Source organism: Cibotium barometz, chromosome 43 (assembly GCF_041138505.1).
Source record: "Cibotium barometz isolate CiBa-2024 chromosome 43, ASM4113850v1, whole genome shotgun sequence".
Lineage (NCBI taxonomy): Eukaryota > Viridiplantae > Streptophyta > Polypodiopsida > Cyatheales > Cibotiaceae > Cibotium > Cibotium barometz.
The window spans coordinates 7,012,739-7,084,827 of NC_141088.1; the positions used below are offsets into that span (position 1 = coordinate 7,012,739).

Genomic DNA, 72,089 nt, shown 5'->3' on the forward strand with positions numbered 1-72,089 from the left:
GCCCACTACACTTAATCAAAAAAGGAAAGAAACAACCGAACATAATCAAATGGTGCAAAAAGGTTGCTTTCTATCTAGGGCCAACTTTAGGAAGCCCACTCACACAAAGTGTATATGAAACCAAAAGGAAGTACATGTGAATTGAATAATTAATGCATCCAATCCCATCATGTAGTATCCAATGAAACTATGCACATGTCATTTGGGACTCATTTTGAAGTGTTTTCATTAGAGATTTGCAAGTGGTTTCGACATCAACATGGGTTGCCATAATAGTCCACTATGCTTCAAGAGCACTTCTTTCACGATTGGAGGGTCTAGTTCTACATTGCTCATGGATGATGCTACTTGGAAATCTTTGGAGTATGTGCAACAACATGGTCTACTTGAGGAAGGTGTTTGCTTGAGCAAGTGGCATGATTTATATGAAGAAAATGGGCAACACTTGGGATTATAAGCATGCTGTAATTTTTGGATAGTTTTGGTGAGGTCCATTGTTGGGGTTATTGCTCTATTCCAACAAGCTTCATTGGTTATCACACAATGGAAGAATATGATGTGGGACATGATTGGCCAAGTGTATACATCGTTTGCGACCTATCTCATGGAGTTTCCATGAAGAATCTTTCAAAGGATTTCATCTACAACAATGGCTGCCATAACAATCCCACACATATACATTGGAGATGAAGACTCATGGACTTCCTTACAATTGGAGAGCATATTTGGGGCCTTCACCACTTCCCATTTATTTCATTTGAGGCTATGTTGAATTGTAGATATCTCATATGATTTTGAGGACAAAATCTTTGGGAAGGGATGGTTTGTAATAATGAAGCATAAGCTAAGGTCCAAAATATGCGAATAATGGGCCATGGGAAAGGCTACTATAAATAGGGCCTTGGGTTCATTATAGGGATATTTTAGTGATTCATATCTTGAACATCTACATGTACTCTTGGCTCCTTTCTTGGAGATGGCACCACGCATGGTCTAGGGATCATGGAAAGTTTGATAGCCATCCTCATGTGAGAGGTTAAATCACTTAAGCCTTATGCACGTACCTTCTTAGCTGCATGTGCATATGGATTTTCTCTATTTTCTTCATAATCTCATGTATTTCTCATGTGTGTTTGTTACCCAATCAAATGGATGCTAGAATTGGTCTTTTGTGTGTTTGATTTCTTGATTCTTGGTCTAGATCCATTTCAAGACCTCATATTGTAGGCTCACATCTTGTTGCATATGCTTCATGGACATTGTGTGGTTTTGAATATTCATGGTTTAGTTTCATCTAGGAGCTTTGTGGGGGGATCTTCATAGGACAAGAGAGGGTGGAAAGGGGACTAGGGAAAGCTTAAAGTTTGTTTAAAAAAATTCACTAAACAAGAATGCTTATGGCCACTTAAAGTGCATATATTTGTGTTTCATAGTTTGTATGATTATGCATGTGTTGTCACTCTCCATATCTACTAAGGGGTGGGTGAAAACTTTGGCACCATTAGAGTGGGTGAAGACAAACATATTCAAAATGCATATCTACAACTCTTGAACTATTAATCTCTCTATAGGCCTCATACAACTCTTCCTAAGAGCTTAAATCGCAATTGTCTAGCTTCTGCTCTACCAAGTGATACTATCTAATGGATATTTTTTGTGGGATCCTCAATGGATCAACCACTATCATGGTAAAAAAAAGTGGTTGGAGGATTCCTTTTCTTCCCTTTCAACTTGACATGGTCCACATATAAGATGTCCCTTTTACAAGCTCACATTATATTGCATATGTTGCAGGATCTTTAATGGGAGAGAGATATAAGGCAAGGGAGGGGGTGAGGGGGGAGAAGTGTGTGTGTAAGTAGGTAGGTAGGTAGGTAGATGAAAGCTTGGAATTTTTTTAATGCAATCACTTAACAAGGATGCTAATGGTCGCTTGAAGAACATATACATGGGATGTGATAATGCACTTGTTGTCCCTCTCTATATCTACTCAAGCATTACATGTACACAAGACACAAGACACATGCACTATGATGTGGATAGTTTTTTGGCACGAGAATGCAAAAAACAACCATATAGCAAAATGCATCTTGCTACACTTTCAAACACTCTCCCCCTTAAAAAAAAAAGAGCATAAGAAATTTAAAACCACTTGGTGTGTACAAACCTTGGGTTCAAGGTCTTGGAATATTAGCGAAATTTCTGAAGGTCTTGGAGCACAACATTTTTAGTAGAAAATCTGTGGAATCTTTCCTTTGCCAGCCGCCGTCATGAGTTTAGTGTGCATGGGGAATGGGGTGGACCGTGGATGTCTCCTCTCTATTGAGTCCCACGCTCTCTCTCTCTCTCTCCCCCTTGTTCGAAGATATCTGCGAGCTGCTCTCTCTCTCTCTCTCTCTCTCTCTTCGGCTACCGTTAAACCTGTTGATGGGATTGAGCGTCTCATCCCCTCTCTCTCTTTGCGCACAAGAGGCTTGGGAGTCTTCAATCAAGAAACACAATCTCTCTCTCTCTCTCTCTCTCTCTCTCTCCTATTTCTGAAAGGTGGTGGTAAAGGCTTGGAGGAGGACATCGTGGCTCGACTTCTTTCTAAGGAGGACACGAAGGGAGGAGGGGGGGAGAAGGGTTAGATGTAGAAGGGGTTGCACCTTCATTGTGTGACATTGTATTAATTAATTAATGGCCGCCGTCGCGAGAGAGCACTTTTTCCTCCCGTCAGAAGGCGATGGATAGAGGCCGCGGGCTGCTGGCGGATGGAACAACCGGTGACCCGTCTTGTCTTGGAAGTCAAATTTTTTTCTCCCTTGTTGTTGTTGTTGTTGGTGGTGGTATTGGGATGACCCCAGTCGCTTCTTTCTTGGTTCGGAGGAGAAATCTTCGTCTTAGAATTCATCCCCTGTTTATTATAATAATCTGCACTGCCTCTCCTCTCCTCTCCCACTCGCTGTAGCACAGCTATCAGTTCTCTCGCTACCGAATTGGAACACCCCCCCATGTCACGTCCTCCACGCTCTTGCTGCCCCTGACGGGTGTCTCTGATTTTTACATTCTCTACTCCTCTCCATGAGTTGCGCGTGTGTGGATTAAATTAACAGCGGGAGCTCCTTTGCGTGTGAAAGATCTGCGTCATTATCCCCCTTCACCCTTCTGACCCTATAATTTTTACATAGAGCTGATATTGAGTTGCAAGGAGTAGGCATGGCAATGGCAGTCGTAGCTCCCCTTTACACCTGGCTGGTGGCAGCAGCTTGTTCGTACGGAGCGGTGGTGGGAGAGGAGAGAGGGGGGCGGGGCGCTCCCCTGGGGAGGAGGGCTAGGCGAAGACTGCAGCGTATGGGGGGGCCAGGCTCTGCACTGGTGTGCAGCGGCGGCAGCAGTCGCCTGCCGGGCGGAAGCCTGGTTACCTCGTTGTGCGGATCCAGTCTGCAAGGTCTGGGTTCTTGTTTCTCGTTCGAAGCCTGCCCGGAGTACTACAGCTCCAAGCAATCCGCCTTGTTCGGTGATAGTGTGCTTGGGCTGGGATTCGGATCGAGGCCCATCAGAGCTGCCCGTCGGCATCCAAAATCAGCAGGCACCGGTAAGTTTCCACGTGCGTTAGGTCACTGTATGCCCCTTGAACATTTGCATGCAAAGTTTTTATGAGCATTAGGTCCTGCATGCCCCTTGAACATGAACTTTCGAACTCTCGCTGCTCAAGCTCTTAGATTGGAATCGATCAGTGTAGTAGAAAACCCCTGATCGATGTAGTAGAATCCTCTGCATGCGAGCATGCATCTACTTCCCATGATCGCGTGAGTATCTACCATGTGGTGGCTGTGCACAGAAAACAATCCGTATGATGAATGTGAGATGGTTCTGAATTTGTGATGCTGACCATGTTTTCAGGCAAAGCTTGGGCCATTGCAATCCAACCGGTGAGGGAGAAAGCCGAGAAGAAGAATGTCACCACCAAGCCAAGGAGGGTTGTAGTGACAGGCATGGGTGTAGTGTCATGTCTCGGTCACGATCCAGATAGTTTCTATTACAACCTTTTGGCTGGAAAAAGTGGCATCACTGAAATAGAGAACTTTGATTGCAAAGATTTCCCAACCGTGAGTGTTTGGCATTCTTGCTGAAACGATTTCATCGGAAGTACACACACTTACAATATAAGGATTCTGTATTGATTGCAGTTTACTGTTATTGAATTGTCTTTCTTTCTCTTTCCAGTTCTACTTCACATATCAAGCATTGTTTTCTTTCCTAACCTCTGGCATTGACTTTACCGTCATGTTACTGCAGAGAATAGCTGGTGAAATTAAATCATTTTCAACAGATGGATGGGTTGCCCCAAAGTTTTCTAAGCGTATGGACAAATTTATGCTCTACCTCCTTACAGCTGGTAAAAAAGCTTTAGAAGATGGAGGGATTTCACCCGAAGTCATGAATGAATTGGATAAATCCAAGTGTGGCATACTCATAGGTTCTGCACTGGGTGGAATGAAGGTTTGTCTTATTCTATGCTTACGTGTGACCAAGCTAATGGGTGCAGGTTTTCTCTTTAAATGGTGAATGAGTCCTTTTTTTTTTGGGCACAAGCAGGTTTTTAATGATGCTATCGAGGCTCTAAGAGTTTCATATCGTAAGATGAACCCATTTTGTGTTCCATTTGCAACAACAAACATGGGGTCAGCAATGTTGGCAATGGATCTGGTAGGTTTTCTAAGCAAAATCTGTCATTTAAGTAGATATGCAGTCCTATTTACGTACCATCATGTCTTTCAGGGTTGGATGGGACCAAACTATTCTATATCAACTGCTTGTGCTACAAGCAATTTCTGTATCTTAAGTGCGGCAAACCACATTCTCCGGGGTGAAGCTGTGAGTTTCCATGCATATGATAGGCTGACTTGCAAAAGAAATCATAAAATGTATTTGGTTGACATGCCACATTCAGGCAGTTAATTTAATATGAGCTTTGGCTTTGTTTGTGTTACTACTTGTCAGGATGTCATGTTGTCCGGTGGTTCAGATTCAGCTATCATCCCAATTGGTAAGGGATCTTTCTGATGAACCCCACTTTGTTGTCTAGCATGGAAAGATAAGTGGTTGCATGGTAACTATAGCTGACGATATCTCTTGTATTGGGTTTACTCAGCATTTTTGAATGGATGTATGATTTGCAATTTCTCTAGATCAGTGCTGTTATTTGTTAGGCTAGTTTGTAGGGGAGAATAGTTAATGGAATTGATGAAGGCCACTTTGTTTGTCCTGCCCGTAGTTTTCTAAGAGCACTGGAGTGCTTATTGAAATGCTAGTGGCCGCTGGTGCAAGCTATCTGACCAAAGTTACCAAACTTTTGCAAAGCTGTGATCACATGGACTCATGAAGCTTATTTGGGTTGCATTGATGAGATACATTTTTATGGTGTGAATATCTTCTCACATGCGGCATACCAGTAGTGTATGAAAGCAAGGCACAATTCAAATTTGTGATTGCACATTCCTTTGCATTTGTGCACAGCAGGTTCTGTTCAAGCAACAGTGGTTGGTGATTGTTATTGGTCTGTTGATTGTAGGGCTGGGAGGTTTTGTGGCTTGCAGGGCATTATCACAGAGAAATGATTCTCCTCAAAAAGCATCGAGGCCTTGGGATGTTGTACGTGGCATTTCCAGAATCGTGGTTACTCAAATGCTTTAACATTTTTGATGTTGACTTTGGAGCAAGATAATGTAAGCTGGGCTCTTTTGGTTATGTAGGACCGAGATGGTTTTGTCATGGGCGAAGGTGCTGGAGTTTTGCTTTTGGAAGAGTTGGAGCATGCCAAGGTATGCTCTAGGGTAGGCTCTTTTTCTGGTGCCACAGAGTTCCTATTGATCCTGTCCGCACCACACATCTTTGTTTAGCTTTTTGAGAGGGGTATTTGATGCAATGGCAGAAAAGAGGAGCAACTATGTATGCAGAGTTTCTCGGTGGAAGTTTTACATGTGATGCCTATCACATGACAGAACCTCATCCTGAAGGTAAGCAATCTTGATGAAGCAAGTAGTGATTCTGGCAGTGTTTGATTGCGTTTCTCATGGTGTTTTTTTCTGTGTTCACTGGGGTTTGGCTTTTACAGGTACTGGGGTGTTACTTTGTATAGAGAAAGCACTGGCCCAGGCTGGAGTTCGAAAAGAAAATGTGAATTATGTAAATGCTCATGCAACTTCAACTCGTGCTGGAGACCTTCAAGAATATAAGGCATTGATGAGGGTTTTTGGTCAAAACCCAGAGGTATTGGTTTCAGATTTCTGGTTTGAACCTGGTAAATGACCAAGAGACTTTTTTTTTCAGTGTGTAAGCTTATCCCATTGGCATGATTGATTTCAGCTCAAAGTAAACTCCACGAAGTCAATGATCGGTCATCTACTGGGAGCTGCTGGCGCAGTTGAGGCTGTTTCAACTGTACAGGTATTTAAGTCTTAGTTGCTCTAGTTCCTCACTCATCTAGTCATTTTAAATATGAGGAAAAATGAGGTGGAACTGAGAGGGCACCTAAAATTAAGTGTCTCAGCTTTTTAGAAAGTTCTCTTTTATACATGCAGGCTCTGAAACATGTGTCTTCTGGATAGTTTTTGTGTCTGTGTTTCTTGGAATTTGTTTGTGTACCTCTGTTATGGGGGATCTGATACATTTGCAATGTGGATAAAACAGTTGGATTTCTAGGAATTTTGTTTTTTTGAACTTGCTACCTAGAGACCTGTTGCAGTTTCAGCTGAATTATGAAACTCTTGCTACCTGGAGACCTGTTGCAATTTCAGCTGAATTATGAAACTCTTTTTTAAGGCTGTTCTTAGTTTTTTTTGTTGGGGGTTCTTAATATATACAGTTTGAAAGACTTTTTAGGCAGGAAGCTCCGAATTCAGTTCATCGTTGTGCTAAGAAGAAGAGAAGAGTGGCTGGTGGCATGGGGCCCTGGGCTTTCTACTGCATGCAGGTGTGCCTCGCTGGCTTGCATAGACCATCAAGGGAGAGAGAGCCAAAGAAGCCAGAGCTTTTGGAGAAACTCGTCTTCAGCACCATGCTTTTGGTAATGAGCTTGAGAGAAAGGGTTCTTGGGTAGCCAAGCCCGCCGAAGTCCTGTGCATTGACTGCCTTTGCTACAAGGGCTTGAGGCAATTTTTAGCTTAAAGGTGGTGGCTTCTCTTTAGTGGAAAAACCATATTATAGGTTTAGGAAGTTGGTGCCTTTGAACAGCCAAGAGATGTTACTGGGGTTATCCCGCAAGTATGATGAACACCTCTACTCATCCACCCTTGCGCAAACATGCCAGCTTGCCCTATTTATGCCCTGCAGGTGAGTGTGGAGGCTCAATGATGGCCGTGCACCATTCTTGGTTGTGCACAAAAAATAGTTTTTTAAAGCTTCTCCAAGGTACTAGCCTTAGAGTGTTTTAGTGCATTAGAAAGGACAAAAAAAAAAAACCTTAATGCTTTGTGCTTTTGGCCATGGCCATTACTCATATGGGAATGCTATAACCACAACTCTTGGGCCATGTTGCTGTTTAGATGCAGGCAGGCCAATGTGCTTCTAGGTGATTGGGCCAATATGACCACCTCCGTAAGCGGCGACTTGTGGTAGGTCATCCTGCCAGGCTTATGGGTACTGGATGCTCCTTGATGGTTGACCAGATGGTATGATGTCATTGGCACTATTGGATGGCCGGCTGAAAAGGAGTGTGCTTGTTTGGGCTACCTCCAATAGAGAGGGTGAGGACCCACATGGTGACACCCATTTTTCAGTGGCCTGATATTTTGAGTGCCTAAGGTGCGGCCTTGCATCTCAAGTGAGCCCCTCTATGGCAAGAGTTCAATGGTGCTGGCATTTGTTATGGATATCTGACTTATAGTTAGTGCCGCTTACCATTGTGTTGGCCCCCAAAAAAAAAGCATGGGTGAAAGGGGCAGTGTTCTATGCTGATTGCTGCAAAGAACGGGACTATGCCATATCCCTTATGACACATCCTTTTTGTTGTGAATCATCGACTTATATTGAGGAATGCTCATTCTTAAAAAGTGTGAATTGGTCGGGCTTAAGGGCCATTGAAGCCAAACAAGTCGCCAATTACTTGGGTGTGGATGAAGCGTCGCCTAAGTCGGAGAATTTGGTGCAAACTTACTGTTTAATTGACATTAATACGAGCTGCCAATTACTTGAGATGAATGAGTTCACCTAAGGTTACAATCGAGATTAGTTGCCTATAAATATCTGGTCCATAGTATGCATGATGGAGTTGATGGTTTATTGTCCAAACAAGTCGCCAATTACTTGGGTGTGGATGAAGCGTCGCCTAAGTCGGAAAATTTGGTGCAAACTTACTGTTTAATTGACATTAATACGAGCTGCCAATTACTTGAGATGAATGAGTTCACCTAAGGTTACAATCGAGATTAGTTGCCTATAAATATCTGGTCCATAGTATGCATGATGGAGTTGATGGTTTATTGTCGTGTGGATGACTACCATGAGGTATGCACTTTCTTATAAGGTGAATTTGGGCATGTTCCTAGATTCATCTAGGTATATATATATATAAATATCGCTTAAAGCTTGGATTGGGTTTGTGATAAAGTGATTTAGGCACTAGTTCAATTTGCTTTTTCAATTACATGATTTGATCTTCTTTGGGGCACCACACAATTTGATGTGATGGCACAACACTCGGCTGAGGTGTTAAATGAGTCCTAGCTCTGTGTGCCCCAAGAGGAAGAATACATGCTTGTGTATTGGGTGCCAAACACAAGGATTAAAGTTCCTGGGAATGAAGCAAAAGATGGGGATCAATGAGGATTGAATGATTGTGCAATCTGATAACTTTGATGTCACGTGCACACCCTCCTGAGTGTGACGTGGACATGCTTCTATCCATTGGCCAGCTCAGAGGTCAAAGACGTGGCCGGATTCATGTGTTTGTAAGGGGTATTGTCACATGCAAAAGATTCGGGAGTATTGTAGAGGAACCTTGATGCGAACCTTGATGCAAGACACCAACAAAGACAAAGAGAGGAGAGAGAGAGACGTCAATATGACTGTACAAATCTGAATGCCTTTTGGCCATCCCCAAAAGGGTGTACGTAACGTAATATCATACTTGCTCTCAACCGAGGTTAAGCTGCTATGCTGAATTTGTCATGTGCATCTCGCACTTGGATGCCACGTGGACATATCTGTATAGCAAGTGTAGGACCTAGAGTGGAAATTGGTCCCTTGTTAGCCTTAGTCTGGGATGAGCCAGCCAAAGTTCCACTCTAAGCGTCCAAGGTTGGGTGTACAAGTCCCGTACATGGTCTTGGTCAGGTGTTCAAGTCCCGCACACGAAGCAGTGCCAATCCGTAGTGTGAGTCACCCTGTGGAATGATGACAGGTGTTCCGGGTGTTTGGTTTGTAGCCAGATACGAGGCATTTGAGTCTCTTAGAGCATGTAGTTGCATGTAGAAGAAGATGCAAGGCGGCCAGCTAGTGTGAATGGCGCATATATAATATGCATGATCAAGTCGTGAGGTGAATTATCCAATAGGCCGACCCTTGTAAGAGACCAGTCACCACCGACCAGCATAAGAAAGTGCTATATAAGCATAGGTTGGGAATTCATTTGAGCATCTTACCATTCACAAAGTGCTGAAGTGTTCTAAGGGCCAGGACAGCAAAGGGAATCCTAAAGCAAAGGTGAAGGTTGAAGGCCAAGAGTCAGATCATCTACAGGGTGAAAGTCTACAACCACGAGAAGATCTATAGATTTGCGTTATTTACTCATCATTCTAATAAAGCTAATACACCATCTATGGTGGGGGCCCTACAGAGGGTATTCGGGACTAAATACTGTGTCCAACTCACTCTCTCTCTCTCTCTCTCTCTCTCTCTTTTTCTGCACATATGAAACCGGTCTCTGATAGAAACCAGAGTGCGGTAGACTAGCAGTCACCCGTCCACTTGTAGTCTAGATATGAAAACAGAAAAGATTGGGGCTAGAGTGCCCAAATCTGAAAACAAAGCGACACCTGTTGGCCCCAAAGCTTGGCGCCCCTTGCGGTATTTCTTTATTCAATTCCAAAAGTATGAAAGGCTGAGTACAACCAAAATCAGCCAAGAGATTACACCTGTATGTCCAATCTGACGGCCCACAATACCTCTTAGCACAGAGGATCCACGCACACAGATCTGTGTCTCAAAGCAACACACTGTGCCTCCCTCTGATCAGCCAAGACCACTAAGCAGGGCAGCCATAAGCATACATCTGACATAACTCAAGCACATGATTCAACATCTCAGCTCATACATACATGTACTGCTCAACCTCTGTCTCCACCCTTGTCAATCTGCCATACCCCTCCTCTCACAAGGGGCCAGATAGCTCAAATCTGCACAACAGACATAAAGCAGTAGAAAGAGAGATAGATGAACAGATGCGGAGCTTACCAAAATCAGCCCGTGGATCGGCACTGGAGGAAGTAACGGTACCAATCTATACTTGTTGCAGGCACTTGTTTCCACAACCCTGCTTCACACGTGTATGTACTTGTCTGTACCCTCCTCCTTGTATCCACCTCAGTGCTGTACCTGTGTACAGTCCTGAAAAACAGCATTGTACCAGTCTGTACTGCCTCGGAACACGTGCCAGAAGCTGTCCTTGCATATGCCGCCTGCAGCCAGTATCTGTATACGAGTGTACCTGCGTAGCCAGCCTGTTCCAGATCTGTCCAGCGCCGCCAACAGCTGTACTGTCCAGCGCAGCTGTACCTGAACTCTCCGTACACTGTACGGCTGTCACCAATTGGCCGACCATTTGGTCCATCTCCAATTTTTGCGTCTCGTTCACTTGAGGCCAGGCCGGTGTCTCGTGTGAAGAGGCCAGTATTTTTGCTGACATGGACGGGAGCCAGACTGGTGCCACCCGTGTGTTAGCAGGATGGTGTCGTATGGACGGGAGCCAGACCAGTGCCACCTGTGTATGACCTGGACTGTGTTCGACCCATGGGATTGTCACGCCATGGAAGAGCCAGTATTCGTGCCGTGTTTTGCCTATGGGACTGTCACACCATAGGAAACTCGTGCCTGGAACTGTGTCTTACCTATGGGACTGTCACTCCATAGGAAGACCAGGTTTTTATGTTTTTATGTCGTGCCAGTTTTGTGCCGACAGATATTTTGTACTTGTTCCATGAACGGGAGATATGTCCATGTTACTATTTGCACATGCACACATATTTTGCATGTTTGAAACTGTTTTCGCATGACATGTATTTGTGTGTTTGCTTGCTTGACGTGTTACTTACTGAGCGGGGACGCCTGCCAGTGAGTCGTGAAGTCTGCTCTGTATTCTGACAAGTTTTGGTGCATGTGAACAGGTGGTAAGTATGTCGCACATGTTGTTTTAATGTTTTATATTTCTAACCTTTAGTTTTATAAGGTTAAGTGTTCACATTCACTTAAATGTGGGCACCCCCTTTTGGGCACCCACTTAGGGGCCAAGGTGGGGAGCTCCGCCTAAGTGAATGTGGGGGTGGGCATGGTCACCTACCCAAACTCCCCACCCACATGCAAGCGTGGAGTAAACTCCACTTTAATTTTATTAAAAAAAGGGGGCTCCATCAAGCGTAGACACCCATCGCTTCCACCTTCTTGCGTTGAGAAACCGGCGACCATCTTCTCTTCGCTTGCTTTTCCCAGGCGGCTGGCTGTTTTCCCTGCACAACGACTGCTTTTGTTTCCTCTGCTGCTGGCTGCGCCTCCTCTTCTACAGGCAGCTAGTGTTGACTGCAGGTGCGCTTCACACATATAAGCATTGCTGCAGGCGGCCACCTCCATACAGCATACGCTGCTCTCTGCAGGCGAATCCCTTGGTCCTGCAGGCTGCGTGTTTTCACCAGCAAACTACCCTTTCTTTCCTCTCCAACAGGCGGCTATCTTCCCCTGTACAACAACTGTACCTTAATAGTCGGGCTGCTGTGCACTACTACCTGACGGCTGCAGCACCTACTGTTGGTGGCTGCGCATGTTCTCTCCAACAACCTGCACTTCCACCTCACAGGCTGCTGTCCCTCTCATGCAAGCAGCGTTCTAGCTTCAGCAGGCAGCTGTCCACCGAGTGTGTGTGCACTCCCGCAAACGATACTCTATAGGCCGGTGGCTGCAAGTTGCCATCTCTTCTCCACTGGCGTTCTACAAGGGGATTTCGCATCTCCTGGGTGGCTTCATCATACCACGAGTATTGGTTTTCTATCAACCATCTACAAGTAAGTGAATTTCAGATTTCAATAAAGTATTTTATGTTTAAATCTGATAAGGGATTCATCTCGCTCGGCCAACACCCGTTCGGTGCCGGGTTGTCCAAGCTCTATTGGAGAACCTCGGTCCAAAGGTGCTGAGATCGGGAGAGCCATGCGTTAGTACGAGAGCGCCTGTTTGTGCGTGGTCTCGGAACACCAGTGAGGCGCTCTCCGCGGAGTCCAGTGAAAGCACAGGACCGTAGAGACTGGACCACACTAGTGGTCGTACTGCTTCGAGCTTCTACATCAAGTTTCGATTTCGAGCATACTTGTTTGGTACTGTTTTCATATGTACATGGACATCATCTGGTTCTTGGAACCCGTGGAGCATTGTATTCATTAAATACTCCCAGTAAATATATCATATATTGAGGGGGGGTCGGCCCGTTCCGGCCCCAGTGCTGGTGTCCATCTTTCCATTTCATTTCATTTAAATTTCAAGTTATATTAAGTTGTCCATTTCAAATTTGTGGTTTTAAAGCTGTGCTATTAAGCGTGTGGGTGTCCAACGGAGTCCTTCCCACTCGACGGGATCGGTTTTATTGGTATCGGAGCACGGTTGTTTCCCTCTTCCTAGTGGAAAAACGAACCTGTGTACTGGACATCCCGCTTTTAGCAAACTTTGAACACAATGGACAGCCAAGGTAACCCTTTGGAAGTACCAAATTCGAGGGGTCCATCTAGTGCCTCTCGTGGGTAGACACAAGCCCCTTGAATGCCCTTCGAGGTAGACACAAGCCCCTTGAAAGGGTTCTTGATAGTGAATCAAAGGGTCAACTGTCTCCAGCAAAGACAGTTATGCTTGAACAAGAGCCTGATGCTATGAGGGCTGAAATGGAACATATGAGAAAACTTTTGCAGGCTCAAGAGTAAGAGTTAAAGTTTTTACATGAAGATCCCCATGTGCAAAGTGCTATTGAAGCCAGGAAGGCTGATGCTATGGTAGATGTAACTTTCGAATCAATGGCTCGTGAAGTAGGCAAGAAACCAAGGGAGTTGGCACTTGCCTATCTCCTTCGCAAAGGTGATATCAAAGAGGGGGATGACGGAGAGCTGAAATTCAGAAATCCACCTCGTTTGAAGCATGGAGATCCTGCATCTCAAAGGCTGAAATCTTTTATGCAAAAGGAAGAGGTGACAGTCACCTCTCGACATGCATCTTCTCCCCAAGACACAAAGCCTGACAGATATATGTATGTCAGTGCTCATGGAGGGCATGAAAGTCACATGCATGCAAGACATGTATCTCATGGTGACAGGTCTACTTCCAAAAAAATTTTGCCTTCTGAGTTGTCTCATGGAGAGACCATGCCATATGCAGGTAAGTCACATGCATCTGAATTTCGAGTTCGTGGAGCACATGCCACCGTGCCCCATGAAGCTTCTATAACGGCCCATGAAGCCCATGCAGACATGGCTACCCCGTTGGATAAGGGGAAAAGAAAAAGAGAAGACCATGAGCCTCATGCCAGGAAGCTCAAGGAATTCAAAGCAGGTGATAAATCTGTCAAATTTGATGTCTTTCATGGTGAACACGATGCTTCTAAGGTGTTAGCATTTGTGGCACAGTTCGACATTGCTTTTAGCGATGAGGATTTCACAGAAAAGTCAAAGGTGCGCCATGCTAGCATGTTTTTGAAAGGGACTACTGCTCATTGGTGGGTCACTGAAAAGATCACCAAGGATCCCATCTCCACTTGGAAGGAATTCAAGGATAGATTTTATGCTCAGTTCTTGCCACCCAATGCAGAGCAAACTCTCACTCAAAAGTGGGACAGGTTGGAGCAAAAAGATAATGAGAGTGTGCAACAGTATGTTAACAAATTCTGGAAAGTGTTGCTGGAAGTGACTCCCTTCATGCAAATCACAGAGGATGAAAGAAAGAGGAAGTTTCGTTCTGGACTGCAACCAGCATATAGATCGGGCATTGAATTGCACCCGAAACATAAGTTGCAACAACTCACAGCTTCTGCTCTTGCTACGGAGCAATTGGTGCTCAAGATTAAGCAGGATCAAGGAGGTTCCAAAGGGAAGGACAAGGCTGTCCCAAATCAGCAAAAGGGTGGACAGCCACCTAAAAAGAACTTCCGGGAGTCCTACAAGGGTGGTAAAGCTGAAAATAACACATCTAAAGAACAGGGCCCAAGAAAGAACAAATTCGGCTTAACCCCGGAGCAAAGAGAGCAATATGCTAAGGATGGAAAATGCTTCTCTTGTGGTAGCAAAGACCACATGTTTCGACAATGCCCAGATCGTAAACCAAAGCACGAGGACAAGCACACCAAAGCAAATGTTCATGCAGTTCCTGATGTGCAAGGTAATACAGGTCGTGATGCAAAAGAGCGTATGGTTTGCAAGGCTTGGGGGCAAATCAAGGATCAGTCCGCACTATTCATGTTTGATGACTGTGCAACTGACAATTTCATCTCTATGCAAATGGCAGCTGCATTGGGTATTGAGGTTGAAAACATGGGACCTCAGATTGAAGCCGAAGCTGCATTTATTGGTAAAGAGGTGCAGGTTACCCCTTTGATTGGGAAGTTGCGCATCCATATCCAAGGCTACCTTGATAATGAGCATTTCCTAGTTGCTCCACTGAATGGATGTGATGTATTGTTGGGCAAGCCGTGGCACCATAGGCTTGAGCCCCGCAAAGACTACAAGTCTAATATGATTTCTTTTATGCATAAAGGCCGCATGCATTTTATTGATGCTGGTAAAGAAGGGGATTCCATCCCACTTGTATCACACATCCAAATTAATAAAGCAATAAAAAAGAGTCTTTCAGCGTACTTGGTTTTTGTGCGTGATAGTCTTGTGCCAAATCATCAAAATGTGGATGCTATGTCTAATGATAGGTTGAATTTTCTTAATGCATTCAACGACTGTTTTGCTGACTCGTTGCTAGGTGAACTACCTCCCCAAAGGCCCGAAGATCACCGCATAGATCTTGTGCCAGGTAGTTCTCCACCTAACAAACCCGCATACCGAGTGAGTGTTGCACAACAAGAGGAAATCATGAAGCAGGTAAACGAGCTTTTAGAGAAAGGTTTGGTTCAGCCCAGTTCCTCACCTTACTGCTCTCCTGTGCTTCTTGTTCAAAAGAAGGACGGATCATTCCGTATGTGTGTAGACTATAGAGCTTTGAACAAGCTTACCATCAAGAACAGATTCCCAATTCCGCGAATTGATGATATCTTGGATAAGCTTGATGGTTCAGCTTGCTTTAGCAGACTTGATTTGAAGAGTGGTTATCACCAGATACGCGTGGTGCCACAAGATGTCCATAAGACTGCATTCAAGACAGCCTTCGGATTATATGAATTCTTGGTAATGCCTTTTGGTCTCACCAATGCTCCTGCTACTTTTAATCCTATGATGGATAGGATATTCCGACCCTATCGCAAGTTTACAGGAGTCTTCTTTGATGATATCTTGGTTTTCTCCAAGAATGAGCAGGAACACAGAACTCATTTGGTCACAGTGTTCGAAGAGTTGCGGAAGCATAAACTTTTCGTCAATGCCAAGAAAAGTGAGTTTTTCCTTTCAGAGATTCATTATCTGGGACATATTGTATCCAAGGATGGAGTTACAATGGATCCTGCAAAGATCGAGACTATTCGGAATTGGCCTGAATTGCAAAACGTACATCAAGTACGTAGTTTTTTGGGATTATGTTCGTACTACAGGCGTTTCATAAGGCATTTTGCTATGATTGCCACTCCTCTACATGATCTCACGAAGAAGAAAACTGCTTTCAAATGGACTTCAAAGGAACAGGATGCTTTCTTGCAGCTCAAGCATGCGATCATATGTGGTCCAGTATTGATTGTTCCTGACTTGCACAAGTCATTCGTGGTTGAATGTGATGCTTGTGGTGATTGCATAGGAGCTGTCCTAAATCAAGAAGGGCATGCAGTTGCATACGAGAGCCGTCGTTTGCATGATGCTGAGCTTCATATGGATATCTATGAGAAAGAGCTCTTGGCTGTAATTCATGCCTTAAAGATTTGAAAACATTACCTTCTTGGGGCTGAATTTGTAGTCAAGACAGATCATCAAAGCTTGAGATACTTTCTATCTCAAACAAAGCTTTCAGAGAAGCAGATGAGAATGGCAAATTTTCTTTCCATGTTTCATTTTCAGATTGTGTATACTCCAGGAAAGAAAAATGTGGTGGCCGATGCCCTTATGTTGCTGCAATCTCAGTGGCCTCTCATGGAGATCTATCTGCTATGAGAGATTTGTATCATTTGGATGCTGATTTTTGCCATATATGGACTGATTTGATGGCTGGTCATTCACATGCCTCTTATGTTATCAACGAGGGTTATCTCATGAAGGATAATTGCCTATGTGTGGTGAAGGATTTGTGTCCAAAGGTTATGGACGAATGTCACACTCCACCATATGCTGGTCATAGAGGTATTATGCCTACTACTCGCATGATTCAGAGGTATTTCTTTTGGCCGAGCATGCGTAAAGACATTGAGGCTTATGTGCGTGCATGTATTACTTGCCAAAAGGTGAAATTTGACAGGCAAAAGCCTCCAGGTTTGCTTCAGCCACCATTGCCTATTCCCTCGCAACCTTGGGAAAGTATCACGATGGATTTTATTATGGATTTGCCTAGATCCCAGCATGGGAATGATGCAATTTGGACTATTGTGGACAGGTTTAGCAAGCAAGCTCATTTCTTGCTCGTCAAGAAAACCATCAAAGCTGATTATATGGTAAAGCTTTTTCTTGCTAATATTTTCAAGCATCATGGTATGCCTAAATCCATTGTTGGGGATAGAGATCCCAGGACTACAAGCCTATTTTGGAGGGCTTTATTTGATAATATGGGTACTAAGCTTGAGTTTTCATCAGCTTATCATCCCCAAACGGATGGCCAAAGTGAAGCTGCAAATTCAGCCGTGTTGGATTTATTGAAATGTTATGTGGCAGATCAAAAGAGTGCATGGGAGAAGTATCTTCCACTTGTTGAGTTTGCCTACAACAATACGATCCATGCTTCCACAGGAAAGGCTCCGTTTGAGATTATTTATGGCAGAGTGGTCTTGCCACCTATCCTTCGTACCAAGGATGAGATTTTTGCAGCTGATGAATATATTCGTGACTTGGATGTTGCCTTTGGTCAGGTGCGGACAGCCATTGCAAGATCTCAGGATAAGCATAAAATGGCTGCTGATGAGCATAGAAGGGACATGGAAGTCAAAGAAGGTGATTGGGTATTGCTGAAATTTGAGAAGGCTAGGCTTCGGAAGAGGCCAGGACGAGAAGGATCATATCCTAAGCTTTCTCCTCGCTATTATGGACCCTTCAGGGTGATTCAGAAGATCAATGAAGTGTCCTATAGACTTGCTCTACCTAGTCATTGGAAGATTCACAATGCTTTTCATGTGAGTCTATTTCGGAAATATGTGGGGCCAGATCCTGATGAGCCTGTCATCACAGAAGATCCGCCAGAAATTGAAGAGCTTGAGGAGATCCTCCAGCCAGAACAGATTGTTTTTCACAAGGAGAGAAAGCTACCTGCCGGAAAGCTTTCCAGGCGATACCTTGTGAAGTTTAAAAATTATTTGCCTATTGATGCCAAATGGGTAAATGAGGATTATTTTGCAGATTATCCGCAGTTGTTGCAGGCATATCTTGAGGCTTTTCAGTTGAGGTCAACTCTTTAGAAGCCCGGGGGGATGTCACCAATTGGCCGACCATTTGGTCCATCTCCAGTTTTTGCGTCTCGTTCACTTGAGGCCAGGCCGGTGTCTCGTGTGAAGAGGCCAGTATTTTTGCTGACATGGACGGGAGCCAGACTGGTGCCACCCGTGTGTTAGCAGGATGGTGTCGTATGGACGGGAGCCAGACCAGTGCCACCCGTGTATGACCTGGACTGTGTTCGACCCATGGGATTGTCACGCCATGGAAGAGCCAGTATTCGTGCCGTGTTTTGCCTATGGGACTGTCACACCATAGGAAACTCGTGCCTGGAACTGTGTCTTACCTATGGGACTGTCACTCCATAGGAAGACCAGGTTTTTATGTTTTTATGTCGTGCCAGTTTTGTGCCGACAGATATTTTGTACTTGTTCCATGAACGGGAGATATGTCCATGTTACTATTTGCACATGCACACATATTTTGCATGTTTGAAACTGTTTTCGCATGACATGTATTTGTGTGTTTGCTTGCTTGACGTGTTACTTACTGAGCGGGGACGCCTGCCAGTGAGTCGTGAAGTCTGCTCTGTATTCTGACAAGTTTTGGTGCATGTGAACAGGTGGTAAGTATGTCGCACATGTTGTTTTAATGTTTTATATTTCTAACCTTTAGTTTTATAAGGTTAAGTGTTCACATTCACTTAAATGTGGGCACCCCCTTTTGGGCACCCACTTAGGGGCCAAGGTGGGGAGCTCCACCTAAGTGAATGTGGGGGTGGGCATGGTCACCTACCCAAACTCCCCACCCACATGCAAGCGTGGAGTAAACTCCACTTTAATTTTATTAAAAAAAGGGGGCTCCATCAAGCGTAGACACCCATCGCTTCCACCTTCTTGCGTTGAGAAACCGGCGACCATCTTCTCTTCGCTTGCTTTTCCCAGGCGGCTGGCTGTTTTCCCTGCACAACGACTGCTTCTGTTTCCTCTGCTGCTGGCTGCGCCTCCTCTTCTACAGGCAGCTAGTGTTGACTGCAGGTGCGCTTCACACATATAAGCATTGCTGCAGGCGGCCACCTCCATACAGCATACGCTGCTCTCTGCAGGCGAATCCCTTGGTCCTGCAGGCTGCGTGTTTTCACCAGCAAACTACCCTTTCTTTCCTCTCCAACAGGCGGCTATCTTCCCCTGTACAGCAACTGTACCTTAATAGTCAGGCTGCTGTGCACTACTACCTGACGGCTGCAGCACCTACTGTTGGTGACTGCGCATGTTCTCTCCAACAACCTGCTACTTCCACCTCACAGGCTGCTGTCCCTCTCATGCAAGCAGCGTTCTAGCTTCAGCAGGCGGCTGTCCACCGAGTGTGTGTGCACTCCCGCAAACGATACTCTATAGGCCGATGGCTACAAGTTGCCATCTCTTCTCCACTGGCGTTCTACAAGGGGATTTCGCATCTCCTGGGTGGCTTCATCATACCACGAGTATTGGTTTTCTATCAACCATCTACAAGTAAGTGAATTTCAGATTTCAATAAAGTATTTTATGTTTAAATCTGATAAGGGATTCATCCCGCTCGGCCAACACCCGTTCGGTGCCGGGTTGTCCAAGCTCTATTGGAGAACCTCGGTCCAAAGGTGCTGAGATCGGGAGAGCCAGGCGTTAGTACGAGAGTGTTTGTGCGTGGTCTCAGAACACCAGTGAGGCGCTCTCCGCGGAGTCCAGTGAAAGCACAGGACCGTAGAGACTGGACCACACTAGTGGTCGTACTGCTTCGAGCTTCTACATCAAGTTTCGATTTCGAGCATACTTGTTTGGTACTGTTTTCATATGTACATGGACATCATCTGGTTCTTGGAACCCATGGAGCATTGTATTCATTAAATACTCCCAATAAATATATCATATATTGAGGGGGGGGGGTCGGCCCGTTCCGGCCCGAGTGCTAGTGTCCATCTTTCCATTTCATTTCATTTAAATTTCAAGTTATATTAAGTTGTCCATTTCAAATTTGTGGTTTTAAAGTTGTGCTATTAAGCGTGTGGGTGTCCAACGGAGTCCTTCCCACTCGACGGGATCGGTTTCAACGGCAGTCGTACAGTGCTGTACGGCCTGTACCAGAACAAGCAACCACCTGTGACAGTCGCCTGCTACAGCAGATGTACTCGCAGCAAACTGTGCGCAGCTTGTCCAGAAGAGAGTACCTGCAGCAGCTTGTCCGTACAGGGCTGTACGGCTGGTTTGCACAGAGAAAACAGCAACGAGAAATCTGCAACAGCCGACTTGCTCTCTTGCTTTTCCACGCTTCTTCCACACACGTTTGCTCCACGTTTCTTTTTTTTCCAAAAAGAAGAGAGAGAGAGAGTAGAGAGAGGCTTACACTCCAAAAGTGGAGTTGCCCCCACCCCATAATAATCCTAGGGCCCCAACTTTAAAAGTTATTAAAGTTCCCTAGGGGCCACTAAGGCCTAGGGGCAACTTTAATAAAACATTAAAATTCTGATGTTCTAGTTCCCCCCTTCACACATAGGGATGTCCACACATCATTAACTCTGTCCGGGCACCCCCCATGTGAATCATTCAATATTTTGACTCAGCAACCACCATGCCCACACTTGTGCTGTTCCATTTTCACAGGGCCATGTCATACCCCCCTCTTGAAAAATGGCAAGCGTCCTCGATTGCATTCTGGTGATACATCAAAATATCCAAAGTGAAATATACAATATGGCAAGATCAGCGTCCCAATCTCTCTAAGCCATGCACATGTATCAATATTCACTGCAAACCAATGGCGTAGTAATAGTCCAAGTTGTATACCACTGTGAACCATACATATCCACAAAATTCCATGTGACTAGTACACATATATCATAGAAGTCCCATAAACAGATGTATTGTCAGCCTCAGTACCTTCGGGTGAGATAAAAAATGCACCAAGCGACCTCTAGATGTCATCTGAGCCTGTCTGTATCAAGGGAGTGGAGGTGCTACCCCCCTCTTGAGCATCAGGTAATGCTCCAGACCCATGCTCTGCTGAACCTAAATGAGCCACAACAAGAGTCGGCTCTAACTCAAAGGCATCGAGATAAAGCTGCAAAACCTGAGGTGAATCTGTTAAGTCACCTTCCTCCATCCACTTCGCATCCATCGGTGAATAGTTCTTGAACTTCACAAGATAGCGACGGGAAACTTTACCTCGTACCTTCCTTTCCTTATGTGTCAGTATCTGCTCTGGAATCAGAACCTCATCAAGTTACTCAACTTCCGGCTGAGCCTCATCTGATACATCCTCAGGCACATCCCCACGGAAAGGTCTAAGGAGACTCACGTGAAAAGCATTGTGAATCCTCCAGTGATCTGGTAGCTTCAAACGATAGGCTACCTCACCAATCTTTTCCAAAACCTGAAAAGGCCCATAATAACGCATGCTCAATTTAGGGAATAAGCGCTCTTTACCCTTCATCTTCTTGAGTCTAGCCTTTTCAAAGCGCAAAAGAACCCAATCACCCAATGCAAACTGTAAATCACGTCTGTGATGGTCTGCGGCTTTCTTTTGCTTCTGCTGAGTTTTCTGGAGTGCCAATTTAACTCTCCGATAAGCTTCATCCAGACTCTCCACATACTGATCAGCCTCAAAGATCTTATCCTTTGTATGCAAAATGGGTGGTACCTTCTTCCCTCCTTCCACAATCTCAAAAGGCGCCTTGCCTGTCGAGGTATGCACAGTGTTGTTATATGCAAACTCCACCAAAGGAAGATACTTTTCCCATTGTTGCTTGTGCTCGGACACATAACACTTGAGAAGATCCAATACTGTAGAGTTAGCCTCCTCTGACTGACCATCTGTCTGTGGATGAAATGACGATGAAAACTTGAGAGTTGTACCCATGTTATCAAACAACCCTCTCCAGAACAAACTTGTCATCCGTGGATCACGGTCACTAATGATAGACGTAGGCAAGCCATGATACTAGAAGGTGTTCGCCATGAACAACTTCACCATATGATCCACTTTGATCGTCTTACGCACGGGAATGAAATGTGCCTGCTTACTGAATCTGCATATGATAGTCCAGATGCCAAATATAAAATCCATGGCAATGCTCTCCCAAGGTCTATCTGGAATAGGTAAAGGGTGTAATAACCCTGGTGTCTTCTGACGGTCAAACTTTACCTTCTCACATACGATGCATTGCCTCACAAAGGCATCAACATCTCTTCTCAAGGTTGGCCAATAAAAGAAAGTCTCCACTGCTTTGACCGTGGCGTCAATACCTCTATAACCTGCATACGGTGGAGCATGACTTTCAATCATAACCTTGAGTCGCAATGGCCTGGTAACACACAGTCTGCCATGCATCAATAAAAACCCATCTCTGAGAGTATAGTGCTCATGCCGCTGACCCTCAGACATCTGATCATACAACTTTTCAAATTCCTCATCATGGGTATACTTCTCTTTCATTTCATCAAGCTCATGATCATAAGCAAGTGAAACTGCAGAGACTTGTGGCTTGCGTGACAAAGCATCTGCCACTACATTCTTTTTGCCTTCCACATGCACAATCTGGAAGTGAAACATTGACAAAAAGTTTGCCCAACGCATATGCTTCTTTGAAAGCTTAGTCTGAGGAAATAACGCAAGGTCTGATGATCTGTCTGCACGTTGAAATCAGCCCCAAGCAAGTAGTGTTTCCATGTAGAAAGAGCGTGAATTACAGCCAACATCTCTTTCTCATAAACCTGTAAATGCTTCTCGGCATCTTGCAATATTCTACTCTCATAGGCTATCACACGTCCCTCTTGCATGAGAACTGCACCAATGCTACTTCCGCATGCATCACACTGGACAACAAAAGCCTTTCGGAGATCCGGTAACACCAATACTGGATCCGAAGTAAGCTTTTCTTTGAGCTTTTTGAATGCTGTAATTTCCCGATCAGCCTATCTAAACGGAGTTGCCTTCTTTGTCAAGGCATGAAGAGGCGAAGCAATTTCAGCAAAGTACCGTATGTAACGCCTGAAATAGGAACACAATCCTAGAAAGCTGCGTACATCATGCACAGTCTTCAAAGCTGGCCAATTAAGAACTGCTTCCACCTTTGCTGGATCCATACGGACTCCATGCGCAGACACAATATGCCCCAAGAAATGTATCTCCTGCAAAAAGAACTCACTCTTCTTGCCATTAACAACCAGCCTATGGTTTCTGAGTTCTGAAAACACAATGGCCAAATGCCTTCTATGCTCTTCCTCAGTTTGTGAATGCACAATCATATCATCAAAGAATGTGCCCACAAACTCTCTATGAGGCCTGAAAATCCTGTCCATCATTTTGTTAAATGTGGCAGGTGCATTTGTCAAACCAAAGGGCATAAACAGGAACTCATACAACCCAAACGTGGTTCGGAATGCTGTCTTATGCACATCCTCGGGTCTAATGCGTATCTGATGATACCCGCTTTTCAAGTCAATGCGACTAAAGACTGTGAAGCCCTGTAAGCAGTCCAAAATGTCATTGATCCTCGGTATGGGGAATCGATTCTTGATGGTATTCTTGTTCAGCGCCCTGTAATCAATACACATGCGCCAAGAACCATCCTTCTTCTGCACCAAGAGTACAAGTGAGCAAAAGGGTGATGAGCTAGGCTGTATCAACCCCTTATTCAAAAGCTCCTGCAGCTGACTCATAATCTCTTCCTGCTGGGCTGCACTAACACGGTACGGCGGTCTATTCGGTGGAGTACTACCAGGAATCAGATCAATGGCATGATCTTCTGGCCTCTTAGGAGGAAGTTCTCCTGGCAATGACTCGGAACATAAGAAATCAGTCCTGTCCTTATCTAACATAGACAAATTAGACTTAGACTCATCATCCTGTGCATCCTTTACATAAATGTACGCGGAAATATGCTTTTTCATTACGGATGAAATCGCCGAAGCGGATACAATAGGAACAGATTTCCCTTTGAGTTTTACATCCAATACATGTTCTTTCCCTCTATGAGTCAGAGTGATTTTCCTATTGTAAGTATCCACCACCGCATGTACTCTGTGGCACCATGGCATCCCCAACAAAACATCACAGTCATCAAGTGGCATGATAAAGAACTCTTCGCTGTCCACATAACCCTGCAAATGAAGCCGAAGCTTCCCAATAATAGGAGTAACGGGTTCTGCATACCCTGGACAAGTGATATTAGGCTCATGTAACGGCCCCATCTCCTCTGCGCGAATCCCCAATCGACCAGCCAAATCTGGTGAAATGAAGTTGGCTCTAGCACCTGTGTCAAAGAATATCAAGGCATTCTGATCTCTCACTTTGCCCCATGCCCTGCACAACTCTGTTGCTTCACCACCTGGCTGTTCCCCCACAAGATCAGGAACTAACCCCACAGAAGGTTTTGGTTTCTTTGACTTGGGCTCTCCTTTATTGTCAGAGTCCTTTTGGGACTTCCTCTTGGGACAATTGAATGACATATGCCCCTCTTTAGTACAGTAAAAACACTTATGAGCATCTCTCAAAGCGTGTCTTTCCTCAGAAGTCCTCTTGAGCATTGGCAACTTCTTATACTTCGGTCTGTGAAGACCCTTTAGCATCACGAGAAGCATGCCCAGATTTTTCAGCTTTCTTGCTCAAGTTCTTACTGCCTTTAAACCCAGATGAACCTCCAGTGAGTAATGCATTAGCTGTCATAGCATTTTCAATCATCTGTGACATGTTCGCTACTCTTGTCTTGATACAATAATCTCGTACCTCTTTGGGCAGCCCACAACAATACTTCTCTACCTGCCCAGACAATGGCACTGCACGGTAAGAAGTCACTGGGAGTAAAGCTTCCCAAAACTTCTTGTTATAATCTTCCAAATTTTCACATTTTGAAGCATCCAATTTGTGCCATGCGGTCATAACATCCATAACATCCACCTCAAATGTAGATGTGAGCCATACGGAAGAGAAAACCTGTTTAAATTGGACCCATGTAGTGGGTGCTATGCCCTGCAAAAGAAGAGTAGACCACCACTGCAAAGCATTGCCCTTGAGAAAAGTGGCAGCTTTCCTCACCTTAGAGGACTCTGTGTAATTCCCGCCAGAAAAAGCAGCATCAAACTGCTGTAAAAAGGTAAGTGCTTTCAATTTATCTTTGGCCGCACTGAATGTATCAAACTTCACTGCAGCTCCCCCTTCCTTGTAATCCTTCGCCTTTCCCATAGGCGTTAGATTATCATATGGAAGTGGTTTCGCAAGATTGCTGCCCCCAACATTCATGCCCATCATTGGGTCAACATTTCCCATTCCCACACCTGGCATACCATACATCCCAGCCATGTTTCCAAACATTCCGTTATGCATACCTGGCTGCATACCACCAAACATATTGCCTTGCATTCCAGGTTGCATGCCCCCAAACATATTTCCTTGCATACCGGACTGCATACCACCATACATATTCCCCTGCATACCAGGCTGAAAATTAGCTCCAAAAGGCCCGTGCATACCCATGCCTCCCTGAGGGTAACCCCCAGTCATAGATTGGAACACCGAGCCACCACCAAAATAACCTGGATGCATATTCTGCTGAAGAATAGGTGGGTGTCCATAGAAGGAACTCTGAGAGTTTGCACCATAAGCATGCTGCATGTTCGGAAACTGGCCAAAAGATGGTTCCTGTGGGATGGCACCACTATGACCCTGTGGAAGATTCTTAGAACGAACCTCCTTCTTCTTTTTCTCGGGCTTTGTACGGGATCTCATAAATTCAGCAAACCTCTCACTTTGTGTGAGCTGCATAGATACATCCATAACACCAGCCAAACGATCTTTGAACCGAGCATCATCATCCTCTTTACCATGTACATCCTTTGGCTGTGTTACATCCTCATAAGGCTCAACATCTGCAGCCTGTTCTCCTGCATGAATATCCTCAGATACATCTCTCTCAGGAGAAGTCTCTTGCTCTTCTTCTTCATGATAGAAGTACTCATCCTCTGTATCAGACATGTTTGCTGAATTTTCAGCGATGGCTTTCTTCGAGGCAACCAGGAGCTCACCCCTTCAGAAAGTTGATGATTGGTCTCGGGGACAGAACCTTGAAACTGGCCTCTGATAGAAACCAGAGTGCGGTAGACTAGCAGTCACCCGTCCACTTGTAGTCTAGATATGAAAACAGAAAAGATTGGGGTTAGAGTGCCCGAATCTGAAAACAAAGCGACACCTGTTGGCCCCAAAGCTTGGCGCCCCTTGCGGTATTTCTTTATTCAATTCCAAAAGTATGAAAGGCTGAGTACAACCAAAATCAGCCAAGAGATTACACCTGTATGTCCAATCTGACGGCCCACAATACCTCTTAGCACAGAGGATCCACGCACACAGATCTGTGTCTCAAAGCAACACACTGTGCCTCCCTCTGATCAGCCAAGACCACTAAGCAGGGCAGCCATGAGCATACATCTGACATAACTCAAGCACATGATTCAACATCTCAGCTCATACATACATGTACTGTTCAACCTCTGTCTCCACCCTTGTCAATCTGCCATACCCCTCCTCTCACAAGGGGCCAGATAGCTCAAATCTGCACAAGACATAAAGCAGTAGAAAGAGAGATAGATGAACAGATGCGGAGCTTACCAAAATCAGCCCGTGGATCGGCACTGGAGGAAGTAACGGTACCAATCTATACTTGCAGGCACTTGTTTCCACAACCCTGCTTCACATGTGTGTATGTACTTGTCTGTACCCTCCTTGTATCCACCTCAGTGCTGTACCTGTCTGTACAGTCTTGAAAAACAGTACTGCCTCCGAACACGTGCCAGAAGCTGTCCTTGCATATGCCGCCTGCAGCCAATATCTGTATACGATTGTATCTGCGCAGCCAGCCTATTCCAGATCTGTCCAGCGCCGCCAACAGCTGTACTGTTCAGCGGAGCTGTACCTGAACTGTCCGTACACTGTACGGCAGTCGTACAGTGCTGTATGGCCTGTACTAGAACCAGCAGCCACCTGTGGTAACAGTCGCCTGCAACAGCAGATGTACTCGCAGCAAACTGTGCGCAGCTTGTTCTAGAAGAGAGTACCTGCAGCAGCCTGTCCGTACAGGGCTGTACAGCTGGTTTGCACAGAGAAAACAGCAACCAGAAATCTGCAACAGCCGACTTGCTCTCTTGCTTTTCCACGCTTCTTGCACACACGTTTGCTTCACGTTTCTTTTTTTTCCAAAAAGAAGAGAGAGAGAGAGAGAGAGAGTAGAGAGAGAGGCTTACACTCCAAAAGTGGAGTTGCCCCGACCCCATAATAATCCTAGGGCCCCAACTTTAAAAGTTATTAAAGTTCCCTAGGGGCCACTAAGGCCTAGGGGCAACTTTAATAAAACATTAAAATTCTAATGTTCTAGTTCCCCCCTTCACACATAGGGATGTCCACACATCATTAACTCTGTCCGGGCACCCCCCATGTGAATCATTCAATATTTTGACTCAGCAACCACCATGCCCACACTTGTGCTGTTCCATTTTCACAGGGCCATGTCAACATATCTATATATCTTGTGCGTTATCTTGGTCATGAAAGATTGATGAATTCTGTCCATTGAAGAAACGATTCTATTTATCAAGCTTCCGCATGTTACAGAATTCTTACCTAGCCTTTATATAGGCTCCATATATGCCCATAAATAGACCGATCTGCTATGAGCCAACAAAGAGGACAAACTCCAAAAATATATATGAATCTGACTTCATTTGTGTGCGCTTGTCCACATGGCCAACGGTTGTCTTGATCAATTAGGGCTGCTTTTGCATATATTTGAGCCTTGCTAGTGTGTTTATCTGTTGCCCAAATCAAGGATTAGCCTTGAGATTAGCCATGTTCATGTGTGTCTACATGACATCCCCTCCTGCTAAACTCGATGAAGGGATTCCAACCTTTGACCTTGGATAGTCGTCATCATCCCTTGTCTCCTTACAGACTCCCAAACTCGTCATCCTTTCTTCTCCGCAACCTTTTCACTAAAAATCTTGCCATGTCTTTGATTCCACTCCAAATTTGGTGTTGAGATCTTTGCAGTTGTTCCACTTTGTCCCCTTGCCTTCATGCCCTATCCTTGAACACTATAATGGTCTCCTTGTCACCAAAGCATCAAAATACAGGTTGTTGATATGCAAAAACGCAATGCAACAATAAAAAGTTAAAATATAAATAATAATAATAAATAATGTAAAAAAAATTGGCGTGGCACTACCATGTGGCGAGATAGCAGCGCATGGTAACCTTATAGTTACAGGCTTGGAATGATGCAACTAGCTCTGCAAGAAGCGATTTTCTACCTTGAGAGATGTACCATCAGATGGTACAGTTTTGTGTGCTAATAATGCATTATATGCCATTAAAGGCATTGGCAATGTGGAGTTGATGTCATGTAGTGGGGACACATTTACTCTTGAAGATACTTTGTATGTACCTGGGATTTCTGCCTCAACACTTGCAAAAGGTGGTCTCAAAATCCAGTTCTCTGATCATTGCAGCTCCATTTATACAGAACAGATTCTGATGCGCTTATGCTCTCTGGTACATTGAGCAATGGCCTTTACAAGCTTGACATGTATGACAGGAGTCGTGATTCCTCGTTGATCCTGCGTTGGGCTTCCTCATAGTCCTGTCTGTCTGCTTTTTCTTCCTGCCGTCTGGCGTCATCCTCTCGTCTTTGCTGTTCCATCCGAAAGAAGAGGGTGACGAAGTTGGGGGTAACCGAAGGAGTGAGTTTTGTTACTGTTGCGTCCGAGAGTTGAAGACTCTCCATAAGAAGCTGGTTCTGAGCTCAGAGTAGAGCTATGGTAGGCGGAAGAGCAAGGTCTCCTTCGGGGGAGGCATCTTCCTGCTGATGTGTACTCTCCTCTGTAGACATGTTATTGAAGTCGGTGGTCGTGCGGGAGCGAAGTTTGACCATCCAAGGATGTTCTTATGCTAGGATACGGTGTGGGTGGACAAGATGAATCTGATGCCAATGTAACATGCAGCGGAATTATGCGTAATAAGGGATCCTGTCACACAAGTCCTACACCGCCTTCTTTATCCTGAGTTTCGCGAGTCTTTAGCAATCCACTTTTAGTACTTTAAACTTTAAGAGAAAAGAGAGAGAGATGGAACTATACACCGGATTGGGTCCTAAATTACCCATTGAAGGACCCCCTCCTATTGTTAGGAGTATTTGCTTTATTAACTTTGAAGAGAATGGCTTTGGACTGTAGAGATAAGCCAAACACGAGATCTTTGAAAGACCAAGAGTCGGGTTGACCTATACACGGTTGTAGAAGCATCAATGATGACCGATCTCAAGCCTATGCACTCTTTCCAATGAAATGTAGGAAGGTTGCAAATCTGAGGCTGAGATATGGGCTGATTGGGACTGGTTCTAGGCTGTGTATGAATGCTGAAAATGAATGAATGCGTGCGTTTTACCTTCACCCGATGGCTATAGCAAAACGATGACGATATGAATGTTGGAAACTGAGTAGGTGCTGAAAGCGCAAGGTTCTATGTGGGCTGAATGCTGTATGCTGCTGCGTTTTGCTGATGGAGGATTGAATGCTCAAGCGATGATGCTCCTTGTGCTGAAGGATGAAGCACTTGGAAGGCTTGAAGGCTTGAGACTATCCCAGTTCACAGTGAGGGTAGGTTGGAGATAGTTCCCGATGGCAGAGGGGGGAAGCATTCCTCCCGGGTGTTGTATGTTCCGTCACTTGATTTTCATCTGTTGTCAGTGCATCAGGTTTGCAAGACTGGCGTATGGGTGGAGTTTGATGAGCATTTTGTTGCTCTCCAGGACAAGGCAACAGGCTAGGTAGTTTGGGAAGGCGGAGTGGAGAATGGAGTTTACAAGCTTTCAACACTCTCTCTCCCATGTCCTCAGGTTTGTGATGAGTGGCAGTCTGGTAATGGCCACTTAAGTGTGGATACGCTGCAGGTGCAGGCTTTCCAGGACCAGATGGTGGATAGCTTGCCAGTTGAAGGTAGTAGTTGGCAGGAACTTTCCAGTACTGATGTTGGTGGTTCTTGTGTTCGTGAGTAAGAGGAAATTCAACAGGTAACTTATGCTCTGATGTCTCGTAATATTTGGAACAAAGAAATTCCTTTAGATGAGGATGTTCTTTCCACGGGGACCTCTTGGAAAGCCAGGCAGGTGGCAATTGATTACTTGCAGAAGGAGGTGGATTCTCGAGGCTTAGTGGTTCCGGATTCAGAGGGGGTGGTTGACAGGTTTCAGAAGGCCTTGCGTGGTCTTCAGCAGGTTTCTAGGATTTGGCTTTCCACCATAACTGGTGTTGATCCTTGTTAGCAATGTGATGTCTCTTTGACTCGGAAGAAGATTGGTTCATTGATTTGGTTGATGGACACCAGATTGGACGTGAGCTTCCTGATGAGGCTGTTAAGCTCATGGTTGCAGATGACTCTTTGGGAGGCAGGATTGCGTATCTTGTGGTTTCTGTGGCATGCGAAGGATCATGGACTCTTTTACACAGGAGGGGGATTGATGGATGGAGTCCGACTCCACGGTTGGAGTGACTTAGATTGGGGAGGAGATCTAGACACGAGGAGATCTACTTTAGGCCCAAGAGCAGTTTTATGGAGCAGTAAGAGGTAGTCATCTTTTGCCTTGCCGTCGACAAAGGCAGAGTACTGGACTGCTTGTGATGCTGCTTGCGAGGTGGTGAGGTTGCATGGCAGGATTGGGCTTCCACTGGAGGAACCCATGGCCATCCAGAGGCACTTTGTTCGTGAACAGATCGTTGCTGATGACATCTTGCTAGAGTTCTGTTCGACGGAGGACAATACGGTGGAGCTCTTCACGAAGTCGCTATCTCAAGATTTGCTCAGGGGGCACCCCAGCTCCTTGTGGTTGGTTTCACAGCCAGGAGCTGAGAGGGGGTGTTAGAAGTCATCTCTTGTCTTTACTGAGACACCAAGGCCTTTATTGTGGGTGTGCCCGCCCTTGTAGGTGTTCTCATTTTTCCTCACTCCCTGTATTATTCCCATATTTTTCCCTATTTTTCTTGGCTTGGGCGGATGCCCAGTGTTGGCAGGAGGGCCCATGAGCTGGCCGACTGATGCTTCAGGTCCATGACCTCACACATGCACTGGCCGACTGTTGACAGCTGGGGCTGACTGGCTGTCTTGGCTGGTCGTGGAGGATCAGGGCCTGTCGGCTGCCCTTCTACAAGCCGACTGCATCATTGGGGCCATATAAAATGGCCCCACAGTCCCTTGCCAATCTTGTATTGTATTCGGGATCTTCTTGTGTATTCATAGTAGAGTTATACGCCTCTCTCTCCATTGCTGTCTATTTTCTGCACTTGCTCGTGTTTCCAGATTTGGTCATCATCGCCGTTGCGTATTCTGACATTGGCTACCTACAAATCGTAATAATAATGCGCTCTGACATTGGCTACCTACAAATCATAATAATAATGTCCAACTTAGTGTGGTTCACACAATAACCCAATAACTCTGTCCACACTTGGCTGCTCATTGGGCGCCTCAACAATATCACAATGATATGGCACAATAGCCCTCACAAACACATGAATCCGGCCACGTTCTCGACCTTTCAGGTGGCTAGTGGGTAGAAGCATGTCCACGTCACACTCGGGAGAGTGTGCACTTGACAGAAACGGAAATAGAAACGACACCTCAAGAGAAAGAAAGTTTTTGCAAATTTTTAGTACGATTTTATCATTGAGTAAAGGTTTTCCTTTTTAGCCAAGCCTAAACGCATTCTACGATAGGATTATGGAGGCCAATGCTCCTTCAAGACAACCCACACACATGTTGTAATAGGGTTGGGCTTTCCTCTTCAAGTGAGACCAAAGCCATTATGGAGAAGAATTGGACAAGTAGTAGGGTTATGTTGTATCTATGTTGGGATTCGGAGTCGTATGTGCGGGTATCTTTAGGGTTATGAGATACAAAGCCTATGCTATGGAGGTTCAAACTGAAACATGATGTTGTTTGTAGTAATGAGAGAAGGGTAGAGAGATAAGAGAACAAAGCTCAAGAGATTGTATTTGCACGTACAATGTAATGCTAGCATTGATTATTGTGAAGTTCACAAGGTACAATGCTTTTATAGGCAAAATGCCTTATCTTTCTCAACACACAAACCATGGGGCAATGACACATGGCTAACTCATGACATCATTGCTTATGCACTAAGTGGCTATAAGAGGTGGTTCACATGTACTAACTCACTCACTCACATAGTGAGTGTTCACACACAAAACATATCAGGGATGTTTACAGCTAGATAGGTGTTCACACCTATACAGTTACACATTGGTGGACACAAGAGATGGACACACACACATATGATTCTGAATCCCAACAACCTTCCTTCGTTGGAGCGAAGCTGGAGATGTATCTAGACAGACCTTCAATAGGCATGGTGATTTGGGCTCATTGGCACCACGTGATGCAAAAGATCACAGTGGCCATACCTAACATGATACAACAGATCATGATCAAGTGTGCAAGTGGAGCTTGACAACACATGATTAACTTACATCAATCTAGTCAAAGATCAACCCCCTCTGGATCAAAATAGGGATAGACTAGAATAGTGGAGCCTTTTATAACATAAGGCGGTACAAACATATCACAGATGCGAGAAAAACCTACAAGAGATTATTACATCTCGGGACATCCCGAGTAGAGAACCCTAGATGCTTACACACAAAATCAAACATGAATAGATTAAAAGTCCGGGTAAAACCCCCTCTCGATGTTGGCATTGTAGACCCTTTTGCGGCATAAAATCAAACATAAATAGATTAAAAGTCCGAGTAAAATCCCCTCTCGATGCCGGCGTTGTAGACCCTTTTGTGGCATCGTTTGCAAGCAATAGAAGCTTGGGTCGTCGTTTTAGGCTCAAGAGCCAAGGCAGAGGACCCGAAATGGCACAAGTCTGAACCAGGACAGGGAAATCCCTAGATTTTCATCAAAGCAGAGGTCTCATCTTGATGCCAACATTGAAGTAAAAAGATTTCCATGTGTGAAAAAAAACTCCTTGCTTGATGTGTTCTTGTTGGTATGTAGTTGTTGGATTGGGGAGGCTCAGCCTGCAGAGCTGGACAGGTGGAGAAGAGTCCCAGGTGGCTGCCTTGGAGAGGGAGGTGGAGAAGAGCTGGTGTCTCAGCTAAAGGCGAGAACAGGCGGAAGTAGGGTGGCCGAACAAGCAGGAGGCAATGTGGTAGAGGAGGCAAAAATGCCGGTGGTGGTAGTCCTCTAGGCACTTGTGCCGCTTGAAAAAGCCGGCGAAATTGGTGGCGCCGCTTGGGGGTTGGGTTGAGGTGGTACGCTGCCCGAAAAAGCCGGCGGCGGCAGCAGCGACGCTTTCATAGAGACAACAAGATTGAACTTGGCTTTGATACCATTTGATACCATTTGATACCATTTGTGGGTATCTTTAGGGTTAGCAGATACAAAGCCTAAGCTATGGAGGTTCAAACTGAAACATGATGTTGTGTGTAGTAATGAGAGAAGGGTAGAGAGATAAGAGAACAAAGCTCAAGAGACTTTATTTGCACGACAATGTAATGCTTGTGTTGATTGTTGTGAAGTTCACGAGGTACGATGCTTTTATAGGCAAAATGCCTTATCTTTCTCAACACACAAACCATAGGGCAATGCCACATGGCTAATTGATGACATCACCTCTTACCCACTAACTAAGTGGCTATAAGAGGTGGTTCACATGTACTAACTTACATAAGTGAGTGTTCACACACAAAAACACTCTTACACATATAAGGGGTGTATACTCGGGTACAAAGCCTTGAACAAGATTACAATCAAGAATCGGTTTCCTATATCAAGGGTTGATGATATATTGGATCGGCTGGAAGATGCGGCATTCTTTTGCCGCTCCATTGCATGATCTAACCAAGAAGAAAATAGTGTTCAGATGGGGTGAGCGTCAGAGACATGTCTTCAACTTATTGAAGGAGAAGATTGCTTCTGGACCAATATTGGTCATTCCAGACCTAGTGAAACCTTTTGTGGTGGAATGTGATGCAAGTGGGGATTGTTTAGGGGCAGTTTTGCAAGAAGAGGGGCATGTGGTTTCCTTTGAGAGCCGAAGATTGCAACATGCTGAGAAACACTTGTAGGTTTCTAAGAAAGAATTTCTAACTGTGGTTCATGCTCTTACTTCATGGAAGCATTATTTACTTTGGTTTGATTTCATGGTCAAAAAGGATCATCAAAGTTTGAGTAATTTTCTGACCCAAACTAAGCTATTCATGGTCAAAAAGGATCATCAAAGTTTGAGATATTTTCTGACCCAAACTAAGCTTTCTCAGAAGCATATGGGGTGGGCAAACTTTTTGTCCATGTTTCATTTCCAGATTATCCATACACCTGGGAAGAAGAATGTGGTTGCAGATGCTCTATCTAGGAGACCACGGGTACATTTAGTGATCATTGCCTATCATGGAGAGTTGGATTCAATGAGAGATCACTATGTGCATGACGAGGACTTTGGTCCCTCCAAGTCCCCACGTCCCAGCTAAGCCCTAACCCTAACTTGGGTTAGTCTTGGTCCCTAGCCCTAACCCTTGGCCTGTCGTCGCGAGGTAACATACTTCCCTCCTCCTAGTGAATTCACATCCTCGTTGATGCATAAGGAAACAAGCCTATGTAAGCAAATCCCCGGATGTGGACATCTATCCATAGCATCTACTCAAGTCTACTGCCTCTGGCAAGTGTAAGATTCCTCTTGTAGACCTCCGTTATAAACATCCAATTGCTTCTTACGGTCAATCCAACTATCATCCAAGAAGTGAATCCCAATAGGACATCCAATCTTAGAGTGCAACAAGCTCTAACACCCCACAACACAACTCAATTGTCATACCAAATGGCATCCTTTATTAGTTGTCAGCAAAACATTAGTCCACTTAATGCACACAATAGTCCAACTGGAAGATCTTCCCCAATCCAATCCTCATCCAAGATTGAACGGAGATTGTGTTTTCAAACATAACCAGCAGATATGCACGGTTACTTTAGGGAAGCATAAAACTTCCCAACCATTTTTGCGTATATGCCATTTCCTCTAAGAGCTTGAAGACAACATCACCTTCTCAAAGTGGAATGAACTTAAGGTTACCAAAGGTCCACGCAATCCCATTAATAGAGATTGTGAAGGACAATGTTTACTTGGCTTCCTTAGTTAGCTTTGTTGCCTGTCAATAAACAATTCGTAAACCTTGACCTAGGCATCCTGGATTATGACCATCAACACAAGACTGCCCAACTTGGCATTCGTTCTTGGGTTATGCCAACTTCCAATAAGACTACTTGCCACGTGCCATCTAGTGGCTATCCGGATAACATGAAGGGTTCATGGTAAAACTTGGTATGATCTAATTGTTGCTTTAAAACTCATGTGGAAAAGTAAGAGCATGCAACAAATTAGATTCCATCGCAGTTTTGCTAAGACCTTGAAAATCTAAACATTATTAATTAGGGGGTTTACAAGAAAGTACAAAAAGTAACTTAAAAGTCACAACTTAGGATTTGTGAAGTTAAGACTATTGACTCATTCTTGGACCCACCAATGTGTGTGAATTCAGACTTGAATCCCACTTACCAAAAGCCTCTTGGCACCACTTGACAACCCCACGGGTTGGCGAAGGTACGGAGCACCCGTCAACCTTGGGCCCGACGCTATCCTCCCTTATGGGATCCTAGATAATGTGCCGCTGTTTATCTTCTAGCCTTATGTCTTGCAAAGATCACTAAAATATTTGAATTGAGAGGTCCGTGTAACCGCACATGATGTGCGATCCTTTGTGGGTATTTACAAGTTTTTTGGCCTCTCAAAAGTCCTCATAGACTTGTTGATGGGTGTTAAGACTTAGTGGGAGAGCATCCACATGACCCCTAGTGGATTGCAGACTTTTAGGCTCTCAGGTAAGTTTTGCTTGTTAGCGCTTGCCTTAAGGATGGGCCATTTCAGGTTATCAGACATCCAGTAGCTTTCATGTCTCGTAAGCTAAACTTGCTTAAAAGGATTATTCAATGTATGTCTGGGAACTTCTAGTGGTAATCCTAGCCCTGCATTGAAAGTACTTTCTTTATGGGCGTGAATTTTCGGTTCATGCAGATCACCAGGCATTGCATTGGCTTTAGAGGATGCCCAGTGCACATTGTAGTGACCATCAGAACACCGCTGGAGTCGGATTTTCTAGCAATATGGTGGGATGATCGAGTACTTGTTAGGCATGCCAATCTGATGGTTGATGCTCTTACAGTTTAGAATGCTCTTATCGAGCATGTTGGTAAGGGACTTGAAGACATGAAGCACGATACACAGCCTTGGAGGAGTTTGGTATGGAGTGGACTGTGGGACTCTAGAGAAGCTAGAGAGGCATTTCTGCTAGCCACAGATGAGGCGAGATGTGTTCCCTTATGTGCAACACTGGTTGGTTTGTCAGAAGATAAAAGTGTCGCGTGGGAAGAAATTAGGGTTGTTATAGCCATTACCTATTCTCGATTGGCCTTTTCAAGGTATTTCTATGGATTTCGTCACAAACTTGCCGCCTAGCATGGGTAAATGCTTGATGATTGTAGATCGCTTTAGTTTGTTATGCTTATCCCCGCCTACAGGTCCACAATTTAATTGCCGAGGACAATGCCAGGTTGTTCATTCGGCACTGGTATACCCTCTGCTGCCGGTCCCATGAGAAATTTTGGGCGTTAGAACACAAATTCTTTGAAAATTTTGAGCCAATCATGCATACCGTGTTGCCGCTTTCATGATAAATTTTGGGCCTGAGAACACAAATCCTAGTTGTATAATCCCTCGGTATTCCCAGTTCTTCACCATCAATTGTGAAACTGTCTTTTACAGCCCCTTGTAACTCCTGTAAAGGACCATGACCTTTGTCTTGCCAATATTGACACGTAAATCACGTTCCTTAGAGAGTGTGTGTCTTTGCAAACCTGTTGTTGTGTGACAGTATTGCTATGTCGTCTTCAAGGAACAAAATGGAGACAAGCTGGAGTGGTGAAACATGCCTTATCTTCAAGAAAACAACAATTTCATGCGTAAAACCTTGAGAAAATCTGAAAATAAACAAAAGAGAGAGAGTAGAGAGAGAAGACACCACACTAGGGGAAATAGCCTTGGGCCGACCCCCCCTCCCTTGGAGTTACATTAGATAAAACTCCTTGGAGGAGTCTCAAGTAAGTTCTTAGAGCTAGAGAGCTCTCGTCTTTTTACATGTCTCAACAATGAGAGAATAGCTGAATGTATAGTTCTTGCCCAAAAGCACTGGAGAAAAGCGTTTTAAAACTCACTTATAGTCCAACAAGCATCTTTTTAATAATGAAAGCTCTTCTCCTTTTAGAATTTAAAAAGCTTTTAATCTTTTGCTTTCCAAAAGCTAGTCGTGTCATGTTGCTATTGTGCCACGTCACCATTGCCACATTATCAGTGTTTTTTTTTTCCAAAACCCTTTTTTTTTGGGGCGCACGTTGCATTTTCGCATATCAACCTCTTGTATTTTGATGCTTTTGTGACATCCCTCCAACTTATTAAATAGTTGTCCTCAACTGTTAGGTCTTGCTTTTCTCTGCTTTTCTTTTTTGTGGACTTGAGCTCTGCTCTCTCTGGCTCTCTCGAGACATGGTTCTTCACACTGAATGTTCTGCTCTTCTCTTGTGGTTGGCTTTGGGGAGCATCTTGCCCTCATGGTTTTCACCCTTCACATAAGAGTGACCTTGGGGTTTGACCTCTGTGGGACACTCCCACCCCTTCCACCTCTAGAGTTGTCCTCAGGCCATAGGAGTTTCCTAGCATGATTGTCTTCGTGTCAAGATCACCACGTACCCGTTATATGTCAGAAGACACAAACACGTGCACACATACTCATCCTTGGGTTTAACCGGGCGTCCCCGACCCTTGGCACACACAAACATTCTCACAAGCATAAATCAAATAAACAAATGAATGCTCAAACAGTTCCTTGGTTTTGACACCAATTTCTTGGTTTTTACACTAGTTCCCATTGTAGTCCACCAACTACCCATGTTAGTGTTTCACTATGGTAGACTAACATTATTCATATCCATGTACTCAGTTCTGATTTCCTTCACTCTGATAAACAGTGCCTCCAGGAGATGGTTAGTCCCATGACTCTTGTACAAAAGATTTAGTGTTGTTCAATCTCAAAGTTGCTCCTTTTGGGTATAACTTAGACAACAACTGTTGAGTTCTAGAATACTCAATTCCTTGCAGTGGAATATAAACAGCGAGCATTCTCCTTTGTTCCTGGTTCCTTGGATGTCAAAATACAAAGGCCGGTGACAAGGGGAGGCTTTGCCACCCCCTGTACATTGGTGAATTCTTCCTGCTCATCTATCTATATTGAGCCCAAAGAGGGAGGGGGAGAAGTGTCAGCCCGCTTCAACTAATTGTGCTGTATCCTGTCTCCAAAAGTTTGACCTGCCCATAAAATGTGAAGAGAACCCTTGATCTGCCCATAAAATATATATATATATATATATATATATAGAGAGAGAGAGAGAGAGAGAGAGAGAGAGAGTAATGAGTATTGTTTTTTTAGGCCATTAGAACTGGGTGGGTTCATCCAACTATCAATATTGAAAATCCAGAGAAAGAGATTGTAAGTCCTCTCCCTCTTTCTTTTGCAAGTCAGAACGTTAAGTTAGGTGTGTGAACACTTTACCCTGATGCTATTACAGGATATGAATATTGTAGTGGGAGAGAAGAAGCAAAGGTTGGACATAAAAGTAGCCCTATCCAATTCATTCGGTTTTGGAGGTCATAATTCCTCTGTACTCTTTGCCCCATACTCTGAGTTTAATGAGAACTAGCTGTCTGTACTGGCAGCTTGCTAAAACTGTCCTGAACGTTTGCATCTCTTATTGGACAGCTATATCAGAGATTTATCAAAATCTGTTATAAAACACGTGTTTTGCAATGTGTACGGTGTCGGAAGAGTGCATTGCAGCTTGATTTATAACTGTCATTTCTCATTTTTGAGTTGTCTTGGTACTGCGGAGATAAGTATCGTATGTCTAAATATTCCCTTTGTGCAGAGACTATTTGCAAAATGATCAAGTAGCAGTGAAAAGTTGCCTACTAAAAAAATGCTTCTTTTTTGTGTCCAATTTGGGATCACATTAAATTTTCATCAAAGTTTATTCATTGCATGTCTTGTACTAGCTACAACTCTCTGCCTAAAGGTGAGTTTTGGTAATATACCGAAGATTGGACGTGGAGTTCTCCTTCTGTAGCTCCTTGTTCCACCGAGGGAGCACTCCCTTCATCCCACTAAAAGATCAAGGGCAGCATTGTTGACCCTGCAAATTGCTAAACTAGTGGCTAAACTAGCTCAGTTTTATTTCTAGAGAGCTCCAAACGATCTAGGAAGCTTTTGGGTCCATCCTTAATGCGGTTTAGAATATAATACATGTTATGTGTGAGGTTAGCACACACTCGTTTTCTTGGTAACATGATTGAAGACACGGAAGCGTGAGTTGTGCAGGTTGTGCAGATGACCTCTACTCATAATTAAGTAGTATCAGAATTGTGGTGATGAATTGGGCAAGAAATAATTGATGCATAGCTATAGCATGTGTTGAAAGACTTACGAGCTACAGACTTATGAGTTGGGCAAGAAATAATTGAACGCGAGTTACAGGATCTGAAAGACTTGTTGTGAGTTGGGCAAAGAGAGACGTAGAGTTATAGGATCTGAAGCTTTGGGTCCTTTCATAATTTACAAAGGTGGCTTTTATGATGTGCACGTATACATAAGTCAGCATCCTTTCAAGCTATAAATTTATTTTAAGTGATCCACAACATAGTCTTCAAAAAAACTTCAATAGTAACTCCACGACCAGCAAGCACCATCACTAGTTGAGTGTGAAATTTGATCTTAATCCTTACGTGTAGATGATCTATAAGTAATATTAGAAGTGTGGACATGAGTTTGTTAAGAAATAATTGACGTGTAGCTAGCATGTGCTGAAAACGACTTAAGTCGAAGCTTTGTGTCTTTTGCAAAGTTTGCTAGGGTAGCTTATATGATAAGTCGGTCAATTTATGTGCGTGTGTGTGTATATATATATATATATATATATATATATATATATATATATATATATATATATATATATATTCACATATACACATATATATACATATATATACGTACATACTCAATAGGAGAGTCAAATTCTAACTTCACGAGACCAACAAATAATGCTTACTATTGCTTGCTTTAACTTAACCACTAGTCTTGTAAAGAAAAAGCTACTTTTAAGACTTGTAAAAAAATCATTTCCTTGTAAGCACATTGTTTGAAAGAAATTCCTACGAGCAAATACTCTCTGAGCACGACATTAGTTGAAAAGAAATATCAAGTGTCCAAAAAGTTCTAAAGATGTCTTCCATGGTCATCATTTAAGTGATTTTTACACAAGACATTTTTAACATTCTACTTTGAAAATACTTACAAATAAAAATTTAAGCACGCCATAAATGCAATATAAAAATTCTACTGTATGTATTTTGACAAGTAAAGTTTTTTATGCATGTCTTCTTAAAGATAAGGCTATTACATCATTTTTATGCTATTTTCAATAACTTCAAAAATTATAATATTACAAGTATATGATTAATTAAGTTATTTTTACTGTAAGTAGATGTATGCTTACTAAACATCTTTAAGAACTTTCCTATAATTCTAAATTGATTTATCTTTTTAAAAAAAAATAAAATTCATATATAATCCTTAAGCCACTTTTGTGCCTCAACTATGGTTATAGGACTATGATTAATAATTCTAAATTGATTTATCTTTAAAAAAAATCATATATAATCTTTAAGCCACTTTTGTGCCTCAATTATAGGACTATGATTAGTAATTACGAGTGTGCAATGTTTGTAGGACACCACCACAATGAGTGCAGTGCATGCATCTAGTCTCATTGTAGACTCAAAAGTAGCTCATGGGTTGATGGAGCAAGTGGTGAAGCACTGGGCTAGAAAGTTCAAACAACACCTTCATTAATGAGCTCACCAATTGACGAAGCACAAGCTCACCAAGGGTCAAAGTGCAAACTTGAACTGAGTGTAGAGGATTTTAGTTGCTTTCACCAATGTGGGTGGATGTTGAAAAAGAACATCATTTAATGAAATACGAGAGAGTTTTAAAGGTTATTGCAAAAATGGAACATGACCCCATATATTTAAGAACATATTCTAATGAGCATGGTTGGTTAATAATGATAGCAAACCTTCTGACAACCTCAACTTGAGTATGGATCATGTGTGTACTATTATTGGTTTTCTCTCTCTCTCTCTCTCTCTCTCTCTCTCTCTCTCTCCAGTAAAAAATTTGGACATATTAAATAAGATTTAGTACCGATTTTCCAATAAGCAAACATGCCCTAAACTATACAATGACAAATATCCCATGTGCTTTTTTTCTTTATCCAAAGCCAATTTTCTTCATGCGATTTAGGATTCTTTAGCACTTGCAAAGAGTTTCTTAGAGTAAAAAGCAAAGGTGCATTTTTGTGTTAATCCTCCACATAAAATGTGACGCATGGCTCAAGCTTATGTATATTCACATAAAAGCTTGGATAAATTCTTCACATAAGGCTTATCTGAAGGCATTTTCCAAGTTTACAACCTATTCTAGTGCAAATCTAGTCAAAAAAACATTATTGGAGTAGTTTCTTGAAAAAAAAGGCGTTCTTATATTTCCAAAGTTTTAGCCCATGCCTTCTAATTTGCTAGGTTTTAGCCCATGCCTTCTAATTTGCTAGGTTTTTTAAATAAAGATTACGTCTCATAAGAAATTTTTAGTGTTAATTCCACTGGGGCTAGATGTGGCCAACTAGTGTCTAGGTCTATCTATGTCTACTAAAATCTAATCTCTCATTTTCTCTAACAAATAATAAACCACATGAAGTCTTGGTTGAATTGCCAAATCCTAATCCATCCTTGAGATTTGTTTGAACATTGTTTGGCATTTTGCCAAGAAGTGTATGTAGAGTTGATATTTTTTGTTCCCATGTGGCATCATCCTACCTAGCATAAGGTGCTAAGAGTGTGAGAACTGATGATGTCAGGGTACTAGTAATGAATACATCATATTAAAAATTGTAAAACAAGTAATTTATTAATGAATGTGGACAAAATCCTTTTTTCTTTATCTATGAAAATCAATAAAAGTATCATGTGTGTTTCTAGCTCCTTTTACATGGAAGCTCCCATTCCTATAAGCTCAATAAACATAACATGTGGGTTACTATAAAAAACTTTGTGATTACATTAAAACTACTAATCACATAGTAGCTTACTACTATGCTAATTAGGAACCAAGATTTTGATGGAAGGAAATTTTTATTAATCCAAAAGTGTAGTGTAATCAAGTCAAGTTTGGTTCCTCCAAGTGACCCAATAAAACAAAAACAGATTTAAAACTTACAAAGCATGTTAGAACACATGCCAACTCCTAACCCAAAGAAACCATTCCTTCTCTTAGGAGTATTTTGTTGTTTTTTGGATCTCCTTGAATCTAATACCATTGAAAACTAATGAAATATGCATGAATGTTCTTGCATCCAATACCTATAGAATCTTATGAAACATGCATGAGTAGACTAAGAATATGTAGATAAAGTTTTTGTATAAAAGATCTTTTGTACAAAATATAAAAGCAAAAACAAATACAACAAAAATTTTCATCTGCCAATAGAAAAAATTATACAATTTTTTTAGATACAACCATTTTTTATTTGTCAATAAAAAATGTTTAGATAATACGAATGTATAATTCAGGTGTTTTTTCCCAATAAATCAAAATTTTAATTTGAATAATGCAAACTAGGGTCTAAAAGTGCCTCTCTTAGTGAGGTTATTATACAATCTACTTGATTTTTACTACACTTCAAGAACATGTGCTAATGAATACTCTTATGGCAAGGCAACCTTTTACGACACTTGTTTTTTACTACACTTAATTTAGTGAGGTTATTATACAATCTACTTTATTTTTAATACACTTCAAGAACATGTGCTAATGAATACTCTTATGACAAGCCTTCAAGCTTCAAACCTTTTACGACACTTGATTTTTACTACACTTTATTTTAGTGAGGTTATTATACAATCTACTTTATTTTTACTACACTTCAAGAAAATTTGCTAATGAATACTCTTATGGCAAGCCTTCAAGATTCAAATCTTTTACAACACTTGTATTTCATTTTGAACTCTGATGAAAGAGGATTAAAACAAGAAATAATCCCTCTTGAACTCTTGTTAGCCTTAAAACCCTTTCCCATTTCTCAAGCCTTGTCCATATTTCCCCCAACACCACCTCAATCTCATTTGAATCTAACATCGATAAAAATACATCTTACTTCTTTACAACTATTGGCTCTTAGTAAAACTATAGTAAATGATCATGGGTTTGGGCTCTTGTAACTTTTATTGTGTTCTATACAATGAATTCAGATAGTTCCCATTGATCATGCTTATATTAGTGAAATAGTCACAACCCATGCAAAACATTCCCCACTTTACTGATAATCAATATCATTTACTCACAAAATTCTATATATTATGGGCCCTTCTTTACTAAATGAATCATATAGCAAGCAGTTGATCATGATTTAAATTTAATAGATATTGAGGTTATTAGCAGCAAAATTAGTTACTTGTTCAGGCTTAGGATATAGTGCTCCATGCTCTGTAATGGCACTTCGATTTTGCATTCACAAGATTCTGTAATAAAAACCTACAAGAAGGTAACTTATTATATGGATACTGATACCATCAATGTTGAAAGATAGGACCATCCAACCATGCTCCATTTTAAGATTCAAATAGCAGAGAAGTACACAAGTAATTAAATCAACTACACATCAACAAGCTATATCTCAAAACAAATAAAATGGACAATTGATGAACATGTATTGAAGGTTGAATTAAAACAATAACTTTGATAAGTATCATATCTATTTTATAGAAGTATTCCTATTCTAGCTCATATAAATTTGTATATATATGCATTAAGTCTCAATGCTATGATATGTTTTTATTACATTTCTAGTTAACAACTATGAGCTACACTCTTTATATGTGAGTTAAAATATCTACTTAATCATTAATGAAAGTACATTTTTACTATCATTGTAATTTAAGTGTAAGTTCTATGAAAAACGACGAGTCCAAAAAATCTTTTTTCATAGTATGAAAGCATATCCTCTCTAGGCCCATAAATTCCTTGCTCAAGGAGGTCCCCTAGAGGTCAAGACACACATTTGTTTGATTGGGAGTATAAGAGGTATTTGAAACTCCTCCATAAGTTTGAAAGATAATGATTCATAAATTTGATCTTGTAAAAAAATGGTCTTTAAACAACATATTAAATACCAAAGTGCTTCTATGCTTTGTTAAAACACAATAATGTCATTGACATCTTAAGAAATTACTTTTTAAGTTTATTATTCATATCAAAGAGGTGGTTTTATCTTCTATTTAGTGAGAGCAAGGGAATTATTTTGTAAAAGGAAATATTTATTTAAGAGGGATAATCATTCTTGTAGAGAGAATATTTAAAAGAAAAATGTAGAAAAAAGAGGGGAAGGAGAGAGAGAGAGAGAGAGAGAGAGAGAGAGAGAGAGAGAGAGAGAGAGAGAGAGAGAGAGAGAGAGAGAGAGAGAGAGAGAGAGAGAGAATGCTAAATCTATACACATATTCTTTAGTATACCCCGGCCCCCCAAACCCCTTTAATGAGAGAATCTTCTTTCTAGACTTTGTGGGTGATCATGTTGGTGCAAGTGAAAGGAGCTTATTGCTCATTAGGAGTTCGTGGCTTGGATGTGCTAGTGTTGGAGGTGTGCATGGACAAAGGGGATTGGTAAGATAGAGATAAAGAACCTATTTATTCCACATGCAAGGAAATCTTGGAAGTTAAAGGACACAAATATTCCAAAGGAAGCCTACTATCTACATCCCCCACAAGCTTGACTTTTGAGGAAAGATTGGAAGGTTGGTTAGGCAGAGTGGGGCCATGTGGATGTTGTGCCTCAAGGGGTGCCAATAGCTCTAGAAAGCACGTTGGGCACATGTGTTGGGGCTAGCCTGCATTCCATTTCGTGGTGTGGTATCATTACACACCATGGGAGGCATGGCAACTCTTGGATTCAAAGATGGTATCGAAGAGCGGTCTCGGACCACTTCTCTCCATGTTGAATTTGAGGGGGGTGTTGGAGGTGCAAATCTTACATGGACAAATGGAATTGGTAGATAGCAATGTAAAACTTATAGTTAGCCCGCATGCAAGGAAAGTGCGGAAGTTGAAAGGACATAAATACTCCAAAGGAAAGCCTACCTAAGACAAAGGTGTCATCCTCTACCCAGAATACTTGACTTACTCTTAACCACCATTAAATAAAATGGGGGGAGACTACATAGGTGAAGTAAAAGGATCCTATTTATTTCTCATTAGGAGCTTATCAATGTTGGTGTAAAAAAAAGGATCCTATTCATTTCTCATTAGGAGATCATGGATTTGATGTGCTTGTGTGTTCTATGACTATAGAGCAAGTAGCTATGGATCCCCCAAGAGCATCTTACAAGGGAGTTAAGGACGGAGTAGGTTCTATACTAGGGCATGTAAGGAATATATATTATCATCTTGGCCCACCCATCAAAGGTGGTGTTCTCTACCCTCTATAGTAGCCACCTATAAATACTTGACTCACTCTAAACCATTATGAACTTCACATGTAAAACTATGGAGACTACAAGGTGAAGCTTGTACAAAGGTGGTGTCCTCTACCCTCTATAGTAGCCACGTATAAATACTTGACTCACTCTAACTTCACATGTAAAATGGTGGATACTACAAGGTGTGCTAAGAAGCGTGTATAAATAGAGATGACTAGTAAAAAACATTTCAAAGTGGAGAGCCTAGCAGAGGTAACCAAAGTGGAGAGCTTGCAAGATGTAACCAAAGTGGACAGCATGGGAGAGCCAACCAAAGTGGAGAGCTTGGGAGAGTTAACCAAAGTGCACTCTGGTTGGCTCTTCTAAGCTCTCAACTTTGGTTGGCTCTCCCAGGCTCTCCACTTTGGTTGTCTCTCCCATGCTCTCCACTTTGGTTGTCTCTCCCATGCTCTCCACTTTGGTTAGCTCTCTCCTAGGCTCTCCACTTTGGTTAGCTCTCTCCTAGGCTCTCCACTTTGGTTGGATCTCCCAAGCTCTCCACTTTTGGTTGGATCTCCCAAGCTCTCCACTTTTGTTTGGCTCTCTCAGGCTCTTGAGGTGTTGTGTGAGAGCCAACCAAAGTGGAGGTCCTGTGAGAGCCAACCAAAGTGTAGAGCCTAGGAGAGCCAACCAAAGTGGAGAGCTTGGGGAGCCAAGCAAAGTGGAGAGCCTGAGAGAGCCAATCAACATGTTAACTCATTACACCTAGGTCAACACACCCAACATGTTAACTCATTACACCTAGGTCAACACACCCAACATGGCATATAGCTTGGTCACTTAGCATATTGATTAGCGTACACTAGCATCATATGACACCTTGCATACTAATCACCCAACATGATGATTGATTCTTTAATTATATTCTCTCTTGGGATTTTCATAAGTCAAGATCAATTGACCATGCTCAAGGCACTCATGTGAAAGGCTAGTTGAAGCAATGGACATAGAATTGGTAGATTTTATATGTGAAATTTTTACATGGAGATTGGTGGAAAAGTGACTTCAAACATGAAAATTTATGTGGGCAATAATCATACAATAATTTGTGGAGAATTACATTTAGACCATTAACTACATATAAATTAGTAGAATATTCACTAATTAACTATGCATGAATTAGTAGCTTAGCTTTGGCACCTAATGTTTAGCTTGCTTTCAAAAATTAGCCAAGGAATTTGAGGAAAGTTTCTTCTAGAAAGTTTTAGAGCACTAAAATGTGCTCCTACCCACACTCATCACCATAAGATTTGGGATTTGTGCGACAAGATGGCCCTCCTATATGTAGTCCATAATAGTGAAAGCTCACTATAAGTACTCATTATGATCCACTTTTGTTTAGAAGTTATTAAGAAGTAAGTAGTGAAAAGATGCAGGGGAGAAGAAAGCTTGAGCTCTTGCAAGCATACACACACTCACAAAACCCTAAAAGAGAACACACAAGGTGAGAGGCTAAAAATCTTCTTTTTCTTCACACAACACTCAACACACCATATACAAAGATAAGAGTACACACAATATGAAAAGGTACTCAACCAAATACATACTAGGGTTCTCTATAGTATGAACCCAACTAAATGAGCTGGCGTTATAAATATGTCAGTCTCTAGAATGGCTATCACACAGCTTGTCATCCCACTAGTAGAGGCATATCACCCATGATCTCACCAACCATGATCTCATCAATGTCCACCGCCTCACTAGACGAGCTCGATATCTCAACACTCCCCCTAGAGCTCAACTCCATCTCATGTACACCAAGCGAAGCCCTGAATCTGCGGAGCTTCTCTCTGTACCCAATGCTTTGGTGAAGATGTCAGCGACATGATCCTGTGTGCTCACATAAATAAGGTCAACGTCTCCTGCCAAAACCTTCTCTCTGACAAAATGGTAGTGGACCTCTATATGCTTCGTGTGAGCATGAAAAACTAGGTTCTTGGCCAACTGTATACTGCTAATGTTGTCACAGAAAATGACAACTTGTCTATCCACACTGATAGACCCAAATCTACAAGTAGCTTTCTCAACCAAGCTACCTCACATGCTGCCATAGCAGCACCTCTGTACTCGGCCTCTGGTATTACTGGATAGAGCTCAATAAATGTCACATAATACCTGCAGCCTCCCATAGACATGGTCTTGTCGTAGGACCCCATACATCTGAATGCACAACATCTAGTGCATTTTTGTGCACATTTCTATCACGTAGAAATACATGCTTTGTTTGCTTTCCAAATTGGCATGCTTCACATATTTTCTGCATACCTTCAACTTTAAACTTTGGCAGTCCTGTCACAATTCCTTTAGTCTTCATAGACTTCATTCTCTGCACATTCACATGTCCAATTCTTTTATGCCAAATGTCTGTGTCTGCAACAATTCTTGAACCATTTGCAAACATCGCAGCACTCACTTCAGGCATGTTCACATTCAATGTAAACATTCTGCCCACTCTGTTGCCTTTTGCAACCAACCTGCACTTGTCTTTAAAGTCTTCAACATAACAACCATCAGGGTTAAATTGAACCTGCAAACCCTGCTCAATCATCTGGCCAACTGAAACCAGATTCTTTGTTATGTTCAGAACATGAAGTACATCTGCTCTGCAAGGTACTTCACTTTGCCATCCTGCATAGATAATGGCACATTTCCAACATGGGCAATTGGATTGAGCAGTGTCATCCCCTGTTTCTACAAAACCTGGTCTTTCAATCTCCTTGAACCACCCCCCATGACTTGTCATGTGGTTCGAAGCACGTGAATCAATGTACCATACATAATCTTTATGTGCTACTTCAACATTTTCAGACATGGCATTAACGACATGCTGCATAACAAACAACTTTCATTATCCTCATTGTTTTTGCTCGAGGATGCATAGTTGTTTTGCTGCAATTTTTCATTTTGCATGTCAGCCTACTTCTTATAACAATCTGCTTGCACATGTCCAGGCTTACCACAATAAATTTATTATTATACTATCTTTGCTAATTTCCACGACCTGTTTGACTCCCCCTGCCTCTGAATTGGCCTCTTCCACCTGCGTGTTGTTGTTGTTGTGAATTTTGGGACTGTTGTTGTTGCTGCTCTATTTGGCCATAATTCTGATTACTTGTTTGGCCACCTCCTTGGCTATGTCCACGGCCTCCTCTACCTCGTCCTCTTCCTGAACTTGTGTAGAAGGCCTGTTGCTCTAAACTATTTTTGTTTTGTGAAGACTATTGGTCTTCACCCAAGCTCTGAACTGTTTTTGTTTTGTGAAGACTGTTGGTCTTCACCCAAGTTCTTCTCTTCTATAATCAACATAGACACCAAATCTGTGAAATTGGGAATGTTTTCTTGAGTCTGAATAGACGTCTTGAACGCCTTGTATTGTGGCTCGAGACCACGTAGACAGACTTCCACCTTATCATCATCATCTACTGAAATGCCAATAGATGCAAGGGATTCCACAATACCCTTGATCTTTAATGCATAATCATTCACAGACATACTCTTTTTCTCCATAGTATGAAGTTCATTCTTCAAGTGTATCCTTCATGCCTTGGTATTCGTTTCATAGAGTTTTACCAAGGTGTCCCACGTCTCCTTAGGGGACTTGGCATCCTGTATGTGCCCAATCATGGTGTCCTGTATACTGATAGTAGAGAGCCAATACATACCTTTTCTGGCTCCTTGGTTCCAATCCTTGAACTCTTTCACATCTGTAGCAATTGGATTGATCTCTGGTATCTCCGGTGCCTCTTCATGCTCACCTTCTATGTAGTCCCAATAACACTTTTCCATCAGGAAATTTCTCAACCTGAACCTCCAAGCATGGAAGTTGTCCTTGTCAAGCTGCTCTATTGGCCATAATTCCAATCTGGTTTATGCCATCATTTGACATCTTGCCAGACACACAAATTTACCAGAAATAGCACTGTGGTTTGTCCTGCACAATCTGCTGTATTTTTTGTAGCGGTACTGTACTACATTCAAATGTCACACCCAGTGGCCTCAATGTGCATACATATACCCAATGGCAACTGTTTGACCTCCTTGCAGCACACACAATGTCTGGACAACCAATCTGTCTAAAGAAGAGTTGGACAGAATGAGGCAACTTCTTCAACTGTGCAAGAACAATATGAAGAATTCCCAAGTAGTTATGAAGGCTAATGCGGATGAGCATAGGGGTGATGTGAAGTTTCAAGAAGGAGATTATGTACTCTTGAAGTACCAAAGAGCTTCCCCACAACACTCTCAAGGGTTCCACTAATCCCAAGTTTGCTCACACAAGTACTTTGGTCCTCCGTACCTAGTACTCAAACGGGTTGGTGATTTGGCCTATAAGATTAACCTCCTTTCTTCTACTAGAATCAATAATGTACTCCATGCATTAAGAAGTATGTGGGTTCTATACCTAAAGAAGTATGTGGGTTCTATACCTAAAGAAGTTAAAGAGCTTCCACCTATGTGGATGAAGAGGGAGATATCATTTATGAGCCAAAGAGGATTGTGGGAAGAAGTGAACAAGAACCTACTGATGATGTGGCCTCTCATGAGGCCAATTTTGTTACCTATAACTGGGCTCTCTAAAGTGCTCATATGGATCCTAACTCATATAAAAATCATGTATGCAATTAAATCCCCTCCTTTTATAAACCAATAGACCAAAATCCCTCCATGTATGCAATTAAATCCCCTCCTTTTATAAACCAATAGACCGAAATCCCCTCCTTGTATTAAATCCCCTCCTTTTATAAACCAATAGACCAAAATCGGAGTGAGATCTGAGGATTCTACTACCAATGCAACTGGAGTGAGTTTCAGGTCATGGTTATAGGTGTTGTCCCACTACTGATGAGAGTGGGCAAGCCATGAAGCTTTCCATGGACTACTACCAGGGTTGCAGGGTCATCAATTTGAGGAAGGGATTGTTGGATAAAATTGGTGAACACATGAGGATGAGGGATAATATATGAAGGGATTGTTGGATAAAATTGGTGAACACATGAGGATGAGGGATAATATATGAAGCATAACCTTAGGGCAAATGTGTGCAAAGGTCAAAGGTGTAATCACCAAGCAGTAAAGTATCAAAAGAATTCATCCAAGTAGGTAGAAGCCATTCATGGAGAATCTAGTAGGTGAGAGATCATGGAGGAGAGAATGTAGGCTAGTTGATGATCTAGAATTAAGGAGAGAATTATGGAGAGGTGGCGGGTGATCTTTGAGGTGGATTCCCGACCTCATCCCTAATGTAATCAAACTATGTATATGTGCCTATTTAAGAGGCAACATCTAATTGAAGAAGAAGCTCGTATTTTATATCATTATACTTGTCTTCTATTTATTACTTTGCTTTGCTGCTAATCATTCAATGTTCTGCATGCTTCTGTTTAATCCACTATGTTGATCCTAATCTATGATCCGCCTTGAATTCTAACAAGGACAAGATAGTGGAGGAATAGAAGTATAGAGGAGTCCCTCACCAACAAATGGAAGCATTTACCCTTGGATGAAGCTACATGGAAACCACTTTTTCCAATGTTTAACAATAAGGTCTATCTATGGAGGATTTTTCTTGACCATGTGGCATGACTTCCATGGACTTTTTGCCTCTTATATGGGGAGATATACATTCTGTAATTTTCTGGACAGAGTTTGTAAGGCATCTTTGGGGGACTTTTCTCTATCTTCATGGATTTCAATGGCTATTATGGCCAAGACATACAATGTGGGGATGTTTTAACACTGTGTATAACTCATTTGCAGCCCATTTCAAGGTGTTTCCATGAAGGAATTGCAAGGCTTTTGAGTACGACATGGGTGTCATAACAATTTCCTACATGTGGATTGAAGGTTATTCTTTATTGGATAGTCAAAACTTATGGGCTGAAGTTTTCTAGGTATGATTCATGGCTCATCCATTCATTTCTTTGGAGGATTTATCCATGGGACCATATGAAAGATCAAGGACATTTCTTTTCTCATGCTTGGAGGATCCAGTTCTACATCGACTATGCTATCGCATGGCTACTTTTGGAGGTCTTTCCATCTATTCTTATGGTCTTATGGATATGATTAAACCTTGACTTCTCATTGATGTATAATTTTACATATGATAGATTTTGAGGATAAAATATTTGGGAAGATGAATGGTTTGTAATGAAGTAGCAACTTCATTAGTTAGGTTTAGGGAGCTCATGGGCCATTATTGGTATCTTTGGACATTTTATCTTTTGGAGAATTTGACTTATACACCATTGGATTATGGAAGGCTATTCCACCCTCATGGTGAGAGGTTAAAAAACTTAGGCATCATGATCTTGTTTGTGATTATCATCTTAACTACATGCAAGCTTTCATGATGATTGTTCTCCTTTTCCTTTCAAGTTTTGCACAAGTGATTCTCCATTTCACAAAGTCTTAAAATTAAATAAAGGTATGGAAATATCAAATACATAACTTTAAGGTGTTTTAAAATAAAGTAGAAGCAACTATGGCATGTGAAAATCTAGAATTAAGGATATATATAACTTTTGGATATAACACAAGGTAGAGAAAGGAGACCCATGTTTGAATTTAGAGTACTTCAATGGGAAAGAAAGAAAAAATTATGTACTACGTCATCTCATAGGATGAATGTTCATCAATATATAATTTTGAGCCAATTATGTGGCTCTTGAATACACCAAGGGATTTTTGGGAGTACTCAAGAAGCCAATATGAGTCAAGAATCACATCTAAGCCATTCTCATAAATTAGATTACATAAAGCTCTATGTTGGTGAATGAGAATAGGCATTGCATATTTATTGACGTTGAAAGACTTGCATAATAAACCTTTAGCCATAGGAGAAACCATGGATTTAAGAGAACTTGTGTCAATAGCAAGATGAATGGATTAGTAGGGAAACCAAACATTGATGAGCTTCAGAACATAAGCTTCAGACCGTCTTGTTGGAAGAAGAGAATAAAACCCAATGCATACAATCAAAGAGAGGAAGGTCAAATAGAGAAAGAGGTGGATCTAGAGGAAGAGGTAAATGGAATTCTTCTTCTTATCTTGCAAATAATAAGAGAAAGAGAAAGAGGTGAATCTAGAGGAAGTTCAAATGAACAAGCATTCATGTCAAATAGATAAAGAGGTGGATCTAGAGGAAGAGGTAAATGGAATTCTTCTTCTTATCTTGCAAATAAGCCCCAACAACTCTAATAATAAGAGCCCATCTTCATTATATATGGAAGAAATGGAGGAAAATTGTGGAGAAACACACCCAATGATTCAAATAGAGGAGGCTACAATCAAACAAGAGACTATAATAACCAAAGAGGAGGCTACAACCAAAGGAGAAGCTCATGTAGAAGAGGCTACATGTAGAGAGGTAATGTTAAATGTAATTATTGTCATAAAATGGGTTATTATGCCAAATATTATAGGAAGAAATCTTAGGATATACAAAATGATAAATCGTCAAATTATCTAAGCACAATTAAAGCATGAAGAATAAAGATGCTACATTTGTGAATCTTGATACAATGCATGAAAAGTGGAAAGGTTAAGAGAGTACATCAATCACACGGTGAGTGGTTTACATAAATGGAAAAAGTTGTCAGAGCTAATGGTGGCATATAATTGATAGCACATCAAAGGATGAGGTTAAATACCTATCATCTTACATGATGGTAAGAAGAGTAGAGTTGATAATGTCTTCTATGTGTCCAATCATCTATTAAAGAATTATTTACAACATAGGAAAAATGGTATTGAAAGGTTACAACATTGAGTTTGAGAATGGATTATTCTTGATCAAAAATAAGAGTAAAGGATATCATATTATTGGAAAAGGAATCATGGAAGGTAAGCTTTTTAGGCTAATTGCATCATTTCTAAATTTACATTCATTGAATGTAAATTATACAAAGATGCCTCCAATGAAATTATGGCATAATAGGTATAGACATGCAAATTTAAACTCATTAGTTTTATTAAGAAGAATGAGTGTGATTCATGGTTTGCCACATTTAGCTTACTATAACAAAATTTGTGAAGCATATTTTTTTTGGAAAAGCAATCTCAAAACAAAGGTTCAATCATGGAACAACAAAAGCACAAGATACATTAGACCTTATTCACACACATGTATGGGGACCAACTCAAACCCCAACTCACCAAGGATGAAGATAATGGATTGACCACCTTGTCTTCTTGGAAGGCTGTGGAAGAAGGCAAATGCACTTGATAACCATAAAGAGACTCAAAGGGAGACATTCTAATGTTCAAATGCTCGCTAGAATTATGGAAAAATTCAGCAAGATGTAGCCATTCATAACTGCTTGGGAATTCTTCATATTGTCCTTGCACAGTTGAAGAAGTTGCCTCATTCTGTCCAACTCTTCTTTAGCCAATGGATTGACCACCTTGTCTTCTTGGAAGGCTCTGGAAGGCAAATGCACTTGATAACCATAAAGAGACTCAAAGGGAGACATTCTAATGTTCAAATGCTCTCGCTAGAATTATGGAAAAATTCAACAAGATGTAGCCATTCATCCCATGAAGATTGTATGTCATGAGATAAGAATGCCTCAAATATACCTCAAGCCACTTGTTTTGGTATACTTTACCCATCCATTTGATGATGATAGGTTGTAGATGGAGTTATTTGTGTTCCCATGTTCTCATACAAAGATCACCAATAATTCCCCATGAATTTAGTGTCTCTAGTATCACACACTATGTTAAGTGGCAAGCCATGTATCTTGAATACATGCTCCATGACCCCTCTTTATTCCTTTGTAAAATTCAATTTTGCCATATCTCCTTCTTCTTTTCCTATTTAAAAAATAAATAAATTGTAACCTTCCTCTCTAGTTTGTTCTTCTCCCCCTAATTTGTTTTTCACATTTGGATAAAAATCTCTCCCTCTCTTACTATGTTTATTTTTATTATTCCTTTGCATGTGCTTGCATTACCTCTCTCTCTCTCTCTCTCTCTCACCTCATCTTACTTTCTTTCTCTTGTCTTTATCTCTATATCTCTGTCTCCCCTTCCTTTGCATGTGCTTGCATTACCTCTCTCTCTCTCTCTCTCTCTCTCTCACCTCATCTTACTTTCTTTCTCTTGTCTTTATCTCTATATCTCTGTCTCCCCTTCCCTCTTTGTCTCTCTCCCCTCTTTTTACTCTCTCTCTATGTCTCTCTTCCTTGGCTTTGTCACACGAGTGTCTCTCTCTTCCCCCTACCTTGTTAAGATCTCTCTCTCTCTCTCTCTCTCTCTCTCTCTCTCTCTCTCTCTCTCTCTCATTTCATCCCCCTTTCTCAAGATCTTAGATGCTCAATTGTATTTCCTTTATTATTGCTTTGCATACACTTGCATGTCATTACATATCCTTTGCATGAATGTCATTGCATTTCATTTGATGGTAGTGCACGTCTTTTATTATCCTTTGCATGTGCTTGCATGTGCTTGCATGTCCATGCAAGTGTATGGACTTGCAAGCACATGTCTATGCGTGACTTTTTTTGTCCTTTATTAATCTTTGCATATGCGATTACATAGTATTACATGTCATTACATGCCTTTGCATGTGATTGCGTGCCTTTTAATACTTTTTGCATGCCTATCAATAATCTTTGCATGTGCTTACATTTCCTTTGCATTTGTAATGCCATTGCTTGTTCTTTATTATCCTTTGTATATCATGTCATTACATGCCTTTGCATGTGATTGTGTGCCTTTTAATACTTTTTGCATGCCTATCAATAATCTTTGCATGTGCTTACATTTCCTTTGCATTTGTAATGCCATTGATTGTTCTTTATTATCCTTTGTATATCATTGCATGATGGCATGGTATGTTATTGCATGTGTATGTTATTGCATTGAATTTCTTACCCTTTATTATCCTTGGGATCCACTTACATGTCCATGCATAACCATTTCTTCCCTTTATTTATCTTTGCATGTGCTTGCATAGCCTTGTATGCCATTTAATGACTTCGCATGTGATTGCATGTCCTTTAGACCTTGTATGCCATTTAATGCCTTTGCATGTGATGGCATGTCCTTCAGTACTCTTTGTATCCACTTGCAAAGTGTTACATATCATTGCATAACTTTGCATGTGATTTTGCATGCTCTTTTAATACTCTTTGTAACATTTGCATAGTGTTTCATATCATTGCATGTCCTTTAATACTCTTTGTAACATTTGCATAGTGTTTCATATCATTGCATGCCCTTTTCATGTGATTACATGCCCTTGCTAGTGTGATTACATGCCTTTTCATGTGATTACATGCCCTTGGTAGCAGTGATTGCATAACTTTTCATGTAATTGCATTCCTTTTTTACTCTTTGCATATGCCTGCATGTCATTAAAGATTTATGAAACTTAAAATTAAAGATTCTTTTTTCATAAAACAATCAATAATGTACAATTGACAAGGTGAATGACATACATAATTATAGGTAAATGATAATTTTATTCAAAAAGATATTACATCAGCCTTGCATACCATCTTTTAAAAACAATGAACAATGTAAAATTGACAAGGTTAATAGCATAGATAAATTTAAGTAAAAGATAATTTTATTCTAGAAAAAATATAATATCAACCTTACATATTATTTCCTAAAAACAATGAACAATGTAAAATTGACAAGGTGAATAACATATACAATTCTAGGTAAAAGATAATTTTATTCTAAAAAAGATATTACATTAGCCTTGTTGACTATTTTCTAAAATTAATGATTAATGTAAAATTGACAAGGTTAAAAACATACATATTTATAGGTAAAAGATAATTTAATCCCAAAAAAGATATTACATCAGCCTTGCATTACATAACTACATGCAAGATGGTTGACACAAGAGAGGATTTTAAGGGTCCCTAAACCTAAGTGATTTTTTAAGGGCTACTCTATTATTTAGCTCCTCGCACAAGGGCTCCTCCTTGTCTTCACCAATGTAGTCGTCGTCGTAAATCTACCAAAGTACCAATGGTGGGCAGCTTCAATCTTCATGTTCCACACATATAAATCTCCTGAGTTGATGGGCTCATCTGCTAGAAGTTTGTCCCAAAGATTATGGGCTTCTATTATTATATGTCTAAGATGCTCTTTTAGATATCTACCTAACTTTTTGCATAAATCCTTGCACACAGATTCAAGGGTATTCAAGAGTAGAGTTGGGAACGTTTGATGAAGACATGATGAGTGAGCGTAAGGAAGTTGAAAGTAAGAGAAAGATAGAGAATGAGGGAGAGGGTGAGAATGAGGGTGGATGAGGTAGAGAATGACTGTGAGAGAGAGGGAAGGAATGAGGCAAGGAGAGATGAGACAAAGAATAAGGGTAAGATAGAGGGAGAGTATGCTAGTGATAGTGAGAGGGAGATAATGAGAGATGGGAGTGAGGGTGAGCGTGAGAGCGAGCTAGGTGGTCATATATATAGAATATGCTAAAAGTGCAAAGCGAGAGTGAGAGCTAGGTGGTCATATATATAGAACATGTTAAAAGTGCAAAGTGATAGAGTGAGAGCTAGGTGGTCATATATATAGATAGAATATGCTAAAAGCACAAAGTGATTTGCATGGATAATTACTATAATTAGCTAAAGAAATTGCATGGATAAATGCTATATTTATGTGAAGCAATTGCATGAATAAATTCTATACTTAAATAAATGTGCCAAGATATTCCAACCATTGATAATATATAAAATGATGATATTGACATCAACAAAAGAATATTAATATATAAAATGATAATATTCCAACCATTGACATCAATAGTAAAAAATGTTTTTCATTTCCATTTGAAGCATTGCAATACAACCGTGTCAATTTTACTAGAAAGATTTTAAAAAGTAAAAAGCATATAAACCTTCATAGAGGAAGTTAATAGTAATATGACATCAATTGTATATCAATAGAAAGAGAAATGTATTTTATTATTTCTATTTGAAGCAATGCATTATAACCATGCCGATTATTCTAGAAAGATATAAAAAGCAAAAAGTATATAAACCTTGATAGAGGAAGGTGATTAGTGACATGACATCAAGAACATTATATATTAGCAATATCAGATTATAATATATATGTGAGTTCAACACTATGTACATATTCTCATACAAATTTGCTAAAGCAAACATTTACATTTAAATGCGATAGAGATAAGATTATACACAAATATATTTGTTTGTCTACAAAAATGAGAGTTAAGTAGAGGGATAAATAGGTATCATTCTAAAAAACAATCTTCTTATTAATACTATCGTTCAACTTAGATATCAACTAAAAGAGTTCCTTTTCAAATTGTTCACGTGCCTAGTGCTAAACATTTTGATTAAGTCCTCCTCTTTTAGAGTGGGTTGATGTATAAACATGTTATGGTTTGCATCTAACCCAAAAATACGTAAATATACAAAATATAGGTGCTTACATGCACAATATATTTGAAAATCTGAGTGTATGCATGATGGATTCTTTTCCATACTCACCCTATATTTTTCAGCTAGATTGGTGGTTGGCATGTGTGACAAAGTGGAATCATCCACATCCTCTAAAAAAACTTTAAGTTAATAGTAGATAAGGATCCAAAGCGTAAGCTATATTTTGAAATCAGAAGAACTGGTCCATTGTGTGATTGTCCGTACTGCCCTCCAATTAGCTCTTGCATCATTGGCCATAAAGCTAAAAAATTTGGAAAAGCCTTTTTTGTGCACCATAACATCATTGATCATCTCCTAGAATAAAACTTGTGTATTTATGTCTTCTTTTTTCATTTCACAAGTTTTAAGGAAGTGAATAAAATTTAGGAGTTCTATAAGATCATAGTATACCTTGGATCATACACATGTGCAACCATTGTTGTCCATCCTTGCACATGCCTGACCCAAGCCTTTTTTAAATCATTATCTCTTGACATAATATCTAAACTTGAGAGACGGGCCATGTGGTTCACATTTTAAATATGTAGCACCTCTTCAAGTCATCCAAAGCTTGGCATGGAAAATGATTACCATGGAAGAACTCAAAAGCGCATTGTCTCTTCAAATCTAAAATACTGGACTTTGCACCTTGCATTGTATCATTGTTTCTAGAAGCATGTACCATTCTTATAAATCTACAAGAGAAATGTATAGCTTATAAATTTATTTTAAAATCGTATTAAGAATCAAAATCATGAAATTAAAATATATATGGAGTTAAACTTACCTTTGACATTAAACTAAGGGATGCATGTGTTCCAATAATTGAAATAACTCCATGTTTCTAATATTTAATCTAGCACTTATATGCTTTCTAACAACTGCATCCAATACTAGTTGTTTTATGATATCCATTTGAATCTTCCTTGAACCAATTGTAGTAACTTAAATACTTTCTAACAACTGCATCTGATACCTAGTTGTTTTATGATATCCATTTGAATCTTCCTTGAACCAATTGTAGTAACTTAAATACTTTCTAACAACTGCATCTGATACCTAGTTGTTTTATGATATCCGTTTGAATCTTCCTTGAATCAATTATAGTAATATTCTTACCTTTTATAGTGCTTGCCTTGATGTGCCTCTTTGCATTTCTTACAAATGTTCCCCTTAATGATGTATCATTAGTCTACTTATATTTAGGTCATCGAGCATACAATAGCACACTGTAGCATCACATATGCTTATGCATATTGGTCTGGTCTTACAATAGAAGCAATCTAGAGAGCCATGTCCATCTGATATTAAGCCAGCCAAGGGAATCTTTTGTGTGAGCTATCTTGCTATTTAAAAAAATATAAAGTTTCAATAAATACACTTATTAATCAATGTTTATTGAAATTGAACTAAGGGTGTGCCGTTCATAGTCTTGCTTCCACACAAGGCATAAGTACATGACTCTCCATATATTTCAGCCAATAATTCCCATTGTGTGCTTACTCCATTCCTTGCATTGGTGAGGATGAATGATCAACTACCCTAGGTAACTTAAAAGCCACATTGCCATTGTAAATTTATGGAATTTGATCCACTTTTTCAATAAGTGTGAAAGGTAATAACATGAGATTCCATAAAGGGTAAGTATTTCACCACTCTTCTGATAGGGTGTCTCTATATATGCTTGAGAAAATGTAGGAGATACTTCTATTTATGAGATCAATAATCGATTGCTTTGGCATGTATATTGTATTGTTACTTGGATTAGTTAAATAAGATTCCAACATAATCATTAGGTTTGGAAATATAAAAGGCCCTTGCACAATTCTATTAGATTAGATTCTCAACCCCCAATGAAAATGTGAAATATTGTGTTCTTCATCTCAAATAAACAAAAACATAAATAAAAAAAAGAGGAGAAGGAGATGTGTATGTTTGTAAAGTACTATACGATCTAATCAACAAAAACACAAATTTAAAAAAGGGAGAAAGAGATATGAATGTTTGTAAAGTAACATATGACCTAGAAGTGCAGAGTGAAAAATAGAAAAAGAATTTAAGTTTTAAAATGGATCCAAAAAATAAATAAAGTTTTTTTTAAATGTATAAAATAATATGTTATAAACTGATAATAACAAAAACATCCTTTCAATCATTGTAAGTGATATCATTATTATAAGCTCTTTATGAGAGTCCAAAATTCATTTTTAATGAGAATATTTGATATTAAATGCATAAATACTCTAATGCATTTCTTATACATTGGTTTATGGTGATCATCGTGTAGTTTTTTTGAATTCAATACACTATGAAACCCAAGTACTCTCTTTCACTCTCTCTTCCTCTTGCTGTCTCTCTCTCCCCCTCCCCCTCCATCTCCCCCTCCATCTCTCTCTCTTCCTTCCTCCTTCCATCTCTTCCTCCCTCCTCCTCTTTCCTCTCTCTCTCTCTCTCTCTCTCTCTCTCTCTCTCTCTCTCTCCATCTCTTCCTACTACTGGGTGACTCTACTAGTCAAGAGGGGCAATGGGGTCGGGGGGAGGGAGGGGCGGCTTGCTTGGAGAGAGGGCCGGGGAAGGGGTGATAGGGTGGGGAGGATGGAGGGAACGATGGTCGATCGAGAGGGAGGGCGACAAGGCCATCCACCAGGAAGGAGGGAGGGGTAGCCAAGAGGCGGGGGAGGGGTGGCGATGGGGGCGAGGGAGATAGAGGGGGGTAAAGATCAGGGCCTAACTAATTAGCGTTAGGCCATGACCCTAATCCTAGGCCCCAAATAATGACCATATTCTAGATTAGGCCCTAAAATTGACCCCCTCCCTCCCTCTTGCCTCCCCCCCCTCAGCTGCCCCCTCCCTTCTCCTACCTCTCGAGACGCCGTCCCTCTTGGTTGCCCGCACCTCCCTCCCTCCCCCTACCTCTCGGTCGCCCCTCCCTCCCTCTCTCAACCTCGTCACCCCTCTCTCCTAGCCATGTCGCCCTTCTCGGTCCAGTCTCTCCTCCCTCTGCTTCTTCCCAGTCACCCCCTGGGGGGCTGGCCGCCCTCCCCCCTCTCTTGGCCTCACCCCTCTGTATGCCTCTCGGTTGCCCCCCCCGCCCCTCGGCCTATCGCCTCTCCCATCCTACCCCATCACCCCCCCTCATTGCCTCGCCTACCCCCCCTCCCTGGTCTCCCTTGCCTCTCAATCACCCCTCCCTGGTCTCCCTTGCCTCCTCTCAATCACCCCTCCCTCATGGTCGGCCGTCCCCTCTCTCCCTCCCTCCCACGTCGCCCCTCCCTCTCGACCATATTCGGAGGGTTTAGGGACTAACTCCTCCAAATATGGTCACCACAACGATCATATTCCCTAACCCCTCCAATCCCTAACAACCATATTCCCTAACCCCTCCAATCCCCAACAACCATATTCCCTAACCCCTCCAATCCCCACCAACAACCATATTCCCTAACCCCTCTGACCCCCAACAACCACATTCGTAGGTGTCAAGGCTACCCCCTGTCCCTCTCTCGGCTTCCCCCTACATGATGTCGCCCCTCCTCGACCCTTCTCGTTTTATTTATATATTTATTATTTAAGTTTATATAATAATATTATAATTTAATAATAATATATATCATTGATATAAATATTATATATACGTTTAACCTTAAATATATACGTTTAACCTTAATATATAAATAACATGAATATATATATATATAATATTGAATAATTATTTAAATAAGAAGTAGGTTCATAAAAAGTAATTAATTAAGAGTATACTTTTATGATTAGTATTGATTAAAAGTTGATATATATTTATTTTAATAATATAATAAATATACTATATTAATATATTTATTAAATTATTATATTTATAACAATATATCTATATCACTTAGTCTATTATAAAAACAAGTTTGAAAGGTTTCCTTTTTTAGTTAAGGTTTTTTAATTGAAGATATGAAATGATATGTTTTCTCAAAGAATTACACAGATGGATCTAAGGTTAGAGGGATTGTATCGTGGGTTTTATGTTTAACAATAAAGTAGAAGTGGACAAAGGCATGGTTTTACAAACGAAGGAAAGAAGGCATTTGGTTCATGGTGTCGCACTTCCTCACGATCATGTGGGTGTTCTTGTGTGACTGCATTGTGAGGAAAAAAATATGCCACTTCCGTTTCCAACAGAGAATGGAGAGATTGTGTATCTCCATGATTCAATAAAAAGCTTCATTTGGCCTATAAAAGATCTGGTAACATTTCATTATTTTATCATCTTACAATAAAATTATGAAAAGGTGACATTTTATGAGTTGTGCTTAGGTGCTATTAATACAAGGATCATGAAATTCTTCAAATGTTGAAGGATGGGAGAAAGAAACTCCAAATGCACCTATTGTGCCTCAAGAAAAAGTCAAATCAAAGACACCCTAAAGTACCATAGACATATCAAGTAAGTACACACATAGAAAGCACAAGGCCCCGATGATGAAGATAAAGACTGGGTATCTTTGCAAAAAGAAGGCCTAAAAAACAAACCACCCACGAAGAAGAGGACGAGAAAGTGGAAATTTTTGAAGGTGAAGAAAGAAGACACTAAACAACAAGTCTAGGAAGAGGCCCACAAAGGAGGTGGTACAAGAAGACAAAGATGAGTCAAATGCAGAGGAAGATGATGACGAGGTTGTTGGCACATACACAAATTTCATGATAAACTACTTCAGTCATCTTTGACTTGATCTTATACAAAACACCATTGATCGAGTGATGGGTAAGCAAACATATTTACGTATGACAAACCTAAGTTAAAGTAAGGGTGTTGATTGATTATAATAATTATAGACCACTCTTTTGAATAGGTAAAGAAAATATCTCTCCTACCTCTTGTTCGACTTTGTCACCTAGCTAGTAACCCTAAAATAAGAAGGTTTCACTCTAGGTACCAAAGGCTATGTGTGGAGTATTTCACGAATGGATATGTTAGGGGCATGGCAAATTTTATTTTCTCTCTCAAATCATCTAAGTATCCTATTAGAGAGGTGTGCAATGTAGACAAGGATAGTTGGGATGATATGAAAAGCCTTTAAAGAATAAAGAATTTGAAGATCAAATACGAGGATCTGAGTGGGATTTCCTATTTGAGAAAATGCTATACGTATCATCATCTTGTAAGAGGTTAAGTTCTTGAAATGCTCATACTCTATTGAGATTGACTAAATGATTAAGTTATAATAAATCAAGATTGTGTCCAATGAGTATTAGAACAAAAGGCAGAGTATCACCCTTGTATGGATATGATTTCTTGGATATAGAGGTAGAGAATGAGGGAGAGATTCTCTCATTGAATTGGTACTAGTATTGCACCCGCATGTTGTTGCGGCCGACCAAGGTTCCAAAAAAGAACTATTCCCTCTCTACAACCATCTCTCTCTCTCTCTCTCTCTCTCTCTCTCTCTCTCTCTCTCACGCACACACACACACACATGCACATGCACATGCACATGACCCTCTCCCTCTCTCTGTCACGTACACACACTCTCAAATGTTGAAAATCTCTCTCTCTCTCTCTCTCTCTCTCTCTCTCTCTCTCACATGCACACACATATACACACCTTCTCTCTCTCTCTCTCTCTCTCTCTCTCACATGCACACACATATACACACCTTCTCTCTCTCTCTCTCTCTCTCTCTCTCTCACACACACACACACACACACACACACACACACACACACACATGCACACCCTCCCTCTCTCTTCTTACACTCTCCCACACACATAGAAGCTCTCTCTCTCTCTCTCTCTCTCTCTCTCTCTCTCTCAATCTCTCTCTCTCTCTCACTTACACACTCTCTCTCTCTCTCTCTCTCTCTCTCTCTCTCTCTCTCTCATGCACACATACACATATGTAAATATATAGTATATACAATATTATGTTTTAGATACATAAACCTATACATAGACACATATACTTATACATATATACATGTATTTAAAAATATAAATACAAACATCGACATAATTTAATTAATTTTGATTAAATTTTAATGTGCAGAGATGGGTGATAAGTTGTGGTCACTTTTAAATATATAGATAGATATATCATACACACATCTAAACACACACACACACACACACACACACACACACACACACAAAAACATCTATACATATATAAGTTGTGGACACTTTTAAATGTATAGATATATATATCATACACACATCTAAACACACACACACACACATAAAAAAACATCTATACATATATATATATACATATACATACATACATACATATGTATGTAAGTATATATAAATGTAAATAAAAACACACACACATCATATATGTTTTCTATTTAATTTATATTTTATTAAAAGCTACTTTTTGTTCTCTATCTCTCACTCTCTTTCTCTCTCTTTTCACCCTCCCTCATTACATCTCTCTCTCTCTCTCTCTCTCTCTCTCTCTCTCTCTCTCTCTCTCTCTCTCTCTGTTGCATGTGAATGAAGATCAATACAAGGATGCAACAAAAAAAGACACTTAGGGCTCTTGAAAAGAGTTCAAAGTTGTAGATGAATGTGGGAGAGGGCTTGACAATAATCCCACATGGGAACTTTTGGGAGTTCTAGAATTTTTGTATAAAAGGTGGCCCATTTGAGAGAGAGGGGACTTTTTGATCATTTGGTTGAGAGGCTCATAGAGAGAGCTTGCTTCATAGCTCCTTCTCAAGTGCTCTCCCAAGGCTCTCCATTTCCATTCATGCTTCAATCTTGTACTCTCTATTCTTTACATTTTCAATGATATGAGGTTTTGGTCTACACTCTTGCTAATCAAGATTTCTTAATGATGTTTTGATTTGTGAGTTGTAGAGTGCTTGTAATGAAGCTTGTGCTTGAAATAATGTGTAGTTGAGGCTTGTGTGATAGCTCTTTGCATATTAGGTTCCTTGTATAAGTTGCATTTGTGTGGTTGCTTAAGTGTAGCCTAACCTTGATGCTTTGATTATGTAAGATTGATTGCTTGAGTGTTGAGAAGGATTGAGTAGGACTAGAAGTCATTAGTATGTGGTTAACTTTTCTTCTCCCATTCGGGATAGCCTCTATGCGCTAACCGGGTTGCATTCACGGATTGATAAGTGTGTGGGTTGGAGTGTAGCCTCCGCTATGCTATGATGTCCCAAACAATGGCGCCGCTGTCGGGGAACGCACACCTAAGTTAGTGAAGGGTATTAACCATTACTTCATACTAAGTGCTCCATTGATTGCAAAATCGTGGATTAGGGTAGATTAGAGTAGAGTTTGCAAGGGCATTGAGTGTGTGATCTCAAGGGCGCCTTGTGTGTTTTTTGTTTTTTGATTAGAAGCAAAAAAAAACAAAATTAATTAAAACCTCATTGCGGTAGAGAAATCCCGCCACTAATCAGATTTAAGTACGTTCTTTTCTTGTATTCTTGACGGGGTTGGCGAGAGCTTGGTAGGAGGTGTTGGAGGCGGTTTTTTTTTATTTAAAAAAAAACATATACACAAAAAGAGGCTGCAGTGAAGAGAAAAAAAAAGGAGAAATATATATATATATAATTATATATATATATTTCTTTTATATATTTATTCGTTGGCTGCTGTAGAGACAGGCGAAGGACAGCGTTGGCCGGCTGAAAGGAACGCAGAGGAGACGGCTTTAAAAAAAAATAATTATATATATATATATATATATATATAATTTTTTACGTTGGCGTGGCATTGTAGGGGGTCGTCTGCATCGTGTGCTGCACAGAAGGCTGCTGGGGTTGGCAGCGAAGTGGGGGCTGCAGCTCGCGAAGGAAGAGGAAGAAGAGAAGGCGTGTGAGCCCGTCGACGGTGAAGGAAGAGGTGGCCGTGTAGCATCAGCGAAGGCAGCTGTAGAGCAAGCCTGCGTGGCTGGCTTGAGAGGCCGCATGGAGGCGGAAGACGTGGAGCGGAGAAGGCTGCAGGGGCGTTGTCAGCTGGTTGGGTAGCGAAGGATAAACTAAAGCTCTGAACGTGGCAGCCGCCCGCAAGCAACAAGATATTGGCTGGCTGAAGCAATTGGAGGCGTCTGCAGTGGAGTAGACGGCCGACTGCTGCAACTGAAGCGAAAGTCTGCAAGTGAAGCGCAGCAAGCAGCGACTGCAGCAAGTGAAGGAGGCGAAGGCGACTGCAGCAAGTGAAGGAGGCGAAGGCGACTGGCTGTGTCGAAGGCGACTGGCCACAAGGTGGTGAAGTGACTGCAGCAAGGGCTGGGGCGAAGGAGTAGGCGGCCGACGAACTGTGGAAGCGGAAGCGACTGCAGCAGCAGGCGAAGGAAGAGAAGAAGTCGGCAGCACTGATGAGTGTAAGAGCGCCGGCAGAAAGTGAAGGTGGCTGAAAGGAGCGCTGCTCTGGAGGGGGCGCCTGTAGCCGACGTGCCAGCTGAAGGCTGTAGGAGCAGACGTCGAAGCAAAAGACGTCGAGGTGGAGGGCGCCTGAGTGAGCAGAAAAACGGCAGCATGAAGAGGGCGCATGTGGATGCGTGGAGGCATTGAAGACGGAGGGGCCGGCGTGCAGGCGAACGCGTGGAGGCATTGAGGACGAGTAGGTGCGCCAGCGCGAAATCCGGGCGAGCCGGGAGGCGGAAGATAAGGTTGGTGTATCTTCCATTTTTTTATTTTTTTATTTTTATTAATTTTTTCATGTTTTTTTTGTATTTTTAAATAAAAAATATAATAATAAATATTAAAAAACAAAAAAAAATATTTTTAAAAAAACAAAAAGAGAAAAAGAGATTTTTTTATTAAAAAGAAAAAAAAGAAAAAAAAAAGAAAAAGAGATTAAAAAAGAAAAAAGAAAGAAAAAAGAAAGAAAAAAGAAAGAAAAAAGAATAAATTTAAAAAAAAGAAAAAAAAGAAAGAAAAAAAAAGGAATAGAAAAAAATTAAAAAGAAAAAAGAAAGAAAAACAATTAAATTTAAAAAAGAAAAAAAATAATTTTTATTTTTTTTGAAACCATTGTTCATCATTTAAAATTTTGCATAATTTAAGTAGCTTGCATTTTTTATTTTTATTTTTTTTAGAATTTTTGTAATTGCATGCATAATTAGTAGATTTATAATTTTTATATTTGACACGAAATTTATTCATTTTATTTAAAAAAACAAAAAACAAAAACAAACAAACAAACAAACAAACAAAAAAACAAAAGGAGGAAAAAAGACAAAAGAAAATTTTTGGTTTTTTTAGGAGTCTATTATTTTTTGCATATTTTGTAGTTCTTCATTTTTTTTAATTTTTTGCATAATTAGTGTAACCTGTATTTTTTTTAATTTTTGTAACTTTGTGCATAGTTAGTATTTTTTAGTGTGATTCATAATTTCTGTGTAAATTTAAAAAAAAAGTAAAAATCATAAAATCAAAAAATCATTTAAAAAAAAAACAATTAATAAAAAAATAAGATAGATAGTTACGCCACACATATTCTTTTTAGTTGCCTTTAGTGATTAGGTAGGGTAATATATATATATATATACATATATATATATTTTTTTATCAAAAAAAAAACAAACAAACAAAAACAACAACGAAACAACAAACACATAAAAAAACCAAAAACAATTTGACCTTATGCACTTACGGTCGGGACGTCTGATAGATTCTGCCATAGGGCCTAGGGCACCTTCTTGAGTACCTACGCAAGAAAGTGGGACCCAATCGGTAGGCAATTTGGCAGATATTGCTGAAACCCTTTCTGAATCTCAATCCGATACCCTTTCCTCCAGAACAACTAGTTCATTGTCCATGGACAATCTAGTGCCGACAAATAGTCATCCCGTAGCCCCAAATAGGACACCAACACGATCCTTTAATCCATTTGAGGCCGATACCATGGGGTTAACATTCAATGTGAGACTCCAATATGTCTACACAAATGCTCAAGGAGCTGAGATCTTTAGGGACCCACAACAAAGGTACCTTGTTAAGATCGCAGACATTTTCTCAGAACTTGACAGAGCACCTCTAGTCAATGACCAGGGAAACATGTACATGGGTGGAGATGGTGTTCGCTACGAAGTCACCTACCACCCAGAAAAGGTAGACAAATTAGGGGAGCTCTCTAAAACCGAGTTTTTAGACATATCAAAACTTTCCAGAGCAAAGGAGTCTAGAGATGATTGGCTTATCGAGCCGGACATGCCTGGACCATCCAATGCCCAGTCCTCAAAGCCATCCATAGATGATTTACTTCTTGTAGATCTAAATTTGGAAAGGGATAGGAAAGGTAAGAGTAAAATGGATCAGGAGGCTGAAAGCCAATGGGAGTTTGTACGACAAATTCCTGTGACAAAGGTCTTACAGGATGACCCACTTCAAGAGGTCTATAAGGATTCGTTAGAGGGATATTATGCCACAACTAAATCGCCAGAGCTGGAGCTTCCTCTAGCTTATGTAGTGGTAGTTGAGAAGTATGCAGGACACATGAACAGAATAGTTGATAAATGGGCCAATGAATACCGAACCTTAGATTGGAAAGAGATTAGGGAACTCACGTGGAAAGGACAACCATTATTCATGGAAGTGTTCTCAACAAATACAGCCAAGCCGGGAGAGACAGCCTTTCTTGGAGAAACTGTTGCTCCTCCCCTACGAGAGTTCACTAGAGAGGGACCTTCAACATCTAAGTGGACCACTGCTAGTAGCCCAACTCTAGCACCAAGATATCGTCCTACACCAAATGTGCGACCACAGGTCACACCACCACAACAACATCTTTCCCACTATGACAATCGGATGAGAGGGGAGCCAACTCGGCCTCCTATAAGTGCACCTCCTGAAATGAGGGGGACAAGATCTTTGGAGGGGTTTGGTGAGGCTGGTAATAGGGTACCCACACCAATTTTGGAAACATGTGGACCATCTTTCCAAAGGGAGGAACAATTCCCAAGAGTAAGAGGCCGTAGGCCCTATGATGAGTATTCACGACAAGTAAGGCCATCAACTCTTCAGAAATTGGTAAAGAAGTATGAAGGGTCGGGAGATCCATACGACCATGTAGCAGCTTTTAGGCAAGCAGTTCGAGCTGAGCAAGTTGCTGATAAGCATACTCAAATAGAAGGGTTTGGACTCACTCTTGAAGGAAAAGCCCTTGCTTGGTTTCAGGCATTAGAGGCTTCAGACAAAACTTCTTTACGAGTTTTGGAAGAGAGATTCATTGCTGCTTTTTCCTTGATGGGAATTCAACATGACACAGTAGCACACATCTACTCTTTCAAGCAAGGCGAGAATGAGAGTGTTAGAGATTGTGTAAATAGAATGAAGCAGTACATTAATCGTTGCCCAGAAGATGAGAAGCCCGCCCAAAGTCGATTAATTTCTCTCTTCTTAAAAGGCCTCAAAAATTCGACACTGCATACACATCTCTATGCGAAGAAACATACAAGTTTCAATGAGTGTTGCCATGATGCTATGGATTTCACCGATAACTTCAAGTTCCAAGATGGTTCTGGCCCTGACGTGAAACCTAGAAATCAATGGGGTGATGACCAAAGTTCAGGGTCTAGCGCGCTAGTAAATCCAGATCAGATAGCCAACCTAGTGCTAAGGAGATTAGGACAAACCTATTGTCCACCCATGCAGCCACAACAACAGCAGCAGAGAATGAGGAGTGTACTTCCTACAGGGCCTCATCTTTGTGGAGCATGTGGCGGTGACCATAAAACAGAGGACTGTAATACCTTTTCTCCTCTAGTCACAAACCAACCCACAAAGAAGTGGTGCCAAGCCTGTGCTTGGAACTTTACTCATACCACACAGGATTGTACTCGCATTGCGAGAATGAGACAGGAACGTGAGCAGCCGAGGGGTGGAGTGGCTCCACAAATGTATCAACAATATACGAATTTTGAACGTAAGCCACCAATGACACAAGAGCAAGCACGACCTGTTCTTGGTGCTCAACCTCCTGCTCCTGGGACGACTCCTGTAAGGGTTGTGGATTATGACAATTCAAATGTGTGTAGAGACTTGGTAAACCCAGGCTATGTGGAAGAAGAATACACATCATATTCATCCAAGGATAATATCTTTGAAAGTTCCACATACCCAAACCAACAGCACTGGTGGAGATTCAACCAGGGGAACAAAACTCTTTAATGTTGCTAGGCGGCTACCAACCTAGGACTCCAGGCCCCTCAGGTCAATGGCAGCCAAGGAAAGTAGAGGCCAAACTGTTATGAGTGTGGAGAACCCCATTGGGCTCGTGATTGTCCACATCGCTCAAGACAAGCATCTAGATCCAATACAACAGTACAACAATTTCCACCAATAGAGAGATATTGTCTAGGGTGTTGTGTCGAACACTTCCCAAAAGATTGTCTGCTGAAACCACATGAGGAAGGCACCTCTCAACCAAAGGTCTCACTCAACCTTGTAGGCGCAGTTCCATCACCACCTTCATCTGAGAATGAGGATGTCGTGCCACTTAGAGTCATGACTCGATCACAGACACGAAACGCTGAAATACAAACTGATGAGACACCTCGAACTAGGGACGCAAAGACAAACCTAGTGGATAAGACCCTACAGTCCAGTAGAAAAAAAACCACTAGGAGGAAGAAGAACCGAAACAAGCGAACTAAAAGTGCATCCACTAGTTCTCAGGAGACCTCTAAACAAAACATACGGGATAAAACTTTTACATCCCAAGAAGTGCGGGAGGAACATCAACCTCAACCTGAGCCTAGTGCTAAACAAGATGAGGCTAGTACGACTGAGGATAGTTCTGGGGGATCTGTTTTTGTGGATAAAGTGAATGAGACTCTAGATGCCATCATTGATGCTCATAGAAGTCGCATTGCAGCCTTATCTGAGCTACCCAAGAAGCTTCAAGAATACCCAAACCCTCGTGAGGAGAAGATCAATCTAGCTGTACATCAGCAACTCATTAGGGAAGCTCAGTCGATACTTGAGGGACCACCACCACCTATTCCTCGGGGCCCAACCTCTCTTAAGCCAACATTAGAAACAATACCGGAAGTGTCATCAAGTAGGGAAATGAAAAGTGAGTTCATTTCACAAGCTCATAGTGAAAGATCGGCACCAATTGACACTCCATTGAAAGAAGAAAATCTGCCACCACCTAGCCTTGTCTTCCCATGCAATGATGAAGTTATTGATGCCAATGAGGACATGGCCAATGAGATATGGGCCGCTGTAAATGAGAAAATTAATGAGAACATGTCTTCTGTTAGTTCGCCTCCATTCTCTGAGGTGGATTTTACCAGAGACTCAGAAAACAACTTTGGACGCCCAAGCATCCAAGAGGAAGGTCAAACAATTGTTTCTCCTAGAAGTAAGCATACAATGAAAACCTTACCATCATATCTGGGAGAATATGAGAACTGTTCTCAAACATTGAGGATACCCTCCATACATAAAAGGTTGACTAAGGAGAAGGATATGAGTATGGTGCAAGCTATTTTGTCAGCACCAGTGGCTTGTACCTTACCTTTGCATGAGTTGATAAAGCTTAAACCTGAGTTGTGGAATGATATTGCCACATGTTTGTCGGAGCAGGTATTGCTACAAAAGGGTCACCATGAGTGTACTATACACCCTGAGACAAAGCATGTAATGCCAGTTCCTATCAACAAAGTAGGAAAATTTTGTGAAGACGATCAGGGAAATGCTACCCTCCCATTAGAAGTGCGAAAAGTATCTTCAACTGCAATACTTGATAGTGGTGCAGGGGTGGGCATTGTAACACGGTCCATTTGGGAAAAATGGGGCAAACCAACTATTAAGAGTACCAAGATGCGCTTGCAGCTAGCAGATGGAAGCTTAGAACATCCCCTTGGGCTGCTTGAGAACATATTGGTCACCACATGCGGGATTGAATATGAGCATACCTTTGCAGTAGTGGATTTTGGAAAGCATCC

The 72,089-nt window shown here is 41.4% G+C and overlaps 1 protein-coding gene across 2 annotated transcripts; it reads left to right on the top strand.

The window, feature by feature from the left end:
* Positions 1 to 2,580: 2,580 nt before the first annotated feature.
* Positions 2,581 to 38,954, top strand: FAB1 (fatty acid biosynthesis 1). Of its 2 annotated transcripts, none has more exons than XM_086781418.1 (13): positions 2,581 to 3,577; positions 3,886 to 4,091; positions 4,282 to 4,485; positions 4,582 to 4,692; positions 4,765 to 4,860; positions 4,987 to 5,032; positions 5,558 to 5,637; positions 5,739 to 5,807; positions 5,918 to 6,002; positions 6,101 to 6,255; positions 6,352 to 6,432; positions 38,576 to 38,635; positions 38,715 to 38,954. In XM_086781418.1, the coding sequence occupies exons 1-13, from the start codon at positions 3,199 to 3,201 to the stop codon at positions 38,844 to 38,846; spliced, it is 1,704 nt and encodes a 567-aa protein (XP_086637544.1). In that variant the 5' UTR covers positions 2,581 to 3,198; the 3' UTR covers positions 38,847 to 38,954. The 2 variants fall into 2 exon arrangements, with proteins under 2 accessions (XP_086637544.1, XP_086637545.1); XM_086781419.1 differs by having other exon boundaries at positions 38,731 to 38,954.
* Positions 38,955 to 72,089: the final 33,135 nt, after the last annotated feature.

What these genes read in the sequence shown, in the direction of transcription:
- FAB1 (XM_086781418.1), top strand. Translation starts at nt 3,199, where the DNA reads ATGGCAATGGCAGTCGTAGCTCCCCTTTACACCTGGCTGGTGGCAGCA. An exon ending in CATCGAGGCCTTGGGATGTT is followed by an intron (nt 5,638 to 5,738) that starts GTACGTGGCATT and finishes TTGGTTATGTAG; the next exon opens with GACCGAGATGGTTTTGTCAT. An exon ending in TTTTTGGTCAAAACCCAGAG is followed by an intron (nt 6,256 to 6,351) that starts GTATTGGTTTCA and finishes GATTGATTTCAG; the next exon opens with CTCAAAGTAAACTCCACGAA.